Genomic DNA, 72089 nt, shown 5'->3' on the forward strand with positions numbered 1-72089 from the left:
CGTGAATATTTTGGCCCACCCCTGGCCCAGTCTCTAGGGGCGGGCGTTGGTGTTTAACCGCTCGGGGCAGTCGTTTGCGAGATGCTCACTCGAGCCACAAACATAACAAGCTCTGTGGGCCCGCCTCCTTTGTGCTCCAGGTGCCCTAAATGTTGCCCTGCTCGTGTCCATAGCTTCATCAGCAGGGGGAGCCATAGGCGCACGGAGCGCAGGAACAGAGGAGCGTGGGGAGGGCGGAGCTCGATCGGACCCGGAAGGGAGAGGGACGACGCGTGCCTGGCCACGCCCTTCGCCTCGTTCCCGACGGCGTTCTTCTAACCGGTTGTCGAGTCGTATGACTAGATCGATGAGCCCATCTAAATCCCGCGGTTCGTCCTTAGCCACCAGGTGCTCTTTTAGGACCAGTAACAGTCCGTTTACAAAGGCAGCGCGGAGGGCAGTGCTATTCCAGCCGGATCTCGCCGCCGCGATGCGGAAGGCGACTGCATAGGCAGCTGCGCTCCGACGCCCCTGTCTTATTGACAGTAGTGCGGTTGAAGCGGACTCTCCTCTGTTGGGATGATCGAACACCGTTCTGAGCTCCCGTACAAACCCATCGTATGTATGAAGGAGCCATGAGTTCTGCTCCCAGAGCGCTGTAGCCCAAGCGCGTGCCTCCCCGCGAAGCAGATTTATCACATAAGCTACTTTGCTAGCATCAGTCGCGTACATCACGGGACGCTGTGCGAAGACGAGCGAACACTGCATCAGAAAGTCCGCGCACGTCTCCTCACAGCCTCCGTACGGCTCTGGAGGGCTTATGTATGCTTCTGGGGACGGAGGAAGGGACCGTTGAACGACCAGTGGAACGTCACTTTCGCGCGCAGGGTCCTCGGGAGGGAGAGCCGCAGCGGCGCCCGAAGGGCGCGCCTCCACTTGTGCGGCGAGAGCCTCCACCCTGCGGTTTAGGAGAACGTGCTGCTCGGTCATTAAATCGATCCGAGAGGTGAAAGCGGTGAGGATCCGCTGCAACTCACCGATTACCCCTCCCGAAGCCTCCGCCGCGCCTTGGTCTTCCATTGGCCGTTCAACAGCCGGTTGACGCCCCTCGGGGTCCATGACATTGGCCGAGATATCCTGTTGTGAAAGTGTAGGAACACGGACCCACAACAGGGGGCGCAATGAACGGACAATGGAGAAGGTAAATAACAAGGTTTACTATTGTGAAACGAGCACAATAAATACAACAATCACAATTTGGGGTCGAATCCGCTGGTGTCGTGTGGGCAGGCTCGAAGGTAGGAGACGTCCGTCTCAGTCGAACCGGAACCACCCAGATCTCCTCTGCCACCGAACCCTGGAAATACTGGAACCGCCAAGTCCCGAATTCCCAGGTGGCCACTGCCTCCGCTCGTCGGATCCGGTACTGCTGGCGGGAGAGAGCAACAACACACAGGTGTGGATGCGACCGCACCCAGTAACGGAGAGGGGAGAAGCCGCCTCCACCTCTTGTCAAAGTACAGCAGGAAGGTGAGTACTTATCCAAGCAATGAAGCTATCAGTAGTCAACAGTCCTGAAAAGGTTTAACAAGTTTAGCTGGTTGTTCAGAATATAAATGCAGAGAATATTACCTCAGTCTTAGGCGATATCTCGGCACTGAGGTGGAGACGCCGTCCTCCTGATATACCTCTGTGCTGAGTGGAACAGCTGTGTCTGGTGATGGGTGACAGCTGTCACCCAGGCTACTCCCATAAGGCGGCAGCGCCCTCTGGTGCCTGGAGCCCGCACTCCAGGCAGGGCGCCCTCTGGTGGTGGTGGGCCAGCAGTACCTCCTCTTCAGCGGCCCACACAACAGATGGCTATAAGACTGATGGCACGGACCAATCCCCCTCCCAGAATGATATTATAGTATTTTATTTTACAAACAGGCTGAATAGCAGCCAAAAGAGTGTGCCAGAGGGACCTGATGCATTGGCCCTGACACAGGTACATTTCTACAGGCTTCCTTGTTTTGGCCTGATGCCTTGTTTCTTTTGGGTTTAAAGTAAGGCTGTAACAAAGATTAAAAATTAAAAACTATGGCTTTACTTAACAAAATGTGGCCTTCAAAATGCAGGCAACAGTGTTTCACAGAGTTCTAAATTTAAAAAAGTTCCCGGGGCAAACGGTCCCAGTCTCCTCTACTGTGCTGGCTGTGCGGCACACTGCAGCAGAACTTCACCCACAGCCACGCAGACTAGAGGTGGGTGATACCAGGAATTTTGGTATTGATCTGATACCAAGTAAATACAGCCCCAGTATTGCCGATATCGATACGGATACTTTTTCATACTTAAGCTTCATATATCCAAAGGATCCAAAAGATCTAGGATAGAATTTCACCAAACATTGTACGTGACAACAAAATACTTTATTATCACAATCAACATTTTTGTTTAAAAAAATATTACTCAACACAACTTAAAACAAAATCTCCTGAGGTAGAGGGCTGACAAACCACAATATAAGGGTGCGCTGCTCCATGTTGTGTGACACAGCGCAGCGCTGCTCTTGCAAACAGAGAGTAGACTTTGATGAATCTGCGTGCACTGCAATCAGTGCTTGCGGGAGAAAAAAAAAACCCTTGAGTATTGATCTTTTTACACGATGATCATTCAACATCAATACCAGTATTGGTATCGATATTATCAATATTAGGATCGATCCGCCCACCTCTAACGCAGACTGACTGGCGGTTCAGTCAGTCTTTTTCACCAGCACTTGCTGCCTGGCTGAAAAATCAGTGCACACCGCAGAACCTTCGCGCTCTCTCCCACGGAAAAGGCACATTATGGGGAACGAATGCAAAAAAAAAAAAAAAAAAACACCACTGTGTGAATTAAATGGCAGACTTTTCTCTTTACTTGCCCACAACAGACAAGAGTCCAGGTCATCATGATTGACATCTTTAAATAACTTTGACAGAGGTTGATGAATAAATTGTGGATCTGCTCAAAATCAGAACCACCTGGTCCACAATCAATGTAGAAAAATTATAATTTTCACACACTTGGAAACAGCGCAACCGCAGCATCATTTTTTCAGCAACGCTGTGTATATATATATATATGTAATATATATATATATATATATATATATATGTATAATCCATCTTTGGATGTATGAATCGATCTGTGGGATTTAAAATCGGTTAAAAAAAATTGGCGAATCGATCGTGCGAATAGCCATTTCCCATACTAAATTGTTGTGAAAGTGTAGGAACACGGACCCACAACAGGGGGCGCAAATGAACGGACAATGGAGTAAGTCAAATAACAACGCTTTACTGTTGTGAATGTGCACAACAAATACAACCAATCACGGAAATGGACAACAGTCAATTCACAAAAGTGTCGTGTGGGCAGGCTCGAAGATAGGAGACGCCTCTCCAAGGTAAGACCGGAACCACACGGCTTCCTCCGCCACAGGACCCCGGGAATACTGGAGCCGCCAAGTCCCGAACTCCCAGGTGGCCACTGCCTCCGCGTGTCGGACCTGGTACTGCTGGCGAGGAACAAAGAACAGTTAGATGGGGGCGCGTTTGCACCCAGGACTCCGAACAGCAGGGAAGTTACCTCCACCTCTCGTTGGAACAGTAATCCACAAACTAAGCACAAATCCAAAAGGATACACTCCGTCAGCTTTGATACGTTACCTCTCAGGTGGAAACGATATCTCGGCATTGAGGTGGAGATGCCGTCCTGCTGATATACCCCACTGATGATTGCTGTCAGCTGTCTCAGGTGATGGGTGACAGCTGTCACCTTGGCTGCTCCTGTGAGGCGGCGGCGCCCTCTGGTGCCTGGAGCCCACACTCCAGGCAGGGCGCCCTCTGGTGGTGGTGGGCCAGCAGTACCTCCTCTTCAGCGGCCCACACAACAGGACCCCCCCTCAACGGGCGCCTCCTGGCGCCCGACCGGGCTTGTCCGGGTGGCGACGGTAGAAGTCGGCCAGGAGGGCTGGGTCCAGGATGAAGCTCTTCTTCACACAGGAGTGTTCTTCGGGACCGTACCCCTCCCAGTCCACCAGATATTGAAAGCCCCGGCCCATCCGTCGGATGTCCAACAGCCGGCGCACTGTCCAAGCCGGCTCGCCAGCGATGATCCGGGCAGGAGGTGGTGCCGGACCGGGTGTACAGAGGGGCGAGGTGTGATGGGGCTTGATCTTTGACACATGAAATACTGGATGGATCCGCAGTGAGGCCGGAAGCCGAAGCCTCACTGCGGCGGGATTGATGACCTTGAGAATCTTAAACGGACCTATGTATCTGTCTTGCAGTTTTGGGGAGGCCACTTGAAGTGGAATGTCCTTGGTGGACAACCACACTTCCTGCCCGGGGCGATACGTAGGGGCCGGGGTCTGCCGCCGTTCTGCATGGGTCTTCGCCCTCATCCGGGCCTTCAACAAAGCAGAACGGGCGGCACGCCACACCCGATGGCACTTCCGCAGGTGGGCCTGGACCGAGGGCACACCGACCTCTCCCTCAACCACCGGGAATAAGGGGGGCTGATACCCCAAACACACCTCAAAGGGGGAGAGGCCGGTGGCTGATGACACTTGACTGTTGTGGGCGTACTCGATCCAGGCCAGATGAGTACTCCAGGCCGCCGGGTGCGCGGCTGTCACACAACGTAGTGTTTGCTCCATTTCTTGATTGGCCCGCTCTGCTTGCCCGTTGGTCCGGGGGTGATACCCGGATGAGAGACTGACCGTGGCCCCCAGTTCCCGGCAAAAGCTCCTCCAGACGTGCGAGGAGAACTGGGGACCGCGATCGGAGACAATGTCTGATGGTATCCCATGCAGGCGGACGACGTGGTGGACCAGGAGGTCCGCTGTCTCCTGGGCCGTTGGGAGCTTCGGGAGGGCCACGAAGTGGGCCGCCTTGGAGAATCGGTCCACTATCGTGAGGATGACGGTGTTTCCCTGGGACGGCAGGAGGCCCGTGACAAAATCCAGGCCGATGTGGGACCAGGGGCGATGAGGCACGGGCAGCGGCTGTAGCAGTCCCGGAGCCTTGCGATGGTCGGCCTTGCCCCCGGCGCAGGTGGTACAGGCCTGGATATAGTCCCGGACGTCGGCCTCCAGGGACGCCCACCAGAAGCGCTGCCGGACAACTGCCACGGTCCTTCGCACCCCTGGATGACAGGAGAGCTTAGAGCCGTAACAGAAGTCCAGGACTGCAGCCCTTGCTTCTGGTGGGATGTAAAGTCTGTTCTTTGGTCCAGTCCCGGGGTCCGGGCTTCGTGCCAGGGCCTCCCAGACGGTTCTCTCTACGTCCCAGGTGAGGGTGGCCACGATAGTGGACTCCGGGATGATGGGTTCCGGTGGATCCGACAACTCCGTTTTGACCTCGTCTTCGTGTACCCGGGACAAGGCATCCGATTTCTGGTTCTTGGTCCCGGGCCGGTAGGTGATGCGGAAGTCAAAACGGCCGAAGAACAGTGACCAGCGGGCTTGCCTGGGATTCAGCCGCTTGGCGGTCCTGATATATTCCAGGTTCCGGTGGTCAGTGAAAACCGTGAATGGCACGGACGTTCCCTCCAACAGGTGTCTCCACTCTTCAAGAGCCTCTTTCACCGCAAGGAGTTCTCGGTTGCCGACGTCATAGTTCCGTTCAGCCGGGGTCAACCTGCGGGAAAAATAGGCACACGGATGAAGGACCTTATTGGTCTTCCCACTCTGGGACAGCACAGCTCCTATCCCTGAGTCCGAGGCGTACACTTCAACCACTAACTGGCGACTAGGATCGGGCTGCACCAGAACGGGTGCAGACGAGAAGCGCCGTTTCAACTCCTTGAACGCGGCATCGCAACGATCCGACCAGGTGAAGGGGACTTTTGGTGAGGTCAGGGCTGTCAGGGGGCTAACAACCTGACTGTAGCCCTTAATGAACCTCCTGTAGAAATTCGCAAAGCCGAGGAACTGTTGCAGCTTCCTATGGCTTGTGGGTTGGGGCCAGTCTCTCACCGCCGCAACCTTGGCCGGATCAGGAGCGACGGAGTTGGGGGAGATGATGAACCCCAGGAAGGACAAAGAGGTGCGGTGAAACTCACACTTCTCGCCCTTAACAAACAGCCGGTTCTCCAATAACCGCTGCAGGACCTGACGTACATGTCGGACATGGGTCTCAGGATCCGGAGAAAAGATGAGTATGTCGTCTAGATATACGAAGACGAATCGGTGCAGGAAGTCCCACAAGACATCATTAACTAATGCTTGGAACGTTGCGGGAGCGTTTGTAAGACTGAACGGCATGACCAGGTACTCAAAATGACCTAACGGGGTGTTAAATGCCGTCTTCCACTCGTCTCCCTTCCGGATCCGAACCAGGTGGTACGCATTCCTAAGATCAAGCTTGGTGAATATCTTAGCTCCATGCAGGGGCGTGAACACCAAATCCAACAAGGGTAAGGGGTATCGGTTACGAACCGTGATTTCGTTCAGCCCCCTGTAATCGATGCATGGACGTAATCCGCCATCCTTTTTCCCCACAAAAAAGAAACCCGCACCCATCGGGGAGGTGGAATTCCGGATCAACCCGGCAGCCAAAGAGTCCTGGATGTAGGTCTCCATTGATTTGCGTTCAGGTCGTGAGAGGTTGTACAGCCTACTGGACGGGAACTCAACGCCTGGAACCAAATCAATGACACAATCATACAAGCGGTGCGGGGGAAGGGTGAGCGCCAGATCCTTGCTAAACATCTCCGCAAGGTCATGGTACTGCACCGGCACCGTCCCTAGATTGGGCGGGGCTCTGACCTCCTCCCTGGCCTGGGAACCGGGAGGAACCGAGGAACCTAAACATACCCGATGGCAGGTCTCGCTCCACTGAACCACTACCCCGGACGGCCAATCGATCCGGGGATTGTGTTTCAACATCCAGGGAAAACCTAAAATCACACGGGAGGTGGCCGGAGTCACGAAAAACTCGATCTCCTCCCGGTGATTCCCCGACACCACCAGAGTTACTGGTGGTGTCTTGTGAGTGATTGGAGGGAGTAGGGAGCCATCTAGCGCCCGTACCTGCACAGGCGAGGTAAGCGCCACCAGAGGGAACCCTATCTCCCTGGCCCATTTGCTGTCTAGCAAATTCCCTTCTGAGCCCGTGTCCACCAGTGCTGGGGCCTTCAGGGTTAAATCCTCATAAAGGATTGTAACTGGGAGTCGTGTGGCGATGTGGGTGTGTCCCACGTGAATGTCTCGGCCCACCCCTAGCCCAGTTTCTAGGGGCGGGCGTTGGTGTTTAACCGCTCGGGGCAGTCTCTTACTTGATGCTCAATCGAGTCACAAACAAAACACGCCCCGCGGGCCAGCCTCCTTTGTGTGACCGGTGCCCTAAATGTTGCCCTACTCGTGTCCATAGCTTCGTCAGCAGGGGGGGCTGTAACCGCACGGAGCGCAGGGGCCGTGGAGCGTGGGGAGGGCGGAACGCGGTCGGAACCGGAAGGGAGAGGGACGACGCGTGCCTGGCCACGCCCTTCGTCTCATTCCCGACGGCGCTCATTTAACCGATTGTCTAATCGTATGACAAGATCGATAAGCCCATCTAAATCCCGCGGTTCGTCCTTAGCCACCAGGTGCTCCTTGAGGACCAACGACAGTCCGTTTACGAAGGCGGCGCGGAGGGCAGCGCTATTCCAGCCGGACCTCGCAGCCGCGATGCGGAAGTCGACTGCATAGGCAGCTGCGCTCCGGCGCCCCTGTCTCATTGACAGCAGCACGGCTGAAGCGGTCTCTCCTCTATTAGGGTGATCGAACACCGTTCTGAGCTCCCTCACAAACCCATCATATGTCAGAAGGAGCCGTGAACTTTGCTCCCAGAGCGCTGTAGCCCAAGCGCGTGCCTCACCACGAAGCAGATTTATCACATAAGCTACTTTGCTAGCGTCGGTCGCGTACATGACGGGACGCTGTGCGAAGACGAGCGAACACTGCATAAGAAAATCCGCGCACGTCTCCACACAGCCTCCATACGGCTCTGGGGGGCTTATGTATGCTTCAGGGGAAGGTGGGAGGGGTCGTTGGACAACCAGTGGAACGTCGCTGTTACGCACAGGGTCAACGGGAGAGAGAGCCGCAGCGGCGCCCGGAGGGCACGCTTCCACCTGCGCGGCGAGAGCCTCCACCCTGCGGTTCAGGAGGACGTTCTGCTCGGTCATCAAATCCAACCGAGTCGTGAAAGCGGTGAGGATCCGCTGCAACTCACCGATTACCCCTCCTGCGGACGCCTGTGCGCCTTGTTCTTCCATTGGCCGTTCAACAGCCGGTTGACGCCCCTCGGGATCCATGACGCTGGCCGAGATATCCTGTTGTGAAAGTGTAGGAACACGGACCCACAACAGGGGGCGCAAATGAACGGACAATGGAGTAAGTCAAATAACAACGCTTTACTGTTGTGAATGTGCACAACAAATACAACCAATCACGGAAATGGACAACAGTCAATTCACAAAAGTGTCGTGTGGGCAGGCTCGAAGATAGGAAACGCCTCTCCAAGGTAAGACCGGAACCACACGGCTTCCTCCGCCACAGGACCCCGGGAATACGGGAGCCGCCAAGTCCCGAACTCCCAGGTGGCCACTGCCTCCGCGTGTCGGACCTGGTACTGCTGGTGAGGAACAAAGAACAGTTAGATGGGGGCGCGTTTGCACCCAGGACTCCGAACAGCAGGGAAGTTACCTCCACCTCTCGTTGGAACAGTAATCCACAAATTAAGCACAAATCCAAAAGGATACACTCCGTCAGCTTTGATACGTTACCTCTCAGGTAGAAACGATATCTCGGCATTGAGGTGGAGATGCCGTCCTGCTGATATACCCCACTGATGATTGCTGTCAGCTGTCTCAGGTGATGGGTGACAGCTGTCACCTTGGCTGCTCCTGTGAGGCGGCGGCGCCCTCTGGTGCCTGGAGCCCGCACTCCAGGCAGGGCGCCCTCTGGTGGTGGTGGGCCAGCAGTACCTCCTCTTCAGCGGCCCACACAACACTAAATTGCAATTACAAAAACTTTTTCCCCACTTTCCTGTTACACTGAGGCTTGTAAACAGTTTGTAGAAACAGTTCCAATGAAAACTATTAACTTTTCATTGTGATCGGACTTTTTTTCCTTTCAGCAGAGATGTGAACCCCTAGGAACTTGAAGGACTCCACTCACTCCACGCATTCCCATTGATGTGCAGGGGGGCAGGGGCAGCTTTCTTTCGACGGAAGTCCAGGATGGATATATATATATATATATATATATATATATATATATATATATATATATATATATATATAATCCATCTTTGGATCTTTGGACATAATCCATCTTTGGATTTACATGTATGTATAAAATATTTTGCTAACAGTAAAGTATTGTTCAGCATATTCTTGTTTCAATGTCTCTTGAAGAGATACAAAAAACAATATCATCCCATTTCAAATCACTTTGTAGCTGGATTCTTGAAGATAGCCACTTCCACAAATCGTCCCAGAATGTCCTGGAATATATGCACTGGTAAAATAAATGTTCGGTTGTTCCAATGTCATTATCACAGAATATACAGTTGTTTTGTTCAATATTAAATATTTTTCTAAGCAGTTCCCTGGATGGATACATTTCATTAAAAATTTTAAAGTGTGTTTCTTTTGTTTTTGGACTAATGGGAAATTTTAGATATTCAGTTCTAATTTTTTTTATTTCACCTTCAGAAATTTTTGGATGATTGAGTTTTCTTGTGTACTTCCTGTTTTAACTTCCTGTTTGCAGTGATGAAAGCGTGCTTCCAGTTTGCCGTCATGGCAGAAAGTGAGTCGGATGGACTACAACTCTGACGTCATGCCCGTCCGTCAACATCCTCGCTTCACTCAGCAGCTCCGCCGCCTCTCGCTGCTCAGTATAACTGCAACATGATGATTATGTTGTCAGGTGATCCAGACAGGACTCGGTTGACCAACTAATGCTCAGTTATTTCTAGCCCTTCAGTGTGGATCAAAGTTTGATGGCTGCCTATTTTAATCTGATTGATTGAATATAATCAATATACAATATCAATTAATTTGATTTAATTCAATTAGCTTATAATGTGCCAAATCACAGCAAAAGCCGTCTCAAGACGCCTTACATAAAACAAGTCAACATAAAATTGAATAAATAATTAAAAATGAATAAAAAAAATCACAGTGTTTGAAACATCAAGCGTGATGTTTCAAACACTGTGCATGTGCAAACAACATGCATGGCATTACACACACACAAATCAATGTCAGACAACGTAAGTTCAACAAGCAACATTGTTTGAGGCAGGTCAGTGATGCTTATTGTTATACACAAGGTCTGTTAGAAAACTATCCGACCTTTTTATTTTTTTTAAAAACTATATGGATTTGAATCGTGTGATTGCATCAGCCAAGTTTGAACCTTCGTGCGTATGCGTGAGTTTTTTTCACACCTGTCGGTTGCGTCATTCGCCTGTGGGCAGGCTTTGAGTGAGCACTGGTCCACCCCCCTCGTCAGATTTTCATTGTCAGGGAAATGGCTGAGTGATTGGAGCAGCGCTGAATCAAATTTTTCCAGAAACTGTGAGAGACAGCCAGGTGGAAACCATTCGAAAGATTCAGACAGCTTTCGGTGAGGATACTCTGGGCGTCACACAGATTAAGGAGCATTACAACTGGATTAAAGACGGCCCACAGCGGGGCGCGCCGCACTCTGAGCGGCCATCGACAGGGTGAAACGACCAGATCATTTCCAAAGTGAAGGCTGTGTTGATCCGGGACGTCATCTGACTACCAGAGAAATTGTGGAAGAGGTGGACATCAGCACTTTTGCGGCACATTCCACTGTTACAGGAGATCTTGTAATGAAAGACGTGCAGAGGAATTCGCGCGTCGGGATGGAGCCGCAATGGCGCACAACAAAAAGCACGTTCGTGTTGGAAACCATTCTGAAGATTCAGACGGCTTTCGGTGGCTTTTCAGTCGAGTGAGTATCCGAGAAATTGTGTAACAGCTGGGCATGTCACAACTTGTCCTGTGAGACTTCCAACACGGACATGCTTTTTGTTGTGCGCCATTGCGGCTCCGTCCCGACGCGCGAATTCCTCTGCACGTCTTTCATTACAAAATCTCCTGTAACAGTGGTATGTGCCACAAAAGCGCTGATGTCTACCTCTTCTGCAGTTTCTCTGGTAGTCAGACGACGTCCCGGATCAACACAGCGTTCACTTTGGAAATGATCTGGTCGTTTCAGCCTGTCGATGGCCGCTGTGGGCCGTCTTTAATCCGGTTGTAACGCTCCTTAATCTGTGTGACACCCAGAGTATCCTCACCGAAAGCCGTCTGAATCTTCCGAATGGTTTCCACCTGGCTGTCTCTCACAGTTTCTGGAAAAATTTGATTCAGCGCTGCTCCAATCGCTCAGTCATTTCCCTGACAATGAAAATCCGACGAGGGGGGTGGACCAATGCTCACTCAAAGCCTGCCCACAGGCGAATGATGCAACCGACAGGCGTGAAAAAACTCACGTATGCGCACGAAGGTTCAAGCTTGGCTGATGCAATGATGATTCAAATGATTCAAATCCATATAGTTTTTTTTGTTTTTTTTTTAATAAAAAGGTCGGGTAATTTTCTAACACACATCGTATACTATTCAGTTTGTACAAAGGAAATTTTGCTGAGTAAAATTTACTCTGCTGAGCATTTGATCCCAGTCTAAACAGAGTAAGTTACACTCTATCATAGAGTGAATCAGCTCAACAGTTGTCGCAGACTGAATGGTCCCCTCCCTAAATATTGCTCCGCCTGCCTTCACTGCACATGTGTAATTCCCGAGCTCAGCCACCCATCTGACAGAGAGTCTCTCCACCCACAGTGATCAAATGGATTAATGGGATTATTAGCTATAAGATGACAAGGTAAAACCTCTTGAATCATTCTAAAGTCAGTTTTAAGCAGAACAAGGCTTGAAACAGTGACGCTTTGAAATGACCGAAGCGCAGTGAATGCATCAAGTAACTGCCCACACAGCTGCAGCACTCTGTTGGCTTCCTCCATCTATTATTACGGAATAATGCTGAATTTATTTGGACATGATTGTTGTACAAAAGTTTCCGATGTCTGTCGCTGAAATAGATGATGACTCCAGTAGGGTTTTAAGCAGAAAAGAGGTGATAATCAGTGAACCGTGGATGCTGAGGCATGCACAGTGAAGGCAGGGCGAACCGATTTTTAGGGGGGACCATTCGGTCGGTGATACCGACTGGTCAATGCAAGTGGTTTTACTGTAATAAGAGTTGATTTTACACTGTGTTGAGTTGATTTAGCTCTGTGATAGAGTATATTTTACTCAGCAAAATTTACTGTGTATAAATACTGAAGAAAAATTGTTGATAGCTTCCCACACTTTTCCCTCTTTCTAAGACTCTCAGTGGCCCAATAAAGGCTGATGGGTGGAGTTTGCGTGTTCTCCCCGTGTTTTGTGTGGGTTCTCTCCGGGTGCTCCAGCTTCCTTCCACATCCAAATACATGACGTTTAGGTGAATTGCGTGCAGTTGCGAATGTGTTTGTTTGTCTATATATGGCCCTGCAACAGACTGGCGTCCTGTCCATGGTGTACCCTGCCTCACTCTCCATGACTGCTGGGATAGGCTCCAGCCCTTCGCGACCCTTAATTGGTCAAAGCGGTTGAAGATGGAGAGGGGGTCCAAGAGTAAGGCAGACATCTGGCAGGGGGTGACAGACAGCTATGAAGTGAATTTCAAACAGCTTAAGTAATGTACAAGGTGATCCCGCCCCCCCCAAAAAACAAAAAAAACAGAACCCATTAAAATTCTAATAAATCCTACAAAGGTCCAGCAGAGACTGTTGTTCAAATTGTCTTCCCCAAGATGTCTTGGTGAGCCAAGGAAAACACATTTTGCCTGTAGTCCTATTTCGCTAATGAATCATACCATTTGGAGCATAATTTTGACAGAACACGACTTTCATGCAAAGCGACCAAAATAAGTGAAACTTTGTGTGATGATCATACACAGACTGAAGTTAAAGTCCAGCAAATTTCAAGAAATGCTAGACCTTCATAGGTCCTGCTGATTGACTGCAATATGACTGCAGGTCAACTTGCACAACTGACATTTGACTGTCTATTCTCATGGCAGTACGAATGCAGTACAACTGACTCCACTGACATTCATATGTTTTCCAGCATGAGCCACACACAAATGTGCTGACTGCCGTAGGAATGCAGTACGAGGCGTCTGAGTGCAGTTTGAATGCACAACCAATTGCATGAATGTCGCTGGAATGCCAATTCGTACTGTATTTGTGCAATTTTTGCTCTCGTGTGATGGGGATATAATGTCTGACTATTTTTTCTTCAGTGTGTGTGCACGCTGCTCTGAGTCTACAGTATTTACAGCCTTGCATACACACTCCCCCTTCACTTCTTTTTTGTTCCAGCTGCCTTCGATACAGTTGACCACTCAGTCCTCCTGTCCCATTTAAAAGAACATGTTGGACTTGATGGCATTGTTCTGAAGTGGTTCAGATCATACCTTTCTGATCAGCATTTCTCTGTAATGATTGGTGATCTGTCTTCTTCAAGTGCTTCTCTTGTCCGTGGTGTTCCGCAAGGTTCAATCCTTGGCCCCACTCTCTTTCCCTGAACATGTTGCCACTTAGATCAATCATTGCAAAACACAATATGTCCTCCCACTGTTATGCAGATGACATTCATATCTATCTCTTGTTGGAACAAACTGACACGGTCACTGGAGGCAGCATGGCCAGCTGTATTGCAGAAATATAATAGTGGTTGTCTTCAAATTTCCTACACATAAATGAAGACAAGACTGAGTGTATTCTGTTTGGTGACTCACAGATAATGGACTTTGGGTGATTGTCAGTTAAAACCACTGTCACAAATCTTGGGTTGATGCTTGACAGTGGTTTAAAGTTTGACAAACAAACTGACTCTGTGGTAAAGTCGCGTTTTTACCAACCACGGCTTTTAGTGAAGGTGTAGCCTTTTATAAATCCTGTAGATCTGGAAAAAGCTATTCATGCTTTTATTAGTTATTTGCTGGACTACTGCAATGGACTTTATGTTGGAGTCTCCCAGTCTTCCCTTAGTCAATGACAACTGGTTCAAAATACTGTAGCACATCTATTAACTGACACACGTAGATGTGATATATCACCCCAGTCCTCTACACTCTGCATTGACTTCCAGTTTGGGCTAGAATTAATTTTAAAATTCTTATGTTTGTTTTTAAAGCTCTGAATGGTTTGGACCTATCATACATATAGCCGAGCTGCTGACACATCGGGACCAAAACAGAGTTTTGAGATCGTCTAACCAGTGTGCACTAGAGGTTCCGAAGTCCAGATACTGCCACTGGAGAGACCGGGCATTCTATGTGGCCGCACCCAGACTTTGAAACAAGCCCCTCGTTAGCAGGCATTTAATGAGCCTTTCATAGGATTCAGGTGTGTTGGAGCAGGGAGACAACTAAGACTGTCAGGAAGGTAGATCTCAAGGACCGAACTTGGGCACCCCTGGCGTACACCATGTTTCAGTAGGAAATCCACGCAAGTCTTTATACATGAGAACGAAGGAGACAAAGATATATCACCTGGTTGTGGCAGAGAGATGGCTATTTTTTGGAAATTACAAATGGACTGGTGGTCTACCTGGGCAGCTGCCAACCAGGGCAGCAGATCCACACAGTAGTAGATGTGCCAACATCTGGCACCAGTGTATGGTTTCTGACCTGACAGCAGGATTAGATTTTTTGTCCGAGTGGAAAAATTGGATTCATATGTGGATATTTGCCTCTTCCAATGATATTAATATGTGTACCAACATTTTTGCATTATTTTATTTGAACAGAAAGAAAAAAATGCTTGAACCAAATTAATCAGGCCTTTCTGGAAAAGCATCTTTTAAACCAGAAATATCAATCCATTTGTAAGTGAATGCTTAGACACCACAGTGCATTCACTGTGGTGTCTTTAAGCACGAGTCCACCTGAGTATAGAGACTTGACATTTACAACTTCCTTTATTCACTGCTCCACAGACAATAGATCAAAGAAGGCATTAAATTCAGTCTCTTCCAATATGAAGGTGAGTCTTAAAGAAAGGGAACTTATACTACACCTCCCAATTCTGTTCGACCTCCTCTCATCTTCAAAGGGGAAGCAAGTAAGGAAGAGGTTTCCCATGTAAGAAAACAATAAGATCATCCAACTGCTGCATATTATATTTCATAATTTAACCTTCTTGGATGATTGTTTAAATTGTATAAGAGCACATTATTAGAAAGATAGATAGTGATTTTTTTATTGAAATGTAAATTAGCTTCTGTTTTCAATTATCACTGTTATCATGCATAACCTAAGGCAAAACAGTTGGTCAGACAAAAATTTGACACAATTCCTTAAATGTATACAACATCACCTTTCCTTCAGACAACACTCAATAAGAGTTTGGGAACTGAGGACACTAATTGTTGAAGCTTTGTAGGTGGAATTCTTTCCAATTCTTGCTTGATGTATAACTTCAGTTGTTCAGTTGTTTACCTACAAAGACACAGTCTTGTAAAAAATGCAGAATGTGGCTTGGCATTATTTTGCTGAAATAAGCAGAGACGTCCCTGAAATAAACATTGCTTGGATGGCAGTATGTGTTGCTCCAAAACATGGACATACCTTTTAGCACCGATTGTGCCATCACAGATGTGTAAGTTGCCCATGCCATGGGCAACTTACACACCCCCATGCCATCACACATGCTGGCTTTTGAACTTTGCACTGGTAACAATCTGGATGGTGTTTTTCCGCTTTTGTCCAGAAGACACAATGCCCATGATTTCCAAAAACAGTTTGAAATGTGGACTCATCAGACCACAGCACACTTTTCCACTTTGCATCTGTCCATTTCAAATGAGCTCAGACTCAGAGAAGGTAGCAGTATTTCTGGATGTTGTTGTTGATGTATGGCTTTCACTTTGCATGGTAGAGTTTTAACTTGCATTTGTAGATGTAGCGACCAACTGTGCTAACTGACAATGTGTTTCTGAAGTATTCATGAGCCCACACGGTAAGATCCTTTGCACAATGATGTCGGAATTTAATGCAGTGCCGCCTGAGGGATCGAAGGTCACGGGTATTCAGTTTTGGTTTTTGGCCTTGCCTGTTTATGTGTAGAAAGTTCTCCAGATTCTCTGAATCTTCTTATTATATTATGGAGTGCAGATGATGGAATCCCTAACGTCCTTGCAACTGAACGTTGAGAAACATTGTTGAAAACTGTTGGACTATTTTTGTCACACAGTTGTTCACAAAGTGGTGATCCTCACCCGATCTTTGCTTGTGAACGGCTGAGCCTTTTATACCCAATCATGACACACAATTTTTTTGAAACGTGTTGCAGGCATCCTGTTGGGTATTTTCTCCTCCAAACATTTTTAAACCTTTAACAAGACAAACAGAGTCAAGAAACACCAGTGAGACAGAAAGTCAAATATTACGCGCGGAGTGCGGCCAGGCTGTACACCAAGGCTACACTAAAGTCTGGCCTGCTTTTCCGCTCTTTTTATTAAGAGACGCCCTCATCACATAAACAAGAAACTTGTCCTAAGGGTGGGGGTAATGACGCAAGACAAGTTTCTTCCCATAACATAAACGCATACGTCAAGTGCAGCTGTAAGGAAGAACACTTCAGGTCAGCACATCTCGTTCGTCTGTTGCAGTTATCAGCTGTTTTGCATCTGCCTGGAACACTAAGCATCACAATCAGTCAAAATTCAACCTTCAGTTCTTTTACTCCCAGTCGTTAGCGGCTACGAAAACAAAGTTATGTTATAACAATAAGTACATCCAGTCCTTCATTCCCAGTTCAGATTGACCCCAGAGTGCTAAAACAAAATTGAATTCTCAGGATTGCATTAAGACAGGTGCAAAACAGCACATCTCCGTTCTCATGAGAAAGAAGACAAAGCTAAAACAAGGTTGAATAACACGTACGTTCTCAGGGTGAAGTGCAAAACAGCACAACACCGTTCTCATGAGAAAGAAGACAAAGCTACAAATGTTTAACAGTGATAACATATATATATATATAAAATCCTTAACATTTCCCACCTGTTTATCACCTGTTAAACGTATAGCAGGCATCACCCAGCTTAGTTAGTTAGTTTATTAACTTAGTTTATTCTGTCCACGTTTTTATTAATTGAACACCACCAACAGATGGAAGATTTGAATCCAGCTGCTATTTGATCAACCAGTTTATACTCGTCAGGCACTCCTCTGGGGACTCCTATTGCGTCAATATATGTTGGATTTCCTACTCCTTTCCAATCTCTTTTTACTCTATGTCTGGCTATGCCTTTCTGCCAATCCTCAGGAATAAGAGGCTGCATATGTCGTAACGTCTTCAGGGGTCATGGGTAACAATAATGATATTAATGCACAATAACCTGACACATTTCGTGGCAGTCTATCAAAGATTCTGTTATCACCACACCACCACCATACATCACTCCTACCGACTGGTATAAATGAACCGTTTTTCTGTATTATTCGACTACACCACTTGTCTTATTACTTTTTCAGCTAAAGCTTCATAGGCTAAGAGTGTGTTAACTCATCACGTCAACAGTTCAAGCTTGAACTGGAGTTGTGAGCTTTTCAATATCATCATAATTCTCAGTACAGTCATTACAGTTTTCTCCACTAAGGTCTGACTGTTTCAATGCTTGATATTTTGGCATAGTTTGTTGGAAGGCCAGATTACGCTGTACAAATGTATTTGACACCATTTTCAATAGTAACTGCCAACATGGTCCTGAAGTCAACCAGGACCAGGGATTCCACCGGTTCACGGCTAGGGTGTCTTTATGCATTGCATCACGAAGTTCATTCAGCTCCTCCAATGCGTCCTGCATATCCACTGAATGAATGGAGTCTGGGATGAAAGTACAGCATGTTGTGTTCAGCAGAACACAAACTCCTCCCTGTGAACCAGTAAGCAAGTCTAAAACCATGCGATTTTGCATCACCATGGTACGTAAAGCATCTATTTCAGTGTTTTGAGCTGCTACTATTTTTTTTGTTACATTCATGAACAGACCCAATCAATAATTCAGAGTTTCAATCATTAATGAATTTTTTCCCACTCCTATCCAGGGGAACAATGAATGTGCTATTTTATCTCCTACAGACCACAATTTTTTGGTCCTTTAGTACATCCGAGCCCCACATGTGATTATGTGGTAACACATCTGGGTATATCAATCTCCTCCGTCTGGTGCTGCCATTCTTCTCTGTGGAGGTCTTACCACATATGTATGGTCAGTCACCTGGGTAGGTGCACACACACCACCCCAATTTGGTGGGAGACTCATGTACAGTCTGGAACCATAAAGCCAATAGATGTCATCATACACCGGAGTACCATTTACAGGTGGTAGCAAAACTTACTAACATAAGCACATGATTCATCCGTTCCCCATGGACAGGAGCCTGTATAATTACATCCCCGTCCAATGTGATGAAGATAAGTACCATCCACATATTATGTTTTGGTTAGGCTTAAATTATTTGATAAAACATACGTTTGGGTACACAGACGTTTCTTAATTTTACCTACATTTTTATTCCCTGTCCCGTAAAAGCAAATTGGGAATGGCCGTTGTGATGACAATTTAACGTGATGATATTTTTGCGTTTCCCTTCAGTCTAGTCAATGGAGCAGCACTTGGGCACGCTTGTACGTCCTCTGTTGAAATCCCTATCATATAAGTGGTTGCACTGAGGCAAGTGGTGTTACATCTTATCAGATTTGCTGAGAACTGCTGCCCCCGAAATACAGTTTGATTATGCATCCGTATGATAAGACATTCTGTCACCCTAGCAGGGTACGGTTTAGCCGTCAGAGCTGGGTGTGTTGAGGATATAGGTATTTGCGAACAAACATAATAATTAGTAACGTAATTCCATAGCCAATAAATGAACATATCTGTACCACATATTAGTATGGTATATATGAGGGTGTCCATCTGTCTCGTTCACATTATGAATAAACCTCTTCTGATGTTGCTTGCGTTGTTCTCTGGCTCGGTCCACAGTGAGCTGCAATTCTTGGGTCAACCACCAGGCCAGGAATCCGAGGAGCACGAAACACACTAAGATCACAACACAACCGGCTGCCCTACCAACAGTCCGGCAGCGGCGGCGCTGAGCACGCCGCTCCGGGGTCTGCTGTAGTTCAGTCATGATTGCTAGGATACAGTGTTGTTAACCACCTCACCTAATAGTGCAAGGATCTCCCTGCTTCACTGGCATTGAGACAATCTATTGCTAATTAAATAGACTCCCTTTGTAGCCAGACTTCCCCTTACACTGTGGAGGCCGCCAACACACGCTGTATCTTACAGTGATGTATCCACGTTGATCTCTCCGCTATCTTTACTGCAGTTGGTGTTGTTAACAGCACTCGGTATAGACCTTCCCAACGAGGACTGGACCAGTTCTTCCTCTTAATCACTCTGATGAACACCCAGTCTCCTGGCTAGACTACTGGAAGGCCGTCCTGTGGAAGATCAAAATTATTCGGCAGTAAATGTGTTTAAGTTATCTCTTTCTGTGTTAATGTCTTTTTCATAAAATTTGCTAATGTTTGTTCCTCATCTGCTGTTTTAGTATCCATGTCAAAATTGGTAGACGATATGGTCGTCCATAAAGTATCTCAAATGGTGTTAACCCTGATGGTGTTGGTGTTATTCTCATATACAATTTTACTAGGTCCAACATTCAATCCAGGTTCGTTTTGTCTCTTCTATACATTTCCTTAATCTTATTTTTATTGTGCCCTTTGTCCTTTCCACTAATCCGGCACTGTGTGGATGATAAGCGCAATGAGTTTTGAGATTGACCTGTAGCGCTTCTCCTACGTATTGCACTATTGTATTAACAAAATGCGCTCCATTATCTGAATAGACTGTTTCTGGTATTCCAAATCATGGAATGATGTCTTTGCACAATGCCTTAGCCACTGTAAGTGCATCTGCATGTTTTGTAGGGAACAATTCTACCCATTTTGAGAAGGCATCAATTATGACTAAACAAAATTCCTTCCCTTCATGTTTACTCAGCTGTATATAATCCATATGAATCACTTGAAAGGGATATTGTGGTGTTGGAAATTTACCTCTTTGGGGTCTCAAATTGCCTTGTGAGTTGTGTTTTGCACATGTCATGCATGCTCTACAATGCTGTTTTGCATATGCATCGAACCCATAAAGACAAAAAATAGATTGCAATTGCGATATCATACCCCCTGATGAGACATGCGTCACGCCATGGCTCATAATAGCTGCCCATTTAAACATATTTTTTTTTGGCAATATGGGTTTCCTTTGTGGTCATATCCGGAGGGGTGTCATATAGGAGAAAAATAGAAAGAGCTGTTGCCGCCTTTGCGGTTTTGTCAGCAACGTCATTTCCTTTTGAAACACTGTCAGAGCCTTTGGTGTGAGCCGCACATTTGCATATAGCAATTTGGTTAGGCAATTTCACAGCGTACTGAAAGCGTACTGGCTGTCTGTATAAATTGATACAGCCGTACCTTTAAACAGATAGCAAGCTGCAGTTAAAGCAACTAATTCAGCTGCTTGTGCTGAAAATGAGGATGGCAATGAAGCAGAATCCAATACTTCTGAATTTGTGACAATATAGAATTCTCGCCTGCCATGCGAGAGGTCCCGGGTTCAAATCCCGGACGAGCCCCCAGTCAATGTTGGGTATTTTCTCCTCCAAACATTTTTAAACCTTTAACAAGACAAACAGAGTCAAGAAACACCAGTGAGACAGAAAGTCAAATATTACGCGCGGAGTGCGGCCAGGCTGTACACCAAGGCTACACTAAAGTCTGGCCTGCTTTTCCGCTCTTTTTATTAAGAGACGCCCTCATCACATAAACAAGAAACTTGTCCTAAGGGTGGGGGGTAATGACGCAAGACAAGTTTCTTCCCATAACATAAACGCATACGTCAAGTGCAGCTGTAAGGAAGAACACTTCAGGTCAGCACATCTCGTTCGTCTGTTGCAGTTATCAGCTGTTTTGCATCTGCCTGGAACACTAAGCATCACAATCAGTCAAAATTCAACCTTCAGTTCTTTTACTCCCAGTCGTTAGCGGCTACGAAAACAAAGTTATGTTATAACAATAAGTACATCCAGTCCTTCATTCCCAGTTCAGATTGACCCCAGAGTGCTAAAACAAAATTGAATTCTCAGGATTGCATTAAGACAGGTGCAAAACAGCACATCTCCGTTCTCATGAGAAAGAAGACAAAGCTAAAACAAGGTTGAATAACACGTACGTTCTCAGGGTGAAGTGCAAAACAGCACAACACCGTTCTCATGAGAAAGAAGACAAAGCTACAAATGTTTAACAGTGATAACATATATATATATATAAAATCCTTAACACATCCATTTCAAAATGAGCAAATATTTGCACAAAAACAACAAAGTTCATCAGTTTGAACATTAAATATCTTGTCTTTGTGGTGTATTCAATTCAATATAGGTTGAAGAGGATTTGCAAATCATTGTATTCTGTTTTTATTTACATTTTACACAACGTTCCAACTTCATTGGAATTGGGGTTGTATTTACACACCACCCAAAATGACAAAGACAAACACTGTAGATGAAAGTACGAGGTATCTTATAAAACTAACCGGCAGTTTTATAAAAAAAAAAAAAAACTATATGGATTTGAATGATGTGATTACACCAATCATGCTTGAACCCTCGTGCGCATGCGTGAGTTTTTTCACATGTCGGTGATGTCATTTCCCTGTGGGCAGGCCTTGAGTGAGATGTGGTCCCGCCCTCTCGGCTGAATTCCTTTGTTTCACACGCTGCTCGAGACAGCGCGCGTTGCTTTATCAAATTTTTTTCTGGACCTGTGAGGGATATCCGAGTGGACACTATTCGAGAAATTCATCTGGTTTTCGGTGAAAAGTTTAACGGCTGATGAGAGATTATGGGGTGTTTCTGTCGCTGTAAGGACTTCCCATGGAGCGGGACGTCATGCAGCGCTTCCAGGCGCCATCGTCGGCCTGTTTCGACCTAAAAACATCCTAATTTAAGGCTCTGTTGACCCAGGATGTCGTGAGAGAACAGAGAAGATTCAGAAGAGGCCGGCATGAGGACTTTATGCGGACATTCCACTGTTTATGGACATTTTTTAATGAAAGACGTGCGCGCAAATTCGCCGAGTCGTTTCCGTGAGGACTCGGTGAATCTGTGTGCGCCGCGACAGGAAAAACACCTCCGTGTTGAAAACCATTTGTAAAATTCAGGCGGCTTTTGATGGCTTTCAACAAGTGAGTAACTGAGAAATTGTTTAACAGCTTGCGCATGTTCCAACTTGCCCATTAAGGTTTCCAACGGAGGTGTTTTTCCTGTCGCGAACCCCCGCGGTCGGGTCCAGCCCGACATGCGACTCTGCCCGCACGTTCTTTCATTACAAAATGTCCGTTAACAATGGAATGTCCGAATAAACTCCTCATGCCGACTTCTTCTGAAAGTTCTCTGTTCTCTGACGACTTACTGGGTCAACAGAGCCTGAAATGTGGAAGTTTTCAACTTGAAACGGCGAGACGCTGCTGCCTCGAAGCGCAGATCGCCATCAGGCGCCGTGGGCTGTCCTTACGGCGACACTACCAGACCAAAATCTCTCATCAGCCGTTAAAATTTTTACTGAAAACCAGCTGAATTTATCGAATGGTGTCCACTCAGTTGTGCCTTACAGTTTTGAAAAAATTTTGATCAAACAAAGCAGCAGTCTCTGAGCCATTCCTAAACAATGAAAAAATCGACGAGAGGGTGGGCCACTCCTCACTCAAAGACTGCCCACAGGCGAATGACGTAACCGACAGGCATGAAAAAACTCTCGCATGCCCACGAGGGTTCAAGCATGTCTGATGTAATCACACGTGATTCAAATCCATATGGTTTTTGAAAAAAATAATAAGGTCGGATACTTTTCTAATAGACCTCGTAGAGGCATCACACTATACCAGGTTAAAGCACATGATAAAGAGCCACAGGGCAGCCATTTCACATAACACTCTGAGTAAATACTGTGTCGAGGCTAACACAGGATGCATGAAAAAAACAAACAGAAATTCACAGAATTTAACTAGTCTGCAGGAAGGCAACATACATGAAGCTCAGCCCAAAGTAAACTTTGTGTGTTTGCCATCAGTGCTCAGCTCAAGATCCCATAGCTTAGTCTTTAGTTCAGGATTTTGCAGTGGGATCCAAGGCTCAGAAGAAACTTAGTTTTCAGAAATCCAGTAAACTCATAAGAAAAAGAAATAGAAATTAACTCAGTTAAGTTAAAATAAAAAAAAGTAATTCTCCGCCAACAACAGACAGACTCATGCAACCCCTCAGTCAGAGAATTACTGGCTCCAGCTTATTCTCTTGTGGTATAATGTGTTGTGGATGATGCAGCTGAAGAAAATTTGGTATCCTGATTAATCAAATTTTAAAAAATTACTGAAAACAAAGACATTTAAATGAACTAAACAATTTAACTGAACAATTTTGCAAAATTGCTCAAGCAAGAATCAAGCAATATTGACTATTCACTCATTTCTATGAGTTATACCCCTGTCACACTAGAGGCTGAATGAGCTCGAATCCCGTCCGAATGAAAATTTGACCCACATTCAGGAAGTGTTGAGACACAGTCGCAAATGTTGGACAGCATTCTGAGTGCAGTCTAAACATGTGGGCACAGTTGTGTGGCCACCCTGAAGGTTTTGCTCATGTTCAAAACAACTGTGGCACAATTGAAGTGGAAAAACAATCGAACAGCAGACGATGTGCAGTCCAATCGCAATCTGTCTGCATTCTAAATATTCTCATGGTGTCAAAATAGCATTTGGAACAGTGTGATCATTCTTGGGACATTCACCATGGTCAGGCATGTCAAATCCAGCCAGCATTTCCAGAATGTGGCATGGATTAGCCATATGTGCACCTCCACTAGATCCCTTTTGGGGTTTGCAAAGAAGATATTTTATGTGCAATGTCTGTGGCATGCATTCATCTTGTGAACTAGACATGAACATTGCACAATCAAACTGAAAGTGCCATGTGTCCCTGCGAGTCAATGCATCCCACAGCTGCGGGCACCTCACACACATCTGAACGGGGTGTTATATCCATAATAAACCTTAGATTACAGATACATTGTCATGCCCTCTCATGGGTTACATAATGTGTGTGAATCATGATGATCATCATAGCTGTAACACACAGTCGAGGCAGAATCTGCCCACATTCTAAGTGGTTGAATGGCATTTGTACACGGCTGTATGAATGTCTGTCCCTCCCGACTGCGCCTCAGTGTTTGGCTTTTATTACCATTTGCACTAAGTGTGATGGGGCCCTTAATATTTGTCTATGGAAGAATGACTATGCAGCATCTTTAATTATAAAAAAGATGTGTCCATGATAATTTATTTTGTGTCTTAATGAAAGCAAAACAGGATCAAAATTATACATCCAGAATACAGTACAACCCCAAAATCAAATTAATTACGATGGTGTAGAAAATGCAAAACAATGATTCTGATACATATTTTGACTTCTGTGTCATTGAAGAGTATATATAGTATGAACACACAATATTTCATGTTTGGTGCGCTTAACTTCATTTCAATTATTTGTGTATTTTAACCTTTATTTAACCAGATTAGAGACATTGAAATCGAGATCTCTTTTGCAAGGGAGACCTGGGAAATTATAAAGTCTCCAATTCACCAAATATGCATGTCTTTAAATGTGGGGGAAAACCGGAGTGGATCCATGCAAACATGGGGAGAACATGCAAACTCCACACAGAAAGGCCACAGGTGGGAATTAAACCCATGAAAATTCAGTAACGTACGTATAACTTCTAATATACATTCCAATTCTAAGGTAGAAATCTACTAGTGTATACTAAAGTATATCTTAATATCTAAAAAAAAAAAAAAGAGAGAGAATAGAGCCACGTATTTGTCTGGTCTTGAGAACCAGGGATGGTAGGTTGAAAAGCTTTTTTATCCCATGGGAACTCTCCCTACCCATCTAAGCGGCTCAAGAATATGAACAGTATGTATATAAGTGATATTTACACAATCAGGGTAGTAAACATCATATACAAGAAATATAGTTATTACATAGTATTATAGGAGTTAGCTTCTAAAACCTAAATATTAAAAGAGAAGATTGTAGTATATGTCTACCTAGTCTGTAGACTTGTAAAACTAAATTATAGCTAGTAGGCTAAGATATAAATATGGTTATTTTATTAGAGAAACAGAGACTATGATGTAATATGTTTTAGGTATCTATCTGAAGTTCACCCTGCTAGCTTACTATAGGAAGACAAAATCCATACTCTACATGCTTTCTAATGGGAACCCCAAACATAGATATTATCTGTTGATATCTATTAAAGAACCCATGAACTGAAGAACCATTAAAAGTGTACACCTTGTATAATAAAAGTGTAAATCACAAAAGTAAGCTAACTATAGCTAGATGAGTTACTGTTAACTTAGCCGTTAATTAGCCAACCGTACCTTAATAGCCAACAAGGTTAAACAAAGCTGGTAACTAGCGTATAAAGCACAATTTAACCCTACAATAACGGCATTATCAACAAATACATATAAAACAAATGTAAACAAAAGTGTGTATTAATGTTAGTTTCCCAACCAGAACAGAACCGACTATAATATTAGCTATGACAAACGGTGCTGCAGCTGGCACATGTTAACTCTAATTATTGATCATCACTTAGATATGATTGGGCTATGTGAAACCTGGCTTAAACCTACAGCTGTCCTCCCCTTAAATGAGGCCTGCCCACCAGCTTATACATTTAGTCACGTCCCTCGTGATGTGAAGCAAGGCGGGGGTGTTGCTCTTATTTATAAATCTAGGTTTAGCTTATTAGCTGTTGGACGTTACAAATATCACTCGTTTGAGCATCTGATTCTCCGCTCTTCTCAGGAAATTACATATTGCCAAGGTCAGAAGAATAAAAATCAGTCATATTACGTTGTCACTGTATATAGGCCTCCTGGCCCATATTCTGAATTCTTAGATGAATTTGGTGCATTCATCTCTAACTTGTCAACTAGTGTAGATAACATTCTGATCATTGGTGACTTTAACATTCATATAAATAAGCCTTCTGATCCCCTCTGCAAATCATTTATGGAAATTGTGGATGCATTAGGATTTCGGCAATGCATTCGGGATTCGACGCACATTAGTGGAAATACCCTGGATCTGGTTCTCGCACGTGGTATTGCTATCACGAATATTGACATCATGCCTCTTACATCAGTGGTGTCTGATCACTCACTTATTAAGTTTACAGTTTCGCTGCCGTGTTTAGTGGAACAACAACCTTATATATCATTACGGTGATGCATCAACTCCTCAAATAAGACTGAACTTGAAACTAGACTGCCTGATGTCTTAGCTTCACATTTGACAATTGCCCAGTCAGCAGACAGACGTGTGGATAGTTTAAACTCAGTGCTCAAAACTACACTTGACATGATTGCACCACCTGTGTTAAAACAGCGCTCCCCCAAATCACAGTAACCTTGGTTCAGTGATTATCTGCATGACCTCAAGCATAAAGCAAGAGGTCTAGAACGGAAATGGTGTCGTTCAAAATTAGAAGTATTTCACCTTGCGTGGCGTGATGCATTACTGGCTACAAAGCGGACTTACTATTCTGATTTGATCAACAAAAACAAGCATAACTCAAAGTTCTTGTTTGACATGGTGGCAACACTTATGCATGGACAACCACCTGTAGTTCGCTCTCCTTTTACAGCACAAGATTTCCTGGATTACTTTGGGAAGAAAATAGAAGACATCAGGTTAAACATATCTCAGCATGCCTTAACCCAGCCACTACACACTGCTATTGAGGTGGGCGCCACTACTGAGGTATTACCTAGATTTACAGAATTAGATAGTATCTCACTATGCATGCTGACAAAACTCGTAATGTCAACAAAAAGCACAACCTGTTTATTTGATCCTATACCACAAAACTGTTTAAGGACCTGTGGCCCACTCTTGGGCCGACTGTGCTGGAAATTGTTAATCTATCTTTATCTTCTGGATCTGTTCCTAAATGTTTCAAATCCGCAGTGATTAAACCATTACTTAAGAAGCCTAATCTTGACCCTAGTGTATTGACAAACTATCGGCTGATATCAAATCTATCATTTTTCTCTAAAATTCTGGAAAAAAGTGGTGTCACAGCAGCTCGTAGACTATCTTACTAAAAATAATCTCTTTGAGCCACTGCAGTCTGCTTTTAGAAAATATCATTCCACAGAGACGGCTCTCACTAAAGTGGTGAATGATCTGCTTACAATGGATTCGGACACCACTACGGTTCTGTTGCTGTTAGATCTCAGTGCTGCATTTGATACAGTGGATCATCATATTCTACTTGATAGGCTGAAAAATCATTTTGGGATTACTGGGAGTGCCCTTGCATGGCTGACGTCATACTTGACCAGTCGTTCTCCCTGTGTTTTGTACAGTAACACTACCTCTAACCTTAGTGACATGAAATTTGCGGTTCCACAAGGGTCTGTCTTAGGCCCCCTGCTTTTCTCCCTTTATATAGCACCCCTTGGGCAAATATTGCGGCGTTTTGGGATTACCTTTCACTGCTATGCAGATGATACCCAGTTATACATGCCGATAACTGCTGGTAATCTCGTTCACATAAAATCCTTAGAAGACTGTCTTGCAGCAGTGAGAAGTTGGATGTCTAGAAACTTCCTACTTTTAACCTCTGATAAGACTGAAATGATGGTTCTTGGTCCAGTGAGACATCGGCATCAATTTGACCAGTTAATGCTCAGCCTCGCCTCATGTGTCATACATCACACTGACAAAGTGAGGAACCTTGGGATAATTTTTGATCCTTCGTTGTTCTTTGGCCTCCACATTAGAAATATTACTAGGACTGCTTTCTTCCACCTGCGAAAAATAGTGAAGATTTGTCCCATCCTGTCTATGGCTGATGCTGAGACCCTGATCCATGCATTTATCTCTTCTAGATTGGACTACTGCAATGTTCTATTTTCTGGTTTACCGCAGTCTAGCATTAGGGGTCTCCAACTGGTTCAAATTGCTGCAGCCAGACGTTTGACACGAAGCAGAAAGTTCGACCACATTACACCCATTTTGGCATCCCTTCACTGGCTTCCTGTCCCAGTGAGATCAGATTTTAAGGTTCTGCTAATAACCTATAAAATTATTCATGGACTGGCACCTTCCTACCTAGCTGACCTAATTAAACCTTACGTACCGGCCCAGGCTTTACGTTCTCAGGGTGCAGGACTACTTTGTAGTCCTGCACCCTGAGAACCCTAACCCTGAGAACCCTAAGGTGAATAAGAAGTCTGCGGGTCACAGAGCTTTCTCTTATCATGCCCCTGTTCTGTGGAATGATTTCCCTGCGTCAATAAAACAGTCAGATTCTGTGGAGATTTTCAAGTCCAGACTTAAGAAGCACTTATTTTCCCTTCCATATGGCTAGCATACTGGTACAGTTTTGTTTTACGCTTTTTACTCTTTTAATTCATTTATTAATAATTGGAGCGGGCTGCGGCCTCAACATTACCTAAATTCTGAGTCTTTTAGTAAAGTTTAGGGCTAGTGGCCAGCGATCACCTTAGTATTTCTCTGTTTTTCTTGTTGTTTAATGCTGGCAACTTATACAGTATTTTTTGTCTTTCTGATGCCTGATTCTGTTTTTTCTCTCTGTTCAAGGTGCAGCTCCATCCAGAGATGAGAGTTGTATTCGTGTTGGCGATCCTCCTGTCCTGTGCGCCAATAGCATTTCTTGTATATTCATCCGTGAACTGTTCTGTGAATTGTCCTGTAATTTATGTTTGTAGCATGGCCCAAGCAGTGGGCCACCCTTTGAGTCTGGTCTGCTTGACGTTTCTTCCTCAGAGGGAGTTTTTCCTTACCACTGTGGTCCAACCCAACTCTGGGGGTTGGTAAGGTTAGACCTTACCTGTGTGAAGCGCTTTGAGGCAACTCTGTTGTGATTTGGCGCTATATAAATGAAAATAAATTGAAATTGAAATTGAAATGAACTGTGTTAACTCCAGTGCTAAATGCTAAGCAACCGTGCTGCCTATATACCCATTCCTGCTTTTAAGGCCTGCAACACATTCCATGAAAAATTAAGAAGGGGACAATTCTGGGCTTGTTATGATGTATTTATGAATAAATAAATAAATTAATAAATAAATGTTATTTCAAGCAGGTGATTTCAGCAGTTGATTCTAATCATGATTTCACACAAAAGCTGGTCTGATCGCCACTCAAAGTCAAGGTGGAAGGCAAGCCAGGGGAAGGGCATGGCAGAGTGAACACTGTGGTCTGCTATCTTTTGGAGACCTGCAGTGTCTTTCTGCTAGACATCGAATGATCACACCACAGTGAAGCATGTTGGTGGCAGCATCGTGCTGTGGGAATGTTTTTCAGTGACATGAACTGGGAGACGAGTCAGGATTAGGGGGAAGATGGATGCAGCAATGTACAGAAACATCCTGGATAAAAACCTCCTGCAGCGATCTTGACCTCAGACTTGAGCGACAATTCATCTTTCAGAAGGACAATGACCCTAAGCATACAGCCAAGATATCAAAGCAGTGACTTCAGGACAACTCTGTGAATGTCCTTGAGCAGCCCAGTCAGATCCCAGACCTGAATCTGATTAAAAATATCTGGAGATATCTGAAAATGGCTGTGAACAGACGCCCCCCATCCAAAGCCCAAGCTTATGGCATCATATGCTTTGCATTGCTGCCATAGATGCATCAGCAAAGTATTGAGCGAATGGTGTGAATACTTATGTACGTGTGATTTCTTAGTTTTTTTGTTATTATTATTTTTAATAAATTCACAAACATTTCCAAAAAAAAAAAAAAATCTTGTTATTATGGGGTGTTGTGAGTAGAATTTTGAGGGAAAAAAATGGATTTACTCCATTTTAGAATATGGCTGTGACATAATAAAATGTGCAAAAAGTGAAGCACCTTGAATTCTTTCGAGATGCGTTGTTCCATTTTAACATCAATTTGAAATGATTTAACATCCTCACTGGAAAGAGCTTCCTACACTCAGCTAACTGTACTTGAAATAAGCCTTTGAGGAGACTGCATCCAGGGAATGGTTTGACTCGTCAGAGCATAAGACAAACCAGCAGTACATGGATTTAACTCTTATAGGGTCTTTGGGTTTTTTGTGACACAGGGAGTCCTGCTGGGTCTGGTGAACCCATAGCATTTTGGGGCTTTTAATTCAACATAAACTTTTTTGTTAAAATACTCAGCAGATGTTTACTTCATCCCAGTTGCAAGTAATATAAACACTACACATGTTAAATTTGTTCATTTTACCTTTGTTATATTACATTTATGAATAAAACGCCACTTGTTTTTGTTTGTTGTTTTTTTTTTTCTTTAATTCAAATGTAATAACATAAGGACATGAATCTTAGTTTGAAAAAAAAAAAATTGTATCGCTGTTTTAACAACAGTGATACAAAAGAAGAACAACCATCTCTGCAGCAATCCACCAATCAGGCCTGTATGGTAAAGTCACCAGATGGAAGCCACTCCTTAGTAAAATGTCAGCTGCCTGGAGTTTGCCAAAAGGAACCTGAAGGACTCTCAGACAATGAGAAACACTGAACATGTACATAAAATAAGGACATGAATCTTAGTTTGAACAAAAAAAAAACTTTTTGTGTCACTGTTGTTAAGCTAAAAACTGAAAATGGGTCCCACAGACCTGAAGACCTTATAAGGGTTAAATGAGTCAGTGGAATCAGACTGCAGACTAATTCAGATGAAAGGAGCATGGCAAGATTTAGCTCAATGAAGTAATGAATTATTTTGTACCTTTGGAAATCAAAGTACTCCAGCATTATGAGAACACAGGGCATGGTAAAGTACATAAAGGCTTCAAGATTGACCAGAAGTGAAGGCACCTGACAGTTCAGAATTGCAGCAGAATGTTACAAGAAGACCTTACATGAACAAGAAGCCAGTGAAGTGAGGATGAACTTGGGGTAATACAATCAAAATTTCTTCTCTTGTTTAGTATTCCAGCAGAAGGGTTCTGAAGCAAATAGACTTCTAATAGTAGTCTGTGGTAAGCTAGAAAAAAAAAGAAGACATGGCCATAATCAATGACATGTTGCACTAAAGCATGAATCAGTGTCTCTGTATCAGACTTGGACAGAATGAGCCAAATCTTTAGTTATTTCCACAAAGGAAAATGGCATTTTTGGAAATCTCTATAATTTAAAGAACAATGAGGGGTCAACTAGCCCTGCATTTTTTAGAGTTATTGTGATGATGAATACCACATGCGTACAATTAAACATTTAACTGATCATCTGGTTTGCAAAACCAGGTAGAACTTTACCCTCAAAGAGTGGTTATCTCTCATCTGTCCTCCACAAATTGCAAAAGAAAAAAAAATCCATACTGGTTAAAATAGCCATATCTTACAGAGCATGCATGATGTCCACATATGGACTCCATGCCATGTATTGCCAAAAAATGTAAAGCAAGCTGAATGTGCTTATAGCAGAGAATCAAATACATGCACAGTCTGTGATAGTGGGACTTTAAGAAACCAGCCATGTTTAAGTGTGAAAACCATGTCCTTGCTGCTGTTTTGCATAGGAGTCAACCCACCAGCCATGTCATCAAAAGGAGTAGATATGGATGTGCAGTTTCAGATCTCTCCAGAAATGTTCTGTCGGATTCAAATCTGGGCTCTGGCTGGGCTGCTCAAAGACATTCACAGAGTTGTCCTGAAGCCACTCCTTTGATATCTTGGCTGTGTGCTTAGGGTCAATGGGCCTCATATATCAACGTTGCGTACGGCGATATTTGAGCGTATATGGGGTGTACACCAAAACGGCTGCGCTACTTGGCATTTATCAATGTGGTCGTTGGCGTACGCTGTGCTGAAAATATACACCAGGTCGAGAGGTGGCGTAAATTATACACCAAAATGAACCAGCGCTGGAATCCACATAAAAATGAAAATGATCAACATGATAAACAGTGCCATTATACAAATCAATGCATATGTTACATAAATAACACTTTCCTGATTATACTACATAATAATCAATACAAATCCCGCTTTTGCAGGATTGTTGGTCTCGAGCACGATCCGTGGCTACAGCGCTGACAGGAAGGAAAGCGCTGCTCGCCTTTTTCTCCAGACTTCAAGCCTGGAGCCAGAGTAGCGCTGAGCTTCACTTCATGTGGTGTGATCGTTTTAGACAATGAAATTGATAATAACAACTGTAGTTTTGTCATTCCCGTAATTCGCCCGTGCTGCAACCAGGTTTTGTCATCTCCATTCGGTTGTCACAATAAAATAATTACAGAAATACATTTAAAAAATAAAGAAATCTGACAGATTAGGCGTGTCTTATTAATTGAGCGAGCAAATATCCACGTCAAGAATTATTGACATGTGCAAAGAGAATATAGTGGTCCCTCGCTATAACGCCGTTCACCTGTCGTGGCCTCGGAGTCTCGCGGAGTATTTAGTCCAATTTTGCATGCCTTTTTTTTTTACAGTGTTCTGTGTTCTGCATATCTGTTTATAAGAATCTTGCTGCCCAGAAGAGAAAATAGCGCCAACAACTACTCATAACTGTGTTTGTCACACGGACACAGACACCTGCTGTAGCGAGATGTGAGTGGGAAAAGGCGCAGCACCAGGATGCAGAGGCCCAATCTGTGAAATACTGGTGAGTCACTATTAATAATTTCTTATGTGTCCGACCTCGTTCGTTGATCGTTAAAATTAATTCGTTAGTTCTAAATGCCATCATAATTATTTATAGGAAAACATTCTATTTTTATTTCTCAGACAAATGTTTGGGCCTGAAAACAGTTTGGTATTATTTTCCTACTAAGGTTTGAACTTTGAGAGTGTTTACACATGAGAGAAAAGTGAGAAAATGTTCATGCCTGATTGAAATTGTGTATAAACTGTGCAGTGAGGGGTTTTACAGCTTTGAAACGTTTATAATAATTGTAAAAAATAACGCTGACTACGTCGCGGTTTCGCGTATTAGGGGCTGTTTTTAGAACGTAACTCCAGCGATTAATGAGGGACCACTGTAACACTTTATTGATTATATACTACAAAACAATTAATACGACAGCCGCTTTTGACGCTCTATTGGCATGCGTCGTGATTGGTGGAGTTCTTTTTCATTGCCGTCTTCTTGGCTTCCATGTTGTAAAATGAGGATGTGTCTGAAGCGGAGTCTGAATATTTATGGGCATGTTTATTATAATTACGATTGTTTTCACCCGCCGCATTTATCAAGATCACGTCAGGCGTATGCCAGAAATGGGCAGGTGTGCACTGCTTGATACATGTCACGGCGACTTTGGTGTATTTCAAGTTTACGCCATAAATTTACGCCACAAGTGTGCAACATTGATACATAAGGCCCAATGTCCTGCTGAAAGATGAACCATCACTCCAGTCTGAGGTCAAGAGCACTGTTGGGGTTTGCCCTTGGCTCTGTCTGGGTCCCTGCTCTGTCTCTGTGTTTCCAGGTGAAGCTGAGGTAAAGCCCCTGTGGCAGTGTTCGACTCGGACTGTGCATCAGCTGCTGGTGACATCATGGCTCATCTCCCGGCTGTCAAGCTGCACATGGGAGCTGTCTGAGCAGCGTCTTTACATCAGGGCTCCACCCCATCCGTCAAGACAGCATGTGGCGCTGTTAGAGCGGCGTCTCACGGCTGATCAGCATTCCCGCTGAGTGGGTGTCCAAAGCTGACGGTCATCTCATCTCATCACCGTTCCAGATTTAACCTCGGATCCTCCATTGATTTGGGGCCAGAATCTCTGATTACCGCCAGCATGAACCGTCGTGTTCCTCTGGGTTACAACTGGGTTGCCACCGGTTCCCAGCTGTGCTCTGACAGTGCACTCAGCCGGTAACTTGATCTTATGTTTGTCTAAGTGTTCTTGGTTTGGCATCTCTCTCTGTTTGTGGAACTAATGTCACTAAGGTGCAGCTCCATCCAGAGATGGGAGTTGTATTTGTGTTGGCGACCCTCCTGTCCTGTGCACCAACAGCATTTCTTGTATATTCGTCCATGAATTTTTCTGTAATTTATGTTTGTAGCATGGCCCAAACAGAGGGTCACCCCTTTGAGTCTGGTCTGCTTGAGGTTTCTTCCTCAGAGGGAGTTTTTCCTTACCACTGTTGCTCTGGGGGTTAGTAAGGTTAGACCTTACCTGTGTGAAGTGCCTTGAGGCAACTCTGTTGTGATTTGTCACTACATAAATGAAAATAAATTGAAATTAAATTGAAAAATTCTCATGTTTTTCCCGTAGTGACTCATTAAATTTTCTGCTGTTTCTCTGGACGGTGCCTCCTCGCTCCACACGTTCTGTCATGGCTTTTCTGCTGTGAGCTTTTGTGTTCACGAACGTTATCTGTTGTGTTTTCCCACTGTAGATTTCATGCTCACTATGTAATTTATCGTGTTTTTCCTACCGTGAGATTCCAGGCTTAGAAAGCAACCTGTTTGAGTTGCACATCCATTCCCTGAATGTATTCAGTTATGATTTTCCTGTTATAAGCTCCCAGGCTTAATCGATAGTCTTTATTTCCTCTGTGAGTTTTTCTGGTCCAGACATAACTGCCCGTGTATTTCTTTGTGAGCTTTTGGGTTGTAATGTTAAAGTTATCTATCGCGTTTTTGCTGTGTGCGCTCCAGCTCTAAATATTACTTCCGTTATTGAAAGTGGCTCATTCATGTTTACTCCACGGTCACACCTTCGTGCCTTTTGCTTCAACCCCTACATAATCTGCTGTCCAGCTGGTGTGTTTTCACATGCAGCGCCTCACACTAATCAGCTGTTAATTATCAGAGTCCATTCTATTCTGTGCTGCTTAGTGATCAGCTCTTATTCAGTTCTCTGAGTCCGTTCCTCTCCACGTAGTTCAGTAAAAATCAGAGTTTGTGCATGTCTGCGTGGTTTCAGGAATAGTGTGCACAGTAATGTAGTTTTTTTTGTTTTGAACTGTTATTTTGTATCATCAGTGATCAGATCCACTAACAGTCTGGAGTGGTCCACACCATGGGCGCAAATTGGTGGGGGATAGGGGGGACATGTTCCCCCACCTTTTCAACCAGGGGGGACAGAATATGGTATGCCCCCCCACACCTTCTGACATATATGTGTGTACTTGAAACATGCTATGTCAGTCTTATGTGCAAAACCATATCAGAATAGTATCTTTATTTCTGCAAGTTTGTATTTTTAGCAGCATTGACTTGTTTACAACACCTGTTTCTTGTTTGTCACATTCGGAATTTTCTGGGACTGCATTTGCCCAGATTTGAAACCAAAAATAGTTGCCTCTAGGGACTAGTGTCTAGACATAAGTATCAATGGACCATATGCTAATTTACTCAATTCTGAAAGATAGAAAAGGAAATCAGAAAAGCTATCTGGGACCTCAGAAAGCCCATCTCCCTGATCTCCATAACCCATAACCCTGATCTCCAAAATCAGTCTATGCAAGTGAAATTATGTTCAGTATGAGTGTTGTCATTAGTGCCACTTCGAAAATTAAATTCATGATAAGTAATTTATCCTAAACCTATGATCTGTTGTTTTTTCAAACTTATGCAAAAACAAATCTTGAGAAAAAAAATACAGTATGCAATAGTTAATAATTATTAAGAGCCTGTTCTTTCATATTTATGAATACATTTTACCACATTGCAGTTGTTTTTTTAATGAAAACTCAACCAATCATTCTTTTTGAGTTCTACACATGTGGTGATACCTTATTTACACCAGGATGTTAATAAAATCAATGCTGGCTATTCTCAGAATAAAGTACTTATATCCTCAGTTTTAAATTGCATAAGTCAAATGGTGTCCACTTTATGGTCTTCTCAAAACATTAAAATTACTCTTCTGGATGCTCAGAATGCATCTGAGCTTATCTAGAAACCATTGGCTTCTGGGGGCCTAAAGCGGCCCCCACACCCCCGGCCTATGGGCTTCGGCCCTGTTGGCCTCGCACTTTGTCCCCCCAAATTTCTAGTTCTAAATTGCGCCCTTGGTCCGCACGCAGTTGCTATGTTCCTGAGTGAATGGACCTGTGGTATTCTGAGTGCAGTCACCCAGAGAGCTCTGCTGTATTGTTGCACTCCTAAGCCTGGCACCTGAAATGGTCATCTGACTCTATCTGTCTGCCACATGTGCATGCCTGTGGTATGTGTCATGTAGAAATGAAATCCTGAACGAACTAAGACTTTTTGATCCTGAATTTTGATCTGAACTCCTGAATGAATTGAACTCCTGAATGAACTGCTACTCTGAATGATCTATTTAAGTTTAGTTTAGACTTTCATTTCCTGATGTGTGCTCAAATGCACCTACACAGTCTCACCTGCTCTCTCATTCTCCCTTACAGTTCAGAATCAGAATCAGAATCACCTTTATTGTCATTGTAATTTGCATTACAACGAGATTTGGGTGCAAATCCAAAAAGGTGCTTTTACGTGGTGCGAGTAATTTTTAGCCAAATAAAGGATAGTGAAATTTAACAGTAAATTATTCAGAGTATATGTACAACTAATATAAACATAAGGTAAAATAAAATGAAATGAAATGTGGACCAAGTAAAATGTAAAATGAGAATTATATACAACTGTGGATTCATATTGCATGGGAATATTGCACATGGTTTACAGATATTGCACAAGAAACTTGAAAGGTGTGGGTTAGAGTGATTTGTTATTGTTCAGTGCAGTGATTGCTCTGGGGAGAAAGCTGTCCCTGAGTCTGTTTGTCCTAGTTTTGATTGACCTATACCGTCGGCCCGAGGGTAGTAGGTCAAATAGGTGGTTGCTGGGGTGGGATGTGTCTTTGCAGATGCTGGCAGCTCTGCTGAGGTAGCTAGAGCTAGCAATGTCTTCCAGTCTGGGCAGAGAGCAACCAGTGATCCCCTGGGCCGTTTTGATCACCCTCTGCAGCGCTCTCCTGTCTGCTGCTGTGCACCCCCTGTACCACGCTGTGATGCAGTATGTCAGGATGCTCTTGATGGTGGCTCTGTAGAACAACACCAGCAGCTTCTCCTCCAGATTGTTTCTCCTGAGCACCCTCAGGAAGTGCTGTCGCTGCTGGGCTTTCTTCACCACCACTGTGGTGTTGGCAGTCCAGGAGAGGCTGTCAGAGAGCTGCACTCAAAGGGACCTGATGGAGCTGACCCTTTCCACACAGTCCCCTTGGATGTAAAGCAGGGCTGGGTCAGCTCTGTTCTTCCTGAAGTCCAGGATTATTTCTTTTGTTTTTGTGGTGTTCAGCGGCAGGTTGTTAGCTGAACACCATGCTGTCAGTAGATTTATCTCATCTCTATAGTCGGTCTCATCCCCCCCTGAGATGAGCCCAATCACGGTGGTATCATCCGCAAACTTTATGATGGTGTTTGTGGGATGGGTCGGAGAGCAGTCATGTGTGTAAAGGGTGAACAGGAGGGGGCTCAGTACACAGCCTTGAGGAGAACCGGTGCTGAGTGTGATGGTGGAGAAAAGGTGGGGGCCAAGTTTCACGGACTGTGGGCGGTTTGTGAGGAAGTCCTTGATCCACTGGAAGATGGGGGTGGAGATGCCCAGATGTGTCAGTTTCTGGACCAGGATCTCCGGGATGATGTGGTTGAAGGCTGAGCTGAAGTCCAAGAAGAGCATCCTCACATAGCTCCCCTGGTGCTCCAGGTGGCTCAGCGCGGTGTGGAGAGCTGTGGTGATAGCGTCCTCTGTGGAGCAGTTTGCCCTGTAGGCAAACTGGTGGGGGTCCAGAGTGGGAGGCAGACAGACTCTGATGTGCTGAGAGACCAGTCTTTCAAAGCACTTCATGACCACAGGCGTAAGTGCAACAGGCCTGTAGTCATTTATGCTCTCCACTGCTGACTTCTTTGAGACTGGAATGATGGTGGAGGATTTGAGGCAGGGTGGAATGATGGCCTGTGACAGGGACAGGTTGAAGATGCAGGTGAAAACTCCAGCCAGTTGGTCAGCACACACTTTCAGTACCTTTTCAGGTACACCATCAGGGCTGGCCGCCTTCCTGGGGTTCACCGCCTGCAGCACACATCTCACTTTGTGTTCCTGAAGTGTTAGCATGCTAGTGCTGGAGGGTGGTGGGTGTGGAGTTGCTGCTGGTCTGTCTGCTTCGAAGCGGGCAAAGAAGCGGTTCAGCTCCTCTGCCAGTGAGGCGTCAGACCTAGCATTTCCTGGGTTGGTGCTTCTGTAGTTGGTTATATGATTTATTCCCTGCCACATCCTTCTGGGATGATTTACAGCAAAGTGGTCCTCTATCTTTTCCTTGTAGGCAGCCTTGGCCTCTGATGCCTCTTTTCAGATCAGACCTGGCCACGCTGTACAGGGCCCTGTCCCCTGATTTAAAGGCGGTGTTGCGGCTTTTTAATAGGGACTGGACTGCACTGTTCATCCAGGGCTTCTGGTTTGGAAAAACCCTGACTCTTTTGTTGACGGTGACAGTGTCAACACAGTTCTTAATGTAAGAGAGTATGGTGTCAGTGTACTCCTGCAGGTTGTGGCTGGAGAATAAATCCCATACAGTCTGTGAGCAGCAGTCCTGTAGCTGGGAGAGCGCTCCCTCAGGCCAGGTTTGGATTGTCTTCCGTTGTGGCTTTGTTCGCCTCAGCCCGGGGGGGTGTAGGTGGGGGTGAGGGACAGGCAGAGATGGTCTGATCCAGTGAGATGTGGGAGGGGAGTGACTTTGTATACGTGTTTTATGTTTGAGTAGACATGGTCCAAAGTATTTTCCCCTCTGGTGGCACACTTCATGTACTGGACAAACTTAGGGAGCACAGTCTTTAAACACGCTTGGTTGAAGTCACCAGCAACAATACAAACGCCATCCGGGTGGGCCAGCTGCTGTTTGCTTACACAGGCAAGCAAGAGGCTAAGGGCCGTGCTAATGTTAGTATCGCGTGGGATGTAAACAGCAAACACAACGACTACTGTGAACTCCCTTGGGAGATAAAAAGGTCTGCATGAGCACCTCTAAATCAGGAGAACAGTGAGAGTCAATGACCTTGCTGCTGCAGCACCACTCGCGGTTCACATAAACACAGAGCCCTCCACCTCTTACCCGAATCACTGGTTCTGTCCTTCCGGTGTAGCGTGCAGCCTGCTAGCTCGACTGCAGCATCGGGGATCAGCGGGTGAAGCCACGTCTCCGTGATGAAAAATAACGCTGCAGTTCCGCACAAAGCTGTTTGTGGCCATCTGTAGCTCCAATTCGTCCATTTTGTGTGTGATGGATCTAGCGTTGGAGAGGAAGAGGCTTGGTAATGCTGGCTTGTGTGGTTGTTTACATAGCATAGCATCGGAGCCGGACTGACATCCTCGCTTCTGCTTCCTGTCTCTACGCCACCTTCCCTGCCTGCTGGGCTGGCCAGTAATCCACGGAGAGCCCGGTGTTCTCGCTATGTCCTCCAGGATGTTGTGGTACTGGTGGAATTTGTGCGTAGTTTATCCAGTTCCAGTAGCTCCACAGGCTTGCTTCATCTGGTCCCTGTCCTGTCTGACCTGTATGTCCCGTCTGTCAGGTCCCTGTGCTTCTAGTCCCTGTCCAGTCTGTCTTATTGGTCCGGTCATTGTGGTTTTTCCTAGTTTTTGTTCTTACACTGCGCAGTCCCCTTTTTGTTCAATAAACTCTTATTTCACTGTCTGCCTTACTGCTCCTGCATTTGGGTCAACATCCAAACCTGGTCCTCAACCGTAATAGCAGGTTTTCATCCAGGATGTCACTGAACATTGCTGCATTCATCTTTCCCTCAATCCTGACTAGTCTCCCAGTTCCTGCCACTGAAAAACATCCCCACAGCATGAGCCTGCCACCACCATGCTTCACTGTAGGGATGGTGCCTGGTTTCCTCTAAACATGATGCCTTGCATTCATGCAAAATGTTCAGTGTTTGTCTTATCACACCAGAGAATTTTGTTTCTCATTGTCTGTGAGTCCTTCAGGTGCCTTTTGGTAAACTCCAGGCGAGCTGACATTTTACTAAGGAGTGGCTTCTTTCTGGCCACTTTACCATACAAGCCTGATTGTGGTGGATTGCTGCAGAGATGGTTGTGCTTCTTGAAGGATCTCCTCTCTCCACAGAGGAATGCTGGAGATCTGACAGAGTGACCACCGGGTTCGCATCCCTGACAAAAGGCCCGTCTCCCCCAATCTCGTGAATCCAAAATTCTTCCATTTATGGATAATGGATACAACTGAGTTCACTGGGATTTTCAAAGCAGCCACAATGTTTCTCTACCCTTTCTCAGATTTGTGCCTTGAGACAATTCCTTTGACTTCATGCCTGATCTGTGCTCTGTCATGCACTGTGGGACCTTATATGTAGACAGGCGTGTGCATTTCCAAATTATGTCTGATCAACTGAATTTACCCCAGGTGGACTCCAATTAAGCTGTAGAAACATCTCAGGCATGACCAATGGAAACACGATGCACCTGAGCTTTGTCATGCACTGTGGGACCTTATATGTAGACAGGCGTGTGCCTTTCCAAATTATGTCTGATCAACTGAATTTACCCCAGGTGGATTCCAATTAAGCTGTAGAAACATCTCAGGCATGACCAATGGAAACAGGATGCACCTGAGCTCATTTTTGAGTTTCATGGCAAGTGCTGTGAATACTTCTGTACATGCAAGGGTTTATATATATATATATATATATATATATATATATATATATATATATATATATATATATATATATATATATATATATATATATTTGCATTGTCATTATTGTGTCTTGAGTTTTGAGGAAAAATAATTTTATCATTTTGGAATAACGCTGTAACATAACAAAATGTGGAAAAAAGTGAAGTTCTGTGAATACTTTCTGGATCCACTGAATCACCTATCTAAATATTAGCTCTGTTTTTCTGTCGGGGTTGATGCCTCAGGAACCGTATTGTAGAGGAAAGCTGTACCAACATTCAACGTCCTAAGATTGCATTAAGCAAAGGCTATAAATTTCTTCAAAGAGAAGAACCCAACACAGCAAGGCCTGGTATATATCCAAGTGTCAAAGGGAGACCCTCCGAGCCAACACAGGATGGCTTGGTGTTATAAACCCCCACCCTTTCCAGGATTTAAGATTCTCTAAAGTGCATTCCTCATGGAGGTGTGAATTCCCTTATCAGCCCGAAACCAGATGTGCTAACTCCTTTCTTATCTAAAAATACACAGACACCGGAAGAACATACTTTCTCCCAAAAGTCTAAAAACTATGTCTTTGCAACAAGATTCAAGTAAAATCATCTGACTGAAGAATTGCCATCAACTTGTTGATCACAGTCCCGTTTGTCTGGATAAAGTCGACCCCAGATTAACAGATTTCACATTTTGTGAGGAGACCCGAAAACCAGTCTCTCACAGTTCATGGAAAAAGAGTGACCTCTGTTGGACAAATTGGGGAAGGGCATGTGACCGGCTTGTACAGTATTATAAAGTTCAACCACCTTTAAAAAGCTGTACTTTGCTGTTGTAACTAGAAGAAAAGAGGAAAGAAAGAAACAAATGTGATCATTTAGCCTCACACATGAAATCTATATATGGTATTTTGTGTTCTGATCATAGATCGTAGGAAGTTTATCAAGTGTGCTTTTTCATATAATTATGTTTGTGTATTTCCACGGAAAACCATTTACAAGAGTTATCCTACAGGACTTGTTTGGTTTTAAAGCAGGAATCTAAGAGTGGTCAGTGATTTATTATAACACTAGACAAAGAAACACAAAGAAAACTACAGTACCCAGAATTATTGGGGGTGGAGCTTTTAACCTTTTAAAAGCAGGCGCCCCCGGGGAAATGCTCTCTTCTCTCTTACGCGCCGACCACTTACTCTTCTTTTCTTGGGTCTTGAGATGCTGTCTAGCTGTCAAAAATTTTCATGACCCTTTGTCTGCAACTACGTGTTGTGTAAAACTTATTTCTTTTTTGTGCTCGCCAACAAGAAATTATTTTTTCCTTTTTCCTACAGATAACCTGCAGGTAACCCACGCAGGCACATTGAACTTCCTTTTGTGATTTTTCAAATTAAAACCTTTTTTCTTCTTGAACTTTTTCAACATTTTCAACATCTTTTTCAACATTTTTCTTACAAAGTCAACTATTTCTGTGTCGAGTTTTGTGATTTGATCCGGCTTCCAAAGATGAATTTTTGTTTTGGCAAATAGAAAAAATAAAGACACTTAAGCCTTTATTCTGACGATCCCAAGCACTGCAGAGATAAAAACATCCAGGTCAGCTGAGACGTCAACAGCAATTTGAACCGCCGCCGCAAGTCACAGCTTAACAACGGAAGGCGTCCCCAGTAACCAACGAAACCGGGCATGGTGACCGGCAGAGTCTCTTCATCAAGGTTCCTGAAGCAGCTGTGTGACAGACAGATCATTGACTGAAAACGAGACGATTCCAGCACCTGACCTACAGAGGCCGATCTGCACAGCGCCTCCAAACTAAGACCGGGCTATGGTGTCAGATAAAAACAGAGTGGCTTTTATTTAATCCTATTCACCTTCACTAACCATCTCACATTAATAAATACCAAAGTAAATTCCCTGCTGATTAGGACGAAATTCATTCTTAAATTCCCGCAACTAAACCAAATTGTCTGAACGTCATATAATAATTGCTCAGTGAAATTCATCATCATCAAATTGCCTGACTGTGATATGCACTGTTATTTAACTCCTGTCTGAGTTAAATAAATGTTTAAACGTGTGAAGGTGTCTGTGATTTTGTATGGTTTTACAGATGGGGTCGGACTTGACATGTGGAACTTACTCCTGAAGATTAGAGATTGATTTTAATATTTCCTATTGACTGACCCTAAATTCAGTGATATTATAACCTTATTATAATATCATTCAGTCATAGGTGGTGCCCCCAGTATTCGAGGTAAAATTATCCACAAGTGATAATTTCAGATAACCTAAAACACATATTATATTCTTCTGGATCCTGCTACAGTCTGGAGGTAGTGAAGTACTGTCCAGACTACCCCAATTGATCTCTGCTCTCTTCCACAGCATGTCTTTTTCCTGATTCTCTCCCCTCAGCCCCAACCAGTCCCAGCAGAAGACTGCCCCTCCCTGAGCCTGGTTCTGCTGGAGGTTTCTTCCTGTTAAAAGAGTTTTTCCTTCCCACTGTTGCCAAGTGCTTGCTCACAGGGGGTCGTTTTGACCGTTGGGGTTTTTCTGTAATTATTGTATGGCTTTTGCCTTACAATATAAAGCGCCTTGGGGCAACTGTTTCTTGTGATTTGGCACTATATAAATAAAATTGATTTGATTTGCTCCTGTTTCTTCAAGCTGCCTTGGGTGACTCTGATCTACTTCATTGCAAATTCAACCCCACCAAACAGTATATCCAAATTGCCATCAACACCACCAGGCATAGACTATCTAGAAATTCTTTTGAACTGAGGAAGCCACTTACATGGGTGGAGACATGTCTTAGAGACCAACAGGATTCTAGTTGGCGTGGAGTGAACTTCTGAATATCACTTCTTAGAATGACTTAGATCGTACTTCAACATGCCCAAAGACTGTGCACTCTGTTTCTCTGTAACTCTCAGCTCAACTCAGCTTTATTTATATAGCACTACACACAACTACATCTTCCACAAAGTGCTGTACATGACACATAAAATACTATTATCTCATAAAATTCTGACCTTCACCTCGCTGTTGTATACTCAGTTGTTATCCTGCCACTCTCAGTTGCATCTTTCCTGTTATAAGTTGTAGCATGTTATTGTCAAACATGTGTCATGTGTTCTGTTCTGTTTTGAGAGAATGGCCAGAACAGATTGTAACCCAAATGGGTCATGTCTGCTTGAGGCTGCTTTTGTAAAATGACAAAAAAAGAGGGTGGGGTCAGGGTGGTGTTCCTTTGTTATTGTGCTTGCTAAGGTTTGTTAGAGCTACACCAACTATTCCCAAACTAAAACTGACTTTGAAATCCATACATCTTCTGTGGCCCACCCAAGCCTTGAATCACAATTTTGATACACACATGAGAGTGAGGGTGACATGGTGGCTTCGTGGTTAGCACTGTTGCCTCACAGCAAGAAGATCCCGGGACTGCTTCCTGCACAGCCTTTTCTGAGTGCAGTTTGCATTTTCTCCCAGTGTTCGTGTGGGTTCCATCCGGTTGCTTCCTCCCACCTCCAAAAGACATGTGGAGTTAGGTGATTGTATGTGGGAGTGAGAGTGTGAATGTGTTTGTCTTTCTGCAAAAGACTGGCATTCTGTCTAGTGTGTACCCTGCCACATGCCCTCTGACTGCTCGGAATGGCTCCAGCCCCTTGATTGGAGTAATTTAGAAAATGAATAAATTAATGATCCATGTTCAATGTTTACATGGTTGAGAACAGTCAGAGTTTCTGAGGGCTTGTGGGTGTGTAAATTACACTACATCAGCTCTGATATTACAACCCCAATTCCAATGAAGTTGGAATGTTGTGTAAAATGTAAATAAAAACAGAATACAATGATATGCAAATCCTCTTCAACCTATATTCAATTGAATACACCACAAAGACAAGATATTTAATGTTCAAACTGATAAACTTTATTATTTTTGTGCAAATATTTGCTCATTTTGAAATGGATGCCTGCAACACATTTCAAAAAAGCTGGGACAGTTGTATGTTTACCACAGTGTTACATCACCTTTCCTTCTAACAACACTCAATAAGTGTTTTGGAACCAAGAACACTAATTGTTGAAGCTTTGTAGGTAGAATTCTTTCCTATTCTTGCTTGATGTACGACTTCAGTTGTTCAACACTCTGGGGTCTCCGTTGTCATATTTTGCACTTCATAATACGCCACACATTTTCAATGGGCGAGAGGTCTGGACTGTAGGCAGGCCAGTCTAGTACCCGCAATCTTTTACTATGAAGACACGCTGTTTGCTGAAATAAGCAGAGACGTCCCTGAAACAGACATTGCTTGGATGGCAACATGTGTTGCTGCAAAACCTGGATGTACATTGCAGCACTGATGGTGCCATCACAGATGTGTAAGTTGCCCATGCCATGGGCAACTTACACACCCCCATACCATCACACATGCTGGCTTTTGAACTTTGCGCTGGTAACAATCTGGATGGTGTTTTTCCTCTTTTGTCCGGAGGACACGATGTCCATGTTTTCCAAAAACAATCTGAAATGTGGACACATCAGAGCACAGCACAGTTTTCCATTTTATGTCTGTCCATTTCAAATGAGCTCAGACTCAGAGAAGGCGGTGGCATTTCTGGATGTTGTTGATGTATGGCTTTCGCTTTGCATGGTTGAGTTTTAACTTGCAATTGTAGATGTAGCAATGATCTGGGTTAACTGACATTGGCTTTCTGAAGTGTTGCTGAACCCACGTGGTAAGATCCTTTACACAATCATGTCAGTTTTAATGTAATGCCGCCTGGGGGATTGAAGGTCATGGGCATTCAATGTTGGTTTTCAGCCTTGCCGCTTACATGTAGAAAGTTCTCCAGATTCCCTGAGACTCCTGATTATATTAAGGACTGTAGATGATGGAATCCCTAAATTCCTTGCAGTTGAACATTGAGAAACATTGTTCTTAAACTGTTGGACTATTTTTCACGCAGTTGTTCACAAAGTGGTGATCCTTGCCCCATCTTTGCTTGTGAATGGCTGAGACTTTTGGGGATGCTCCTTTTATACCCAATCATGACACTCAGCTGTTTCTAATTAGGTGTTGTTTGTGCATTCATCAACATTCCCAGTCTTTTCTTGCCCCAACCCAACTTTTTTGAAACGTGTTGCAGGCATTCATTTCAAAATGAGCAAATATTTGCACAAAAACAATAAAGTTTATCAGTTTGAACATTAAATATCTTGTCTTTGTGGTGTATTCAATTGAATATAAGTTGAAGAGGATTTGCAAATCATTGTATTCTGTTTTTATTTACATTTTACACAACATCCCAACTTCATGCAGCTGGTCTGCTCTGTGTCAGTCTGATCCCATCAGATCTCAGAAGCTAAACAGTGTGGGACCTGGTTAGTACTTGGATGGGAGACCTCTTTGGAACACCAGTGGCTGTGTGTTTCTCCAGGTTAAGCTGGAGTTGAGTCAGGAAGGGCATCCGGCGTAAAACATGTGTCAAATACCAGTGCAGATTTTGCTGTATCCGCTGTGGTGACTCCGAATGAATCGGGAGCAGCCGAATGGATGACAACAACAACAACCCAACGTCACAACTTCATTGGAATTGGGGTTGTACCTACACATACACACACCCATGATGACAAATACAAAAAAGGTGCAATATTTGTCAATTAACTCAAATTTACAAAACTCAACGAGATAAACAATGACGCACAACAAACAAGCCCAAAAGCAATAACAAAAAGTCAAGCAATTTTATTAAGGCCCCCTGACACTTGCACAAATTTGATGCATGCACTTGCAGGCACTCTGCCATGCACAGGAGTAAACTCTTCTCAAACTCATTGTAAGCTGGTGTAAACGGTGCGTGGATTCATGCACGTGACTAAAGAAAATTTGGAAATGTTCAAAATCTCCATCACACATTGATGATGTGAACCTCAAGTGAACATGGCGCAAACAAGTCAAAAACACAGCGTCTGCGTGCGAGTGGTTGCATCAGAGCGCAGCTCATCTGAACGATTATAAAGAAAAGTTAAATCTTTCATAAACATACTTTTACAGATGCACACAAGAAGGAATGAACATGCAATTGTTTTACCAATCCATGACAATGTAACCATGACAAATAATTACCTTTTTGGATGGCTTCAAATGCTTTCTCCACCTCATTTAGCACATTCTGGAAGCAATTAGAGACATTTTCAACAGGCAACTCGCAGAGAAAATGATTAATCCACTACAAAATAATCATTTTATATACGCATCATCCAGGGCACAATGCATGGCATCCAGTGGAACATAGCACAGCATCCAGCTGGGAACACAGCTGGTGGGATTGTCACGATGATGTACGTTCAAGTGCGCGGATCAAAGTTGTGTAAGTGTTAGGGGGCCTTTACTCTTGTAATGCCTTTTAACCTAACCAAAGTACCAAGTACTTTAATATTGTCAGGACAGTTATTCCAGACGTTAACTCCTTTATCAGAAACACAATGACTTTTTGCAGTAGTTTGATTCCTTAATTTTTCAAAAAATAATATTCATTTTGTAAATTGTTTTGTAAAATGTGTCGTAGCATGGCCCAAGCAAAGGGTCACCCCTTTGAGTCTGGTCTGCTTGAGGTTTCTACCTCAAATCGTCAGAGGGAGTTTTTCCTTACAACTGTCACAGGTGTGCTTGCCCTGGGGGTTAGTAAGTTTCGACCTTAATTATGGGAAGCACCTTGAGGTGACTTTGTTATGATTTGGCACTATATAAATGAAAATACATTGAAATTTAAATAATTCTTATATTCTTCTTTTGCAACAAAAATATTGGAATAGTATTACTTTTATACGTATTTCCCCATACCTCAAAACAATTGGTCATATATGGAACGAGCAATGGAATGACATAAAATAGTTAATGAGCATTGGGAAATGAAATCTTGTGCTTTATGCAAGATTGCAATGACTTTTGACATTTTAGATAAAAAAAAAGTGATTTCCAGCTCAGTTTGTCATCAATAACAACACCAATAAATTTAGACTGAATCTCAATTCTACCCCTTGGCCCTTCCCCTTACCCCTTCCCCTCCGTTTTGTGTGGGCATGAGAGACAGAGGGGTGCCTCAATTCTCTTTTTGGAGCAAGGCGGAGGGGTAGGCGGAGGGCTATAAACCCCTTCAAACGGAGTGAATCTGGATGCACACTCCATTTGGAGGGGTCGGAGGCGCTTACTGCTGTCTCCACAAAAACAAACAAGGCGCCGAAAGAGTCGCAAAAAATGTCAGCGGCTTTCATTAGAAATTACGATGTTTAGAAAGTTATAACTTGCCAACGTGCATGCTGCTGGATGCATGTTGCGTATATTGTCGTTCTGAGGAATATCATAACTTCACTCGTGTGCTGAGGCCTTATAATGCATATACACACGAACGCTACGATAAGACACTTTTATTTTTCACAATGGAGAAAATCATAATAAAGGATAAGCTTGTTAATTTGTATGTTCATAAATCTTTGGATAATATCAATCCCTGCTGTTGGATTTCAGGGTCTGTAACGTGTGTGTATCTTGTAAACAAACAGGGAGCCCTGAGCACACTTGTCTCCTAATAAGCTGATGGGAGTAAGTTGGAAAATATATACACACACATGTATATGTGTAACACATAACCTTACGTCCTAATAGACTGCTACTATTTGTCAAGGAAATTTCTAAAGGAAATAAAGCTGGATGCAAAAAAATGGGAGAATTTGAAAAAGAAATATAAGGTTAACAGAACTAAGTGATGGTCAAATAATTAGAATATCATGAAAAAGTTAATTTATTTCCATAATTCCATTCAAAAAGTGAAACTTCTATAATCTATACATTCATTCCACACAGACTGATATATTTCAAGTGTTTATTTATTTTAATTACTAATCAATTATTGAATTAATTAATTACTAATCAATAAATTTATGATTAATCAATTAACAATATTAATCATTACTACTATTAATTATTAATTTTTATTAGTACTATTAACATTAATTAATTACTAATTCATTAATTATTAATACTATTTATTATCATTGTTATTATTATTATAAATTAGTAATTAATTAAATTAATTATTAATACCACAAAATTCTCTGACATGATTGCGATGCGTCGACAAAATCTGCGACTTCTCCTATTTCTTTGCATTTACGCAGAAAAGTGAGAAAATAAAAAGAACAAACAGGCTACTGCAACAAGTTGCGCTTCAGCTGCCATGCTGACAAACAGTGAAGACGGCAGTTTGACACGGGCAGTTTTTTCCCCGTAAGGCGAAGGGGTGTCTCATTTCATAGGGGTGGAGGCATACCCCTTCACCTTACCCCTTGTTTTAAAGGGGTAGGCGTAGGGGTAGGGGTAGGGCCATTCGAAGGAGAAGGGGTACAAAAGAGAATTGAGATTGGGCCTTTGTATCAGTTACAATTTCAGTTTCAATATCATTTAGTGATAAATTTCTGCAGAAATTCCTGGACTTGTTTCCAAATATGACACACTTAGTTTTACCAAAGTGAAGCGATAATTTGTTTGAATCAAACCATTGTTTGATTCAAACAAATTTAAACTTCTGTCCTTCTCCATCATGTCCAAGGTCTGCCCCAAATGATCCTCAGTACAAGACATTACAAGTCTGCTAATTGTATTTTATTTCTGGAGCCCGACATGAGGAAAGGCTCAAAGTAGTGACACCATCATGATCACTCCTGTAATGAATGCTTTATGTGCGACCTAACTCGGGTTTAAACACATGCTGTATTAGTTGAGCTCTGTCCATTTCTGTTTTGTTTTTTTTTAAAGTCATTTTGATGTGTTTCTAATTTTTGCTGTAATGAAAATTTGTAGTCCTGAAACATGATTTTTTTGGGTATATAAGTTGCACCAGATAAGTCCCAGGACATCTCAAACCAAGAACTCACGCGATCTCCAGCGTGGGAGGTGGATGCCATGACCAGCTGGCTAAAACCTGGGCTCTTCTCTGAGTGGCCTGAGTACGAGGGCTGTCAATAAAGTAACGGTCCTTTTTATTTTTTCAAAAACTATATGGATTTCATTCATATGTTTTTACGTCAGACATGCTTGAACCCTCGTGCGCATGCGTGAGTTTTTCCACGCCTGTCGGTGATGTCATTCACCTGTGAGCACTCCTTGTGGGAGGAGTCGTCCAGCCCCTCGTCGGAATTCCTTTGTCTGAGAAGTTGCTGAGAGACTGGCGCATTGTTTGATCAAAATTTTTTCTAAACCTGTGAGACACATCGAAGTGGACACGGTTCGAAAAATTAAGCTGGTTTTCAGTGAAAATTTTAACGGCTGATGAGAGATTTTGAGGTGATTCTGTCGCTTTAAGGACTTCCCACGGTGCGAGACGTCGCTCAGCGCTCTCAGCCGCCGTCGTCAGCCTGTTCAAGCTGAAAACCTCCACATTTCAGGCTCTATTGATCCAGGACGTCGTGAGAGAACAGAGAAGTTTCAGAAGAAGTCGGTTTCAGCATTTTATCTGGATATTCCACTGTTAAAGGAGATTTTTTTAATGAAAGACGTGCGGACGGATCCGCGCGTCGGGACGCAGCCGACGCGGTGCGGCGGCACAGGAAAAACACCTCCGTGTTGATAACCATTTGTAAAATCCAGGCGGCTTTTGATGGTGTGTGGAGAAAAGATTATGTTGTTTTGCCCCTGTCTTAAAATAACCCTAATGATGTACTTGTTATTATTACACTGATTGCACGAATTTGTTTTTGTAGCCACTAACGACTGGGAGTGAAGCATGCTGGGGTCATTCTGAACTGGGAGTGAAGAGCTGGGGTTATTATGTTTTTGCAAGAGGAAATAACTTTCAGATGCCTGTTGATTAAAGGAATTATGTGCGCCAGGGAGTTTGAGATGGCCACTCACCCTCCCTTCGCGCACACACTAGAAAAGAGGGGGCAGAGCCATGCTCCGATAGAGTCTGCTGCGGGTTACGTACGAACGCCCAGCCGGTTGACAAGCGCACTCTGCCGAAGGTGTTGGCTCTCCACCTTAAAGGCGTCACGGTAAGAGAGAAAGAGATATTTTATGCGCTGCAACCACTTGTGTTTGATGTAACTGCTTTTGTGGGGAATAAATATACGCCTGTTTGTTCTAGCAAAATGCAGTCTGTGTGATCATTTCTGTGTGCCGATCTGACCGAACCTTGTTTCAAAACAGATGGCTTTCAGTGGAGTGAGTATATGAGAAATTGTTTAACAGACAGGACATGTTCCAACTTGTCCTTAAGGCTTTCAACAGAGGTGTTTTTCCTGTGGCGGAGCGTCGCAGCGGCTGCGTCCCGACGCGCGGACCCGTCCGCACGTCTTTCATTAAAAAAATCTCCTTTAACAGTGGAATATCTGGATAAAATGCTGAAACCGACTTCTTCTGAAACTTCTCTGTTCTCTCACGACGTCCTGGATCAATAGAACCTGAAATGTGGAGGGTTTCAGCTTGAACAGGCTGACGACGGCGGCTGAGAGCGCTGAGCGACGTCTCGCACCGTGGGAAGTCCTTAAAGCGACAGAATCACCTCAAAATCTCTGATCAGCCGTTAAAATTTTCACTGAAAACCAGCTTAATTTTTCGAACCGTGTCCACTTCGATGTGTCTCACAGGTTTAGAAAAAATTTTGATCAAACAACGCGCCAGTCTCTCAGCAACTTCTCAGACAAAGGAATTCCGACGAGGGGCTGGACGACTCCTCCCACAAGGAGTGCTCACAGGCGAATGACGTCACCGACAGGCGTGGAAAAACTCACGCATGCGCACGAGGGTTCAAGCATGTCTGACGTAAAAACATATGAATGAAATCCATATAGGTTTTGAAAAAAATAAAAAGGACCGTTACTTTATTGACAGCCCTCGTATACCTTGGCTGTCAGGGGGAGTGAGTCCATATGACTACCACATGTACAGCGAGTCCTGCTGGCCTCCATCACACCTACAGTCACTGTCCTGCAGGTGGCAGACATGCCTATGGGATATGACATAATAAAATAAATAAAGAAATTTTGCTTTTTTGATTGATGTAGTTCTTCAATGTTCACCAATGCCAAAAAGGTTTATCCTCATAATATTTTCTTTCAGTTTCTTGATGGAGAAGATCATAACTGTGTGTGTGTGTGTGTGTGTGTGTGTGTGTGTGTGTGTGTGTGTGTGTGTGTGTGTGTGTGTGTGTGTGTGTGTGTGTGTGCGTGTTATTGTGTTAAAATGAAGGGGATGTAGTAATTATTTATTATGTATTAATTAATTAATTCCTTTTGTGACTCTCTTCATTTTCAAGTGCATGCCTAGGCTTTTTCAATCCTAGGAATATGTGCTTGCACAGAAAGACTCTATTACTTGTTCAAGTTTTATTTTGAATTAGCAGCTTATCTTTGCATATCAAAGGTTCATAGAAAGAGTAAAACCATCAAAGAGACACTAAATGTAATATTGCAGTGTCACAGACACATACAAACTGGATTAGATTAGATTAGATTGGATTGGATTCAATTAGATTAGATAGAACTTTTTGATTCCTTGGGAAGACTCCCTCAGGGAAATTGAGGTTCCAGCAGAATTGTATATCAGCACAAATGGTAAGAAGCACACAGAGTATCAAAAGTGAAAGTAAAAACAGTTTGTAAATATAAACATAAATACATAAACATAAATACCAGACATACTGATACTACAAGTAGTACTGGTTTACTGGCAACTATTTTTTCTCTCCTTCCCGTCCTCTGTCTTCCTGTTACTCCTCCTCCCCCTGAGTGCAGAGTTGTACAGTCTGATGGCCTGAGGGACAAAGGAGTTTTTCAGTCTGTTGGTTCTGCACTTGCGACGGAGCAGTCTGTGGCTGAAGAGGCTCCTCTGGTTGCTGATGACAGTGTGCAGAGGGTGACTGGCATTGTCCATAATGTCTCTGCCACTGTCACCAAACAGTTCAGCTTCATGGAAACCAGAGCGTTAGCTTGCCTGATCAGTTTATCCAGCCTGGATGTGTCCGTCTTGGATGTGCTGCTCAGCCACCCCCAACCCTCCCCAGCACACCACAGTGTAAAAGAGGATGCTGGCTACTACGGACTAGTAGAACATCCACAGGAGTTACCTGCAGATGTTAACCCTCTGGGGTCGACGCCGTCGTATACGATGGCTAAGACCAAACTTTTGAATGATATAAGATAGAAACTTACTCTTTTTTTGCTGAAAAGTTAACTCCACGGACTTTCGACCCAGCCATCGGCCATCTTTGTACTCCTCATAGAAGCTGTGTGACGACATGCGCAATATGAGTGTCCAATCGGAATTGGTTCACCGTCACATGGTTTTCCAAAAATCCAATCGTAGGGCAGATTTACCTCACGTGAAAAGCCAAAGATCGTTTTCAGGAGTGATGTGTTACTAGTTGGCCCGTTTGAATAGCCCCCTGGGTGCTCCAATGAGTACATACTATTAGTACATACTCAGTGCACCCTGCGCCATTACGCACAGCGATCAGTGAAAGCAGGAGCAGACGGAGAACCTCTGATGACAATCCCACGTGCTCAAACAAAGAGTGTGTAACTATCAGGACTGCTCCACTAGTTTGCATGTGAATGTTACTGGATAACTGTGTTGCTTTCTCTGCGTAAAGCACTGTTTACCATATCAGTGGACAACAAAATGCATAGACCATTTTGTATATATTGTTTAAAATGTGCATTTGTGTTTATTGTTTGAAAGACCTCAAATTACCTTTATAAAGTATCAAAACAGTTGTTTATTATAGTTTGCTGTGTGTTTTGAATAAATGTGTGTGGAAAATTATTTTTCGCTTTATTTTTTCCTTCCTTATTTTTGATTGTAAACCTTTATTACACTTATAAAACACAACAAAAACATATATATTCTGAAAGCACAGGTTGTCCTGAAAAAAAAGAGACATAAAACTTGATTGTGGGATGCAGGGAGAGTTGCTAATATCAATAATAAAACATTTATGCCAGGCAAGTGAACTGTCCAAAAAATGCCCTCGGACCCCAGAGGGTTAAACGACCGCAGTCTCCTCAGAAAGTACAGTCTGCTCTGTCCCTTCCTGTAGGTGGGTGGTGTGGGTTGTCCAGTCCAGTTTGATGTCCAGCCACAGCCTGAGGTATTTGTAGAAATCCACAGCCTCTACCTCACTTCCCAACATCAATGACCAGCTACTTTGTCTTTGAGGTTTTGAGCTGTTGATGTTTTGTGTGGCACCAGGCAGAAAAGTCCTTCACTGGGCTCCTGTACTCCTCCTCTCGAGAAGATGCGAGAGAACCTTGAGCACAAATTCATTGTTTTTTGTTTTGTTTTTTCCTTTGTCAACATATATTCTTCAAAAGCTTTAACAGTTCTCTGATTGTCTGATTACACTGTCATGTTGTTTTGTCTATATAATTTGGCAATCTACTTTGAATCAACATCTTACTGGAGAGCACTAAATGGAAGACATGGAATACTATTCCTAGGCCCCTGTGAGGGGCTGAGCAATATAGAAAAATGCTGGAAAAAAATGAGGGAGCATATACGAGGTCTATTAGAAAAGTATCCGACCTTATTATTTTTTTCAAAAACCATATGGATTTGAATCACGTGTGATTGTGTCAGACAAGCTTGAACCCTCGTGCGCATGCGTGAGTTTTTCCACGCCTGTCGGTTGCGTCATTCGCCTGTGAGCAGGCTTTGAGTGAGGAGTGGTCCACCCCCTCGGCGGATTTTCATTGTCAGGAAATGGCGGAATGATTTGGGCTTTTTTTTCCATCAGAATTTTTTCAGAAACTGTTAGAGACTGGCAGCTGGAAACCATTCGAAAAATTTATCTGGCTTTCGGTGAAAATTTTACGGGCTTCACAAAGAATAAGGACTGTTACTACAGCTTTAAGGACGGCCTTAAGGACGCTCGGCACGCCGCGCTCCGTGCCACCATCGAGAGCCACAAACCACCGGATCATTTCTAAACGGATGGCTCTGTGGATCGAGACCGTCGTGTGCACTTTCTCTGGTTATCACCAGAGCTGGACATCAACCATTTTCCGGCAGATTTCACTTTTTAACAAGAGATTTTGTCATGGAAAGCCGAGCGGAGGCTTCGCGCGTCACGACCGATTTGCTGATGGAGTGAGACAAAGGAACACATCCGTTTTGGTCTCACAGGACGGCTTTGAGATGGCGTTCAGACAGCTGTCGGTGGTTTTTCCATTGAGTGATTATCCGAGAAATTGTGGATGTGCCTGGACATGCCAGAACATGTCCCGTGAGGCTTCATCGCGGTGTTGCTGTGCACCATGTGGCACCGCCACGACGCGCGATGCCTCCGCTCCTCTTGTAACACTCCTGTAACAGTGGAATGTGCCGTTCATTTCCAAACTGGATGCTGTGTTTTATCTGGGATGTCATCTGACTAGCACAGGAATTGTGAAAAGACGTGGCGGAATTCCTCCGCACGTCGCAGCAGTGCCGCATGGCGCAAAGCAACGCCGTGATGAAGCCTCATGGGACATGTTCTGGCATGTCCAGGCACATCCACAATCCACAATCGGATAATCACTTGATGGAAAAACCACCGACACCTGCTCACAGGCGAATGACACAACCGACAGGCGTGGAAAAACTCACGCATGCGCACGAGGGTTCAAGCTTATCTGACGCAATCACACGTGATTCAAATCCATATGGTTTTTGAAAAAAATAATAAGGTCGAATACTTTTCTAATAGACCTCATAAAGCGTTTCATACACTGGAAAATCATTTTTTTCTCAGCATTTACAGCAACAGCAATAGCTTTTATTTCATCTGAGGAGTAAAAATTGAGAAAGCAGCACTCAATGTCCAGCAAAGGAAAGCAACATCTGCAGCCTACAGTAAATCTGGTGAGATTCTGAGAACATTTTAATGACCTGAGTTGTCCTTTATTCAACTCACAATCTGATTACTAGTGGACAAGAGGGGGCAGAGGACAAGAGGCTAATTGAAATGTCATTCACCATGAAAGTGCTTTCTTTTTTCTTTTCCAGCTAACAGAGAAGGATCATTTATTCGAGTAAGTCATCAGCACTTGAATAGAGGGATGGCCATTGATTACTTCCAACAGGTGCATACACAAAAGAAGATAACAGTGGATTTGCAGATGATGAAATCAAATAGTAAGTCACTTCAGCTGCTCCTTGTTGTCACTCGGGGTCGCCACAGCTGACCAAAGTGGATCTGCATGTTGAGTTGGCACAAGTTTTATGACAGATGCCCTTTCTGATGCAACTCCACATTGCATGGAGAACTGTGGCATGGGTATGGTTTGAACCGAGAACCTTCCACACTTTATTCTTTTCTCATCATAATTTCAGTTTACCCTTTGGGGTACAGGGTTATTTTTCTAGATGTGTTCATACTTTCAGAAATCCTCATTTTACTGTACTTTTTTGTATAATTCCCATGTGTTGCATATCAAAATGTTTACAACCAACCCAGCTCTCACAATATATGTCACCTATTTTGTCTAGAATACTGTATAGAGAAATAATTTAGCTCTAAGATTAAAAAATGAAAAGCTTTGTTTGAAATTTCTTCTTTTCTCAAATTCTATATTGAAAATACACTTTTATTCATGTTGACAAACAGTTATAGTGGTAGAAATGGGTTCACCAAAGTCTTTGGCTTACAAAAGTGATGTACAGTAATATATAAAGAAAATTTCAGATCAGTGCATAATAAATGTTCAAAACAAAAATGTTTAATTTTGTTTTTTGAATATATTGTTGTTTGTCACTCTGCATTGACCAAATGTTAAGTCTCCTTCACACTGAGCATGAGGGAGCTTAAAATAAGCCGAATGGAAGAAAATGCCAAAAGTAGTGAAGCGGTCAGGAGGGACAGATGGTCGGACAGCCGTGTACAGATGCCATACAATCACCGAGAATGTGGGAGGATCCCCCGGCGATGGATTCATGCACTATTAGTATGTGCACGTGCACAAACAGAGTGCAGCCACGATAACTGGTGTGATACCGCATCCGCACTGATGTGCACTCTCACAGCGTGCAGAAGCAGTTAAATCTCGTACAAATGTTCATAAATTGAAGGACAAAATAATGAGAGACTATCAAACATTACATGAACAATGAATGTACCGTTGAAATGTAAGACAATCTTGTTACTGACAATGATGTTTAATTGATGCTTGATGACTTGGTGCTGGGGCGTGTCAGTGTTGGAATTGAGGAAGCAAATGGATTTATTTTTGTCTGTTAGTATTTAATATGGCTGATCACAGGATCACACAGATATTTTCACTTGGGGCACCTTGGCTGATGGTTTCCACAGTGTGCGCTGAGGCGCAGCTGAACATGTTCCAAAGTTGAATTGTGTTTTTATTTTTTTCCATGTCACGAGGGCCTGCCGACACGTGCGTCACCACAGCTTGAAGAGGGCTGGATGTTCTACATGCTAGGACATGTGTTCTCCAGCTTTGAGTTGCGATGATGCAGCGGTCAGGTGTGCCATGATCTGTTCACCTCAGTGTTTGCGCATGAGCTGTGATCATCTGACGGCTTAGGTTCCTAATAACAGAAATTACAATGAAATAAATAAATGGAAAGAGGAATCTACTTGATGGATCGCATGATGATGAACCAGTGGAGGTGCACATACGGCACAAGCTGGATATGCCAACAGGATTTGATGTGCCTAACCATGATGAATACTCCTCAAATGCAGTCTGGCCAGCTGTCACACTACACTTTGACTGCCCTGCGAGCTTTCACCATCTTGACCTCACCGCGATTGTGGTGTCGTGCACTACATTTGAGCTGGCCCTGCGAATTAGCCTGGCTATTGTAAGTGCACTGAGACTGCTGTTGGAGGTCTTTGGATTGCACATCGACTTTGGCCGAGTGTGGGTCAAATCAGCATTCGCCCTTATTTGGTCTGTAGTGTGAAGGCTGGCTTGATTGGGATATTTGGCCAGGATTCGACATGGCCGGACAGTTTGGATGGTCCCTCGACCGCAATCCAAACGGTCTGACTTGCGTACTGACTTGAAGTACAAATGTTGTGAATTCAGTGGAACTGCACCTCAACCACCATTCGATTGAGTTTCCAATGTGCGTGTGACACAGCTGTGGTGTAACTGAAAGGATGTTCTGACTGCTGTCAGACTGCTGTACAAAGCATTCGAGTGCAATTCAAATTTGCACGACTGTTGTCTGAATGTCCCTTTGTGTGCCATTGTGCCTCATTCGTGCTATGTGTGAAGGGCCCTTTACTGTTATGCCCATGTTTTGCAAATCAAATTGTTCAGAAGAATCTCAGAATTTCAGAATATATGTCACATCTTTGTCAACAGCCCTGCAGAGAGAAATAATTTGACTCTACGGTTTAGAGATGAAGTGTTTTTTAAAACTTTTCAAAACCTTAGTGGGAAAAAAAAAAATCATTATTCATGTGTGTAACAAAATCTTTAGATCACAAAATTAGAGTAATATATGGAAAATATTTTACAACAATGTATAAATAAATTACAAAAAAAAAATGTTCTGTGCATTTCAGTGGCTACCAGCAGAGAGAGAGAGAGAGAGAGAGCACCTTATGTGACCTTCTCCAGGCTCTAGCATTGGCTATGAATGAAAGATTATCTACAACAGGGACTGGAAGAAGAGGTGACTCTGTAGTTTCAGGAAGTGGTAGATTGAGAAGGCTCTGTGATATTCCGTTACTGATCTGTTCATAGAAACTTCATGAAAAGCAGATACATTTATTGTTTAATGTAGACATTCATTTTTCATGACAAATTACAATCACAGTCAAATTTATTGCCAAGTAAGTTCTCACATACAAGGAATTTGATCTGGTGTCATTGGTGCATAAACAACAATAAAAGAAAAGGGAAAAAAAAGCTTCTGTAAGAAGTAATTGGTGCATAAACAACAATTAAAGAAAAGGAAAAAAATACTTCTGTAAGAAGTAAAGGAGTCAAATAGACAAATGGGCAAAACTATGTTTATTTTCAAATAAATATAATGCAATGGGGCTGTGCAGACATGCAGATGTACAGTAGCTTTCAATCTGTACTTTGTTTGAGTGGGGGGGCAGGGTAAGTGGGGTGTCTGGCATTATTTATAAGTCTATCTGCAGATCCAAAGAAGCTGTTTTTTGTGTCTTTGGGATTTAGTCCTGATGGATTTCAACTGTCTGCCAGAGGGGAGGGTGAAAAAAACTGTGTCCTGGGTGAGAGAGATTGGCCACTATCTTCCTGGCTTGCCTCAGGGCCCTGGAGGGGTACAGGTCGTGTAAGGATGGCATGTATTTGCTGTCAAATACCTTCTCTGCTGCATGGATGATACGCTGCAGTCTGCTCCTGTCCTTAGCAGTGGCAGCAGCATACCAGACAGTGATGGAAGAGGAGTTGATGGACTCAATGATGGCAGTGTAGAAGTTTGCCATCATTGTTTTTGGCAAGTTGAACTTTCTTGCTGCCGCAGAAAGTACATCCTCTGTTGAAGAAGAAAAAGCTAAAAGTGGCATTGTTTATTTTCAAATACATTTCATAAAAAAACTAGTGACCTTCTTCATGATTTACACAGTGGTGCTGACCCTGCTTACCTTTTTCCACCACTGGGGGCAGCATCATATACAGTAGCAGAAAGTAAAGCACAGAAGAAGCCCAGAAGAAGCCAGTTGTTGCTAACATAACATAAATAGCAAAGTACAACATCCCATTCTAAATCAGTATAACAGTATGAACACATTGCAAACTCAACATAAACGTTAAGTTGTGAATGTTCAGCCATTATACCGCCTACCACTATTGAACATGTTGATTTTGTTTTGTTTTACATGTTCCATTTTCATGTTACATGTTTGTTTTTGTTTTACATGTTCCATTTTCCTGTCTAGTGAGAATCTCGGTCTCACCTTTGAACTAAGCAGCATAATTCAAATTAATGATAACCTTAAAACTGAGCCATCATCTCATTCATAATACATTCAGTTTGATTCAGACGCTCCTGTATTGATGTCGATTACTTTAAAATTGATTTCCGATTCATTGTTACACCCCTGATAACAACGGATGGATCATATGCTGGACAGTCATTATCACTTCATCAGGTAGTATCATGCCACAAATTAGCACTAACACAGAGAATATTTTGACTAAGCTCCATTCACTTAACATACGCTGTATTTATCCAGAAGAAACTTAATTTTTGCTGATGCATTTTTATTTGTTGCAATGGAATGTCCATGGAAACCCATTCGCCAAATATAGCAAAATCATTATATTTTAGTTTTCTCTCAGTTTTACACCTTCCACCTGAGGTCAGTGTGACATTCTCCAAGCCATTAATCAGGAGTGCAGCAGAACAACACCGTTCCAGGCTTGTCAAAGAAAAACATAGTCTGACCCACATTCAACAAAAATAGCCTCATTTAGGCCCAGAGAAATTGCAGGAAGGAAAAGTAACCACAAAGGTATTACACTACAAGTACTAGAAACAAATAAAATCCATTAGAAATATGCATGTACGTATGTTACATTTACCAATAAAGACAGGATGAAGAAAATCATACTGTATGATCACTCCTGTTTACTTGTAGGCAGTATGTTTCAAAAAGTGTCCGACTTTAAAGACATTTTGGGTGAGCTGCTTCTTGAGTTAGAGAGGAGATTGTTAAATATTGATGGTATTACAAATTTGCCAAAAGTCCTAACTTTCTTTAATATGCTTTTCTTATGAAAAACAGAATAACCTCTGCCCTACTTACTGTCTTAGTTGACCTTTGTGACAGGTGCCATATTCCAACATCACTGTGATATTTTTTCTACCTACTGTGACAGGTAGAAGATGTCCTGTATATGCCCTGATTCCCACTGGTAAGGAGTCAATAATCCCTCTGGATGCAAATACCACTAAATCCCAGGCTCATTCCTTATCCTATCCTGGTAGCCATTTACAGAATGGTAGACTCCTGTCCAAGGACACAAAGTGGTAGCATGACTGGGAATACAGCCCAGGTCAAGATTTTGGTTGGGAAACTCATTTTCCTATTGTTCTACCTGTCTTACAGTGGAGGAAGATGATTTCAATATAATCTAGTAAAATTTCAGCATTTCACCATCAAATTTCACCACCTTCTCTTGCAATTGTTCCAGTCACTTTAGCTCAATTCCTGGTCATGCTACCTGTTCGGACAACTTACAGGGGATTTGTAGAGTCTCACCCACTTCACATTAAAGAATACAGGGATAAGGACTAAAATGTAAGTCCTTTTTTCAACTTCTGCCTTTTTCAGTTAGGGTTCCAAGCCAAATCTGATATGTCTCCTCCATGTACCATTGAGAACATTTAAGACCCTTTCACACATACTGCGACTATGTACAACTCCAGGGTGACACCCGTCGGAGCAGCTGGTATGAGTGCCACAAAACATTGCGCTGATGGGCAGGTGTGCACAATGCTGGTGTGATGGTTTGTGCACGAGGGAACACAGTGCCACCAGCTGCACTGTGTGAAACCACAGGCGATTTGAAGAAAAAAATAAATAACAAATAAAAAAATACATGCTGCGATGGTTCTGTGCACACAGAAACACAGCAGCTTTCCCCCAGCAGCTGACACCGTGCAGCTGAAGAAAAAAATTAAAAAAATAGATGTCACCCACAGGATTTGAACCCACGCCTTCCAAAAGCTCTGACTGCCAGTCAGAAACTTTACCATGTGAGCTCCCATCACTGTTCTATAAAAGGTACTGAAAACTGCCTCATATCAGGAAGCAAATGGACGTATTAAAAAATAAATAAAAATGATGCACCATAAATAAATAAAAAAAATGTCAGCCACGGGATTCGAACACACGCCTTCCAAAAGCTCTGATTGCCAGTCAGAAACTTTACCAAATGAGCTACCATCGCTGTCCTGTAAAAGGTGCTGAAAACTGCCTCATATCAGGAAGATCATGGACATATTAAAAAATAAATAAAAATGATGCACCATATAAAAACATTGCATTGCATTAAATCCCTCTTATCAAGCAGCCAAAACAAATAGGATCCATCTGTTCCTCTGTAGATGACCCATGGTCACTGACGAACAGTCATGAAATGACATGAATGAGAACCAGTTTGCTCATTTCATTCATGTCCACATCTGCTGGGGCGTCTCTAGCCGGCCTGCGTGCCTGTCCTGTGGACATGCATATCTTGTGGATGGCATGCCACAGGACACTGCGTCATGTGGAACAGAGCTCACGTGGGTGACGTGACAGTGACTATTGCCTGCTGCGTGTTCTGACCTGATGGTCCGTTTCAACCTGGTGGCAGCCTGTCCATGTGCACGCCGTGCGCACATGCTCACTTGCTGCAGCCCGTCTCCACAGTGATATATGTTTTTATTTATGTCCACTTGATGACAGCAAACAGACACACACACATCACAGTGGTCAGTTGTTAGTCCATGTCCGTCCAAATACAGTACTGTCCAGCTGGGATATCCAGAATGACAGATCCCCACAGTTGCTTCTGTCATAGCCACACCTCATGTCAGTTCAGCGCACACAGCAAAGCCACACTCGTGGAGCACTTAGACAAATTTCACCATGAGTACGACAGTGATTGTCTGCAGTCTGTTGTCATGCCAAGAGTGCCAATGGCCACACATTTTCTAAGTAAGCAGTGTTAGATGTTCATGCGTGACAGCTGGAATTTGGCCCACACCTGCTGTGACAGGGATCGATGGGCTCACACAACGCACACTCTGTCTTTCAGCCGCTGGTGTGCGCAAATAGTTGTAGCAACAGGTGTACGAGGCATTGGAAGCAGCTACAGAATTACACGGTTTGTATATGATTCTCTAGTCATGGTATGCATATGATTCTTCATGCACAGTTAATGTGCAATTTGACCAAATTCGCACTATGTGTGAAGAGGACTTGAGTGGGCAAATGCTTACATTCGCTGGCATTTGGCACGTTGGAGAGGTGTTCTCTTCATGGATGATGCGAAGGAGATGTGTTGCACTGCATGAGGCAAATGGTGGTCACACCAGATACTGACTGGTATCCCCCCCCCCCCCCCCCCCCCCAATAAAACAAAACTGCACCTTTCAGGGTGGCCTTTTATTGTGGGCAGTCTAAGGCACACCTGTGCACTAATCATGGTGTCTAATCAGCATCTTGATATGGCACACCTGTGAGGTGGGATGGATTATCTCAGCAAAGGAGAAGTGCTCACTATCACAGATTTCGACTGGTTTGTGAACAATATTTGAGGGAAATGGTGATATTGTGTATGTGGAAAAAGTTTTAGATCTTTGAGGTCATCTCATACAAAATGGGAGCAAAACCAAAAGTGTTGCGTTTATATTTTTGTTGAGTATATTATATCCCGTTATGCAACACTTACTCAGGGTTGTTTGTGATTACTAGCATAGTGGAAATTAATGGGGATTTGGTTGTATTGATTAATATAACTTGTGTACCTTACTTTTCTATTTTGCATTATTCTTTAGATTTAACATTTCTGAAATCTTCCTATTTGAAGATATTGTTTGTCCAGTTTCTCTTTTTTTAAAGATTTGGGTCCCTTTTTGAAAGCGGGCATCACTTAGTATCATAGCTTTTCATGGATATATGGATGCCATTTAACACAAAATCACACTTTAAAAATAAAAAGCCATTTTTATGAATTTTCAAAGCAAAATGCTACTGTCTAGCACTAGTTATACTTAAAAATCAGTGACATATTCTAACTTGCCACTGCAAAATACACAATTTCATCAATAAGGCCTTTTCAATTTGCTAGATTTTGAGTTTGCCTTTTTTTTTATACAAAATCACATACAAAATCACAATGTTTCCAAATTTCAACTGAAAATGGCAGTTGCTAGACTTATTTTTATTTTAAAATAAATGTTATATTCAAATGCAGCACCCCAAAATTCACTATTTTATTGCTAAGGCCTTTAACATTTCAATTTTTTTTTTTTGTTATTGTCACACCCTAATGTGTATAAACATACTGTACAGAGTTGTACCATGTATACATAGAATCATTTGACATATAAGCATTTTATGCAAGTGTGCTCCCCACGGCATGCAATATGTGTTGGAGGGAGCAGACAGCTGTTGATTAAATAACCTCTTAATTTTTGCTGTCTGGAGGACTTAAATAACTGCTTAATTTTGCTCTTTGATTGGCACCAGGATGATGCATTTCACATGCCACGGAGTGTTTCTCAACTGTAATCAAAAGTACTAGAACACTTTCACACATTTTAATTTGTTTATGCCATTTCAAATACAAATAAATACATAAAGTTATCTTCCTTAAACTCCAACTGAAAGCACATGTCTATAACTTCATATAAATTAATTAAAAAATATAAAATAAAGCTGAAGTGGTGTAGAGGAGGATGTTTTTAAAAAGAAGACCTGAAAGTTCAACTACAATTTGACAGAAAGTACATTTGAAATGAAAACCTAGATTTGATGTTTTGGTGAAATAAACTTTTGTAATTCTTCATAACTGATGTAAATAATGTCCAAGACATATACAGTGACTTGGAAATGTTCATGTTTCCAGGTATTATCAAGTTTTAGAGATTTGCTTTCAGTTTGACTTTGAGGAAGATTCAGTCATTCATTCATCTTCTACCCCTTAGTCCAGTTAAGGGTCGCGGGGGGGCTGGAGCCCACACACACACACACACACACACACCTACGGACAATTTTAAAGATTCCAATCCACCAAACCCGCATGTCTTTGGATGTGGGAGGAAACCGGAGCACCTGGAGGAAACCCACGCAAACACGGGGAGAACATGCAAACTCCGCACAGAAAGGCCACAGGAATTGAACCCATGACCTTCTCGCTGTGAGGCAACAGTGCTAACCACTAAGCCACCATGCTGCACTAGTTTGAGGAAGATAATTTTAGAAATTTTTATTCTTTATATTTTTGTATTTCTTGTATTTGAAATGGCATAAACAAATTAAAATGTGTGAAATACCAAGTGTTCCAGTACTTCTGGAGAGGACAGTGTCCTAACCTTATGATGAGTTCAAAATGAGTGTTGTATTATTACTGTTTTGTTTAAGAATGTTTCATTTTCACTGTTGCTGCACTTTGTGTAAAATCATAGTCATATTGTATATCATACTGATATGACAATATTGAGATACGATAATTTGGCCATATTGTACAGCACCTACTGTCAACTAGCTGAAAACTTTGAATATTAATTTACATCTACATTAAAAAATTTTTAAAGTGGGATGGGGTTAACAGGGCTGTAATTAGTGGGGTCTGTGGGGTGGAGCCCCCCAGAAGCTGAATGGCAAATAAAGAAAAATGTTTAAAAAGGCGGGGGGGCCCGGGGGGTGGGGGGGCTCCCAGAAGCTGAAAGGTTTTAGCCATGTTCATACTCCTAAGAACCACTTTACTGAAAAAAAGTCTGAAGGACTGAAATTACATGGTTAGATGGTGAGGAGCTTCCAGGCATGTGAGAGGCAAATAAAGAAAAATGTTTAAAAAGGTGGTGGGGTCTGGGCGGTGGAGTCCTGCCCAGAAACTTAAAGGTTTTAACCATGCTGATGCTCTCCTGAAGCATTTACTCCAAAAAATGTCTGAAGGACCTAAATGACATGGTGAGATGCTTCGCTCATTCATGTCCACGACATACACGAGGTCTGTTAGAAAAGTATGCGACCTTTTCATTATTTTCAAAAACCTGATGGATTTGAATCACGTGTGCTTGCATGAGCTAACCTTGAACCATCGTGCGCATGCGTGAATTTTTTCATGCCTGTCGATTGCATCATTTCCTGGTAAGCAGCCTTTGTGTGAGGTGTGTGTCGTGCGCTCGGCGTTTTTTCATTCCAAGGAAAAAGACGGAACAACTGTTGAAGCGTCGCATCAAATTTTGCCAGAAACTGGGCGACAGCCAGGTGGAAACCATTCGGATTATCCAGACAGCTTTCGGTGACGATCCTATGGGCATCACACAGATTAAGAAGTGGTACAACTGGTTTAAAGACGGCCGCACAACGGTGGAGAGCGAGCCGCGCTCTGATCGGCCATCAATACGCTGAAATGACCAGATCATTTCCAAAGTGAACGCTGTGGTGATGTGGGACCGTCGTGTGACTATCCGAAAATTTGCGGAAGAGGTGGACATCAGCACTATTTTGGCACATTCCACTGTGACAGAAGATTTGGCCATGAAAACAGTTGCAGCGAAATTCATGCCGATGGCTTTGGCACGAAGCTGATGGAGCAAAAGCGCCTTTGTGTTGGACTCCAACACGAACACTTGGAATACAGGACTCCAGTGAACTGTTTATATGCTCATTTCTACCCAAAATAAATATGACCAAAACTGTGAAATGTAAAACTGAAAATGCTGTGATAGGGTGCACAAATTGGCAAGCAGAAAAAAAATGAAATTTGTCATTTTGATGTCAACAAACTGGGCATGTGGACTGAAAAGCAAAAAACAAAAGAAAAGTAAAATGAAATAATTTACAAGATGATTAACCAGAATTTATTGAATAATATATCATTATTCAGTTATTCAGAGAAGTAGATGCTGGTAAGAGGAAGCACTAAAAGGGAACTCAGGAAACAGAGAGTCAGAGGAGGGATAGAGGAGTGGGCATAGGCAGACAGTAAACAACACCTGAGCAAATACAGGAGAAACAGGTTAACAGAGGGGCATCAACATAGCTAATCAAAATACTCAGTCAACATGTATTGCACTTCAAGGCAGAACAATTTGGTGAATGTGGAGTGAGAAACTAGTGAAGATATACTGTATGTTGATGATGATGACGAGAAGCAAGTGTGCAGGCTGCCACAAGTGCAGTTAATCAGCCACTCTAACTGAAACCACAGGGACGGAAAAAAAACAGAGACCACAGACAGGTCATATAAAGAGAATCCGGACACATGAAATGGATTGAGGTCATCAGAAGAGAAAACTGGCAGCCTGGGAAGTCATTTTAGGTATGTGGTGAAAGTTACATACAATGTGGTGGTTTTTAATGGCAATTATTTCCATGATCATAATATGGCAAACAAACAAACAAAAAAAAAGACACAATATGACTTTAATGGGCACTTATCTATTTTTAGACACGTAATAGTCACATAAAACCCAGATTCCTCGTTTTAGCAAAAAGTACTGGTGTAGGAAAATGTTTCAACTTGATATTGATATTATAACACTCTTTAGAACATGACACTGCATTCAGGATACATATCTTGTTGGAGACCTTCATAGTGTTTTGATGTGAACTGCTTTCTTTTCAAGCTGCATTTTTTTCTGTATTACAGTAAAAACACACACACACACACACACACACACACACACACACATATATATATATATATATATTTCTCTCCCCCTCCTCTTTTGCTCCCCCTCTAGCTGCCACCTTATCATGGTGGGGGAGTTTGCGTACCCGGATGATCCTAGGAGCTATGTTGTCGGGGGCTTTGTGTTCCCTGTAATGTCTCCCAAGGCAAACAGGTCCTAGGTGACGGGTCAGAATAAGGGCAGTTCAGAACCTCCATGACCAGTAAAAGATCAAGGACCGTGACGTCGCCCGGTATGGTGGAGCCGGGGTCCCACCCTGGAGCCAGGCCTGGGGTTGGGGCTCGCGCGCGAGCGCCTGGTGGTTGGGCCTTAGCCCATGGGGCCCGGCCGGGCTCAGCCCGAAAGAGTGACGTGGGCCCGCCCTCCTGTGGGTTCACCACCTGCAGAGGGGGCCATGGGGGTCTGGTGCAGAGAGGATTAGGTGACGGTCGAGGGCGGGTGGCCCGGCAGCCAGTCCATGCTCACAGCCCCTGGCTGTTGGGACGTGGAATGTCACCTCGCTAGGGGGGAAGGAGCCTGAGCTTGTGCGGGAGGTTGAGAGATACCGACTAGAGATAGTCGGGCTCACCTCCACGCTCAGCTTGGGCTCTGGTACCCAACTCGTGGAGAGGGGCTGGATGCTTCATTTTTCTGGCGTCGCCCATGGGGAGAGGCGGAGAGCTGGGGTCGCATTGCTTATTGCTCCCCAGCTCAGTCGTCAAGTGTTGGAGTTCACTCCGGTGAACGAGAGGGTCGCGTCCTTACGCCTTCGGGTCGGGGACAGGTCTATCACCGTTGTCTCGGCCTATGGGCCGAGCAGCAGTGCAGAGTACCCGACCTTCCTGGAGTCCCTGGGAGGGGTACTAGATAGCGCTCCGACTGTGGACTCCATTGTTCTCCTGGGGGATTTCAACTCCCACGTGGGCGGCGACAGTGAGACCTGGAGGGGGGTGATCGGGAAGCACAGCCTCCCCGATCTAAACCCGAGTGGTGTTCAGTTGTTGGACTTCTGTGCTAGTCACAGTTTGTCCATCACGAACACCATGTTCGAGCACAAGGGTGTCCATAAGTGCACGTGGCACCAGGACACCCTGAGCCGGAGGTCGATGATCGACTTTGTAGTCGTATCATCTGACCTTTGGCCACGTGTCTCGGACACTCGAGTGAAGAGAAGGGCAGAGCTGTTGACTGATCACCACCTGGTGGTGAGTTGGATCCGCTGGGAGGGTAGGAAGCCGGTAAGACCTGGCAGGCCCAAACGTATCGTGAAGGTCTGCTGGGAACGACTGGCGGAACCCTCTGTCAGCGAGGTCTTCAACTCCCACCTCCGGGAGACATTCTCCCAGATCCCGGGGGAGGTTGGAGACATGGAGTCCGAGTGGACCATGTTCTCCACCTCCATTGTCGATGTGGCTGCTCGTAGCTGTGGTCGCAAGGTCTCTGGTGCCTGTCGCGGCGGCAATCCCCGAACCCGGTGGTGGACACCGGAAGTAAGGGATGCCATCAAGCTGAAGAAGGAGTCCTACTTATCTTTGTTGGTAGGTGGGACCCCAGAGGCAGCTGACAGGTACCGGCAGGCCAAGCGTGCCGCAGCCCGTGTGGTCAAAGAGGCAAAAACTCAGGTCTGGGAGGAGTTCGGGGAGGCTATGGAGGAGGACTATCGGTTGGCCTCGAAGAGATTCTGGCAAACCATCCGACGCCTCAGTCCTGGTGGGGAGCTGTTGACCCTGACTGGGGATGTTGTCGGGCGGTGGAAGGAGTACTTCGAGGATCTCCTCAATCCCATCGTCACGTCTTCTGAAGAGGAAGCAGAGACTGGGGACTCGGAGGCGGACTCATCCATTACCCAGGCCGAAGTCATCGAGGTGGTTAGAAAGCTCCTCGGTGGCAAGGCTCCTGGGGTGGATGAAATCTGTCCTGAGTACCTTAAGTCTCTGGATGTTGTGGGGCTGTCTTGGCTGACACGCCTCTGCAACATCGTGTGACGATTGGGGACAGTGCCTCTGGATTGGCAGACCAGGGTGGTGGTCCCTCTGTTTAAGAAGGGGGACCGGAGGGTGTGTTCCAACTACAGGGGTATCACACTCCTCAGCCTCCCCGGTAAGGTGTATTCCAGAGTACTGGAGAGGAGAATTCGACCGATGGGTGAACCTCGGATTCAGGAGGAGCAGTGTGGTTTTCGTCCTGGTCGCGGCACACTGGACCAGCTCTACACGCTCCATCGGGTGCTCGAGGGTTCATGGGAGTTTGCCCAACCAGTCCACATGTGTTTTGTGGATCTGGAGAAGGCATTCGACCGTGTCCCTCGGCGCACCCTGTGGGGAGTGCTCCGGGAGTACGGGGTCCGGGGTCCTTTGCTAAGGGCTATCCGGTCCCTGTAAGACTGCAGCAGGAGCTTCGTTCGCATTGACGGTAGTAAGTCAAACCTGTTTCCAGTGCACGTTGGCCTCCGCCAGGGCTGCCCTTTGTCACCGGTTCTGTTCATTATTTTTATGGACAGAATTTCTAGGCGCATCCAGGGTGTAGAGGGGGTCTGGTTTGGGAACCACAGAATCTCGTCTCTGCTGTTTGTGGACGATGTGGTTCTGTTGGCTTCGTCAAATCAGGACCTTCAGCGTGCGCTGGGGCGGTTTGCAGCCGAGTGTGAAGCGTCCGGGATGAAAATCAGCACCTCCAAATCCGAGGCCATGGTTCTCGACCGGAAAAAGGTGCTTTGCCCTCTTCAGGTCGGTGGAGTGTCCTTGCCTCAAGTGGAGGAGTTTAAGTATCTCGGGGTCTTGTTCACGAGTGAGGGACGGATGGAGCGTGAGATCGATAGATGGATCGGTGCAGCATCTGCAGTGATGCGGTCGCTGTATCGGACCGTCGTGGTGAAGAGAGAGCTGAGTAGGGGGGCAAAGCTCTCGATTTACCAATCGATCTACATTCCGATCCTCACCTATGGTCATGAGATTTGGCTCATGACCGAAAGAACGAGATCGCGAGTACAAGCGGCCGAGATGAGTTTCCTCCGCAGGGTGGCTGGGCGCTCCCTTAGAGATAGGGTGAGGAGCTCGGTCACTCGGGAGGAGCTCAGAGTCGAGCCGCTGCTCCTCCACATCGAAAGGAGTCAGTTGAGGTGGCTCGGGCATCTTTTCCGGATGCCCCCTGGACGCCTCGCTGGAGAGGTGTTCCGGGCACGTCCCACTGGAGGAGGCCCCGGGGAAGACCCAGGACACGCTGGAGGGACTACATCTCTCGGCTGGCTTGGAAACGCCTTGGGGTTCCCCCGGAGGAGCTGGAGGAGGTGTGTGTGGATCGGGATGTCTGGGCGGCTTTGCTTGAGCTGCTGCCCCCGCGACCCGACTCCGGATAAAGCGGAAGAAAATGGATGGATGGATGGATGGATATATATATATATATATATATATATATATATATTATTGCTCATTCCTTACTTTTCTCTGATCATCTTGCACATTCTCTCCTTGCATTTAATGACTGTACAAGGCAAGGGTGCATTTTCCGCTGGCATCTTGAATGTTGTCTTCTTCCTTTTTTGAGTGGGGAGGGATATAGAGGGCCCTGATTTGTGCATGCTGAGTCTTCTGCTAAATGTGACTTACTGGTACAGGAATCATGAGGTTGGCGGACAAAGATATTTGGCCATGCTGATGTCTTTGACATGGCAGGGATGAGGCTTATTCTTAACATTTTCACAAGCTTAAAGCACCTTGAAACCTGCACGTGTTTAACACCCGCACTGCCGCACAATTCATCATGCCAATGCGACCCCCTGTGTTCTGCTGGATGCTGCATTATATAAAATAATTCTTTCATAGCGGATTAATCATTTGCTCTCAGACTTTGGCTGATGAAACCACCTCTAATCGCAGAGGAATTTTCTGCAGCTGTTCTCATGCGCTTCATGACATGGAGAACGTATTTGGAATCATCTCGTAGGTAATTATTTGTATATTATAATGGCTTGGTAAAATGGTTGCATTTTCATTCCTTGTTAGATTACCTGTAAAATTATGTTTATTATAGATTTAACATCTCGTCATAATCATTCAGAGGAGCTGCGCTGTGATGCGGGGCGCTGGCGCAATGACTCACTCTGACAGTGTTTTTGAATTGTTTGCACTATGTTAACGTGTAGTTCACAAATGTAATGTGTGCCAGAGATTTTGAACGTTTCAAAATTTTCTTTGCATGCAGCCACGCACAGTTTATGAGTTTACTCGCTGATACAGCGGATCAAATTTGTGCAAATATCAATGTATCTTTAGACCTATCAAGTTGTTAGCTATTTATATGCCTCTAAATTTCTTTGAGGTCCAGTATTATATGACTGTTTGTTTATAAAAGAAACAGCTGCACGGGTCAGGATATGAATAATCTGGTGTTTTATCAGGCAGAATGGCCTCCAGGCTCTGCTGCACATTGTGAAACAAATGCATAATATTATATGGGGCTTTCAAACTAAAAATGCTGTATTTTTCAAAGTGTTAGACTAGATGTTATCTAATCTTAAAGTTCATCATGACAATCTGATGCGCATATTTTTTCTTTCTTTCTTTCTTTTATATTTATTTCATTAATTTAAAAGAAATACAGAAAAGCAGAAACAAAGCACCACAACACCAGAATGAAAAGGAGCAGAAAGAAGAACAAGTCTTATGATTTCTGCCCCTTTTAACAATACAATCTTTCAATATCCAGCATCATAGTCAACATTATTTAACAGATTGCATTTCTTTAACTTGTCACATACCACTGACCCATTTCATATTTATGACCATTAATTAATAG

General features: G+C 43.9%; 1 long non-coding RNA gene across 1 annotated transcript; it reads left to right on the top strand.

Annotated features, from left to right (window-relative positions):
* The first annotated feature begins 23696 nt into the window (after positions 1-23696).
* LOC117509185 lies at positions 23697-37401 on the top strand. Its single transcript, XR_004560295.1, has 3 exons — positions 23697-23777; positions 35150-35153; positions 37391-37401. It is a non-coding gene; the product is annotated as an uncharacterized LOC117509185 (long non-coding RNA).
* The last annotated feature ends 34688 nt before the right edge of the window (positions 37402-72089 follow it).

Source organism: Thalassophryne amazonica, chromosome 4 (genome assembly GCF_902500255.1).
Source record: "Thalassophryne amazonica chromosome 4, fThaAma1.1, whole genome shotgun sequence".
NCBI classification, from domain to species: Eukaryota; Metazoa; Chordata; class Actinopteri; order Batrachoidiformes; family Batrachoididae; genus Thalassophryne; species Thalassophryne amazonica.